Below are 72,089 nucleotides of genomic sequence, written 5' to 3'. Positions count from 1 at the left end.
CATGGGACAGTGTGGAGATGTTCAGTGACAGTGCAATAGGTGGCCCTACTGATCGCGTGCGGAAGGAAGTGGCTGAGATCACTGCAGAATAGGGAGCAGGAGGAGGCTCAAATCTGTCATTCTTTTTAAGGTTTGCACTCCACTGCACCTTGTGCTTGGAATTTAGATGTGTCATTATCTAGGTGGTACTCAGGTTCAGAAGATTTATGCTTCGCTTCAGGATCTGAAGGCACAGCCTGTAAGTGGAGATATTTATGTTGTTTTCCATTTACTTTGTATAGTTAGGATGCTGTTTATTGTTTGTTGGCTCTTGTGTAAGGCTACTTTCTCACTAGCGTTAACTGCATTACGTCGCAAATCCGTTTTTTGCCGAAAAAACGGATGCGTCAAAAAAAGTGAAAAACGTATGCAACGCATACAGCATTTCGACGGATCCGTCGCAAATCCGCTAAACGTTTCCGTCGAAAATACTGGATGCGTTGCATACGTTGCATCCGTTTTTACCATCCGTTGCATCCGTTTTTACGACGGATCCGTTTTTAAAATGGGAGGCTCCCAAATTTGATTGGCTACTGGAAAATATGGAAAACTATATAGTTACTGTTTTTACAGCCCATCTTTGAGGGTTTTAGTTTTGTGGCAGCGATGGAAGGTGTTCTTGTGAGGATTGCTAGTTTGGTTACCGACGTTATCTTTGAGACGAATCGCCTGGATATCATAGTGCGGGAGAAGGAGGCGGCAGCGGAAAGACGTAGGATGCTTCTGCAGCAACGGAGACGGAGACGACTGTGGATTCATCCGATTAATGAACTACGGATGATGATAAAGGGATCCAAACCCTAACCCTACCCCTAACCTCACACCTAACCGTTTAATGAACATTTTCTGACAGTCATAGTGCCACGTATTTCAGTGCCACGTACTATAAATACTATAACTACGTGGTTATACGTGGCACTGAAATATCGTGGCACTTAAATACGTGGCACTTAAATACGTGGCACTTAAATACGTGGCACTTAAATACGTGGCACTTATATACGTGGCACTTAAATACGTGGCACTTAAATACGTGGCACTTAAATACGTGGCACTTATATACGTGGCACGTATATACGTACCACGTATATAAGTGCCACGTATATACGTGGCCATATATGTGGGGTTGAAAGCCCAGGCCAGGTTTATATAGATTTGGGGGTGTCTGGCCAATTGGCAACAAAATCCAGCTTCTGAGCATGCTCAGTGTAAAAAAACGTATTGCAGCGCTGCATTGCGTCGTACGACGTGTCCCGACGCATCCGTCGCTCATAGGCTTCCATTGTAGCCAACGACGCATGCCGCAGGATGTGTCGCGACACGTTTTTTAGGCGGAGACAAAAAACGCTACAAGCAACGTTTTTTGCCGACGACGTATCGCCAAATTTCGACGCATCCGTCGTAAAACGTACACGACGTATGTCAATCCGTCGCAATACGTTGCCAATACAAGTCTATGGGGAAAAAAACGCATCCAGCAAAAACTTTTGCTGGATGCGTTTTTTCGAAAAAAAGACGTTTTGAGACGTAATGCAGTTAACGCTAGTGTGAAAGTAGCCTAAGAAAGGAATGAGCCGCAGTAATTTTTCCATCTCCAAGACAATGGGAAATGTAAGAGCAAATCTTCCCTTGTGCACGCTATTCCATCTGTAGTCCCTGAAGTCTGTCTGTTTACCCGTCTAGTCTGATGCCAGTCTCTCCACCACTTTCATTTTTGGGTGAATGGACCAAATCTTAAAATGATGAAACCACTGTGCCACATCCACGGGAGTCAGCGATGCTGCTCCATAAGGTAAAGATTAATCTGCTGTGTGCACAGGATATCTATCCAAGCAGGATAACACATGAAAGGTGAACACAGCGGCACAGAACAAAAGAAGTATACTATATTCATGGTTATATCTTCTGGTATTTACTGCATTCTCTTTCTAACATTGTCTTTTATAGTTTCCTCGTCATTTTATACACTGCTGTTTATTCAAAAACAGCAACAGGAGGGACAAAAAAGGATAAAAATATTTTTAAAGCCCCCCCATACACAATAGATATTACTCCCATGCCTTGTCAGGTGGGTTCTCTAAGCTGTAGGTCAAGGTAAGCAATATGGACTGAAGGTGATGGTATAGCGGGCAGGACTGCTGAACAGCATGTTGATCAATGAGGACCAGGACAGTAAGGTATGCAGAACAGCAGGCAGACAAGCACAGAAGAAAACACAGACCCAGGAACATGGATGTAGACAGGTACTGTACTGTAGATATGTAGTCAGTGCAAATCTTGCAGAAAGAAAATGGTTAATGGCAGAGTTGTGTGCAACCAGCATATAGATAGACAATGGCAAAGACGTAGGCAATCAGCAAGTGAATGGTTAACCACGAGCAAAAGTAATGAACAGGCAAACTGGATTTTTGCTTGCAGAAAAGATTACACACTATTGCAGAGTGTTGTAGTGTGAATAGCACCAGTATAACAGAGAAGATGTTAGCCATGCTGTAGCAAACTAATGGTTACCACATTGGTTAATGGTTACAGACATCAGTTATAAATCACCAGCTGGCAGGACTCCCAGCAGGCCTGCTAATCATAGCTCTCTTCTCTCGCTATCTGGAGCTTTATACTTATTCTTATTGCAGCGCCCCAGAGTCCTGGTCGTTGCAGTACTGATGCTCCGCCGCTAAGGGGGGCTATGGTACGTCTGATGGCACTGAAGGAGTTCACCTGACCAGGTATCACAGACACCAATACACTTCACAGTCTGGCCTCCAGGGAGAGCTAAGGGTGCTATGATTAGGCCACTCCTCACAGTCTGGTAAAACTGGGGGTTAGATAGGAAGTTAGAGAGAAGCTGACTGGGAATTGAACAGGCTACATCCTGTGGCAGAGGTTGTTGCGGGGAGAGACTCAGGGGGGTACTTGCCAGGGGTGGGATCCTGGCAGGGACCTAGCGAACAAGAGAGAACGTTATGGGACCGCGCCTGCACTTTCTTGCGGCGGTACCCAAGAAAGGACAAGAAGCGAGGTGCATTGAGAAGAGTGAGAAACGAGATCAAAGCAATAAGGAGTTAAGCCAGTAGAAGTAGTGCTGAAAGATCGAGCAACTTCCTACTGAGGCGCGTAGCCGGTGGCCAGAACGCCGAGGAAGTAATTGACTCCAAGTATTACTTCAAACAGAGGCAGGACAGTTGATTACAGGTTGGCTGTCTCACACAAATCACCTATGAAGACATGGGGGGCAACTGTGAGAGAGGGGCGACTCTAGGGTCCCGGAAGAACTCCAGGCCTACTCGTCATACGGGTGCGTCCTAGCCATATCATCTGGGGGACGGAGAAGAACATCAGGATCAGTTGTGAGGGAACATCAGAAACAGACACAACAGTTGTGGGGACTTTCCCATGGTGCTCAGCAGGGAAGGACTGCAACATTCAGGCGCTAGTTGGTAGGCACCGATTTCCACCTGCAAAGGGAACTCTGGATGTGCCATTGGACCGGCCGGACCCAGCCAGCTCGGTTAGAAGTGCTCTGGATTGAGGATCCTGAAGCCTTCAGTAAAGAGGTAAAGAGACTGCATCCCTGTGTCCTCGTTATTGATTGCGCCTTGCACCATACACCGAACTGTTATTTCTTTATTGGACACCCCCTTAGCAGGGTCACGGGCCGGGGTCTAGCCACCGTGACATCGACAGAGCCAGAAGAGAGACCCGGCACTGAGGATTGTGTGTGGCCCTGGCTGTGGGGGCGCTCCATTATGCCCTCTTAGCTCTGTGTGTAAATACAGTGCTATCAGCATAGATTCGGAACAAACCACTGATGGATGAATGTGTAAGGCTACGTTCACACGATCCGTTTTTTGCTGCGGATCCGTAGCGGAATTGCAGCTACGGATCCGCAGCCGTTTTCCATGCAGGGTACAGTACAATGTTACCCTATGGAAAACAAAACCCGCTGTGCCGACGATCCTTTTTTTCGCTGGAAAATCCGCGCGGATTTGCCAACGGAAAAAAAAAGTACCATGTCAATTCTTTCAGCGGATTCCGCTGCGGGTTTCCAACAGCACCAATAGGAAACTGCAGTTGGAAACCCGCAGTGGAATCCGCAGAAGAAAAAGGACACAAATCCGCCGAGAGAAGCACCGCCGTTTTCCACTGCGGATTTCCCCGAAAAAGGACCGGAAAAATCCGCAGTGAAAAACGGATCGTGTGAACGTAGCCTTATAGCAGAACTTGTGCTGAGCAGTTCTACTAATACTACAATTCTATTCACCAGAGCTGTCCATCAAGGAAGAAATGAAACTAAGGAGACTGCAGAGTTGTGTGCTATTAAAGAAACATTTTTAAAATATCCCTTTAAAGGCCTTAATTGATGATATCAAAAGGAGTTGCTGGGTCATAGCATTAGCACTGCGTGAACTTGCTCAAAGGGAACTGGACCTAGAGGAAAAAACTAAGATCCAACACCTGAGTCAAGACAGGTAAGTAACAAAATAGCTATTTCTCCCAACGCCACCATACAGAGGAACTTTTGGCTTGGTCAAGCCCTACTGTGTTCTCTATACGAGAGCTGTTGTTAGACTCCTTTGGTGGTAAACTATCTTCCAGAGAAAAAGAGGATCAGCTGTTTCAAATCGGTTGTGTTGGATCCTTCTCTCCCACGACATCTGGAGGTCCCAATACATTAGAGCTTTGTCCCATCCCACAGATATCGATGGGCTTGATCGATGTTAGCCTATTGTGTATGTGGTCCTTAAAAAACATGAATAAATACACTCAGGTACCGTTGCCCCTCCACTCTTACGTTCTGCTTTGCGCGTCCACCGTCAGTCTTATGGCCTTCTATTTCAGTGGAGGTCGTCAGATGAGTTTTACAGCCAATCAATGGTAATTGACTACCCCTCTTATTCTTCCTTGGGAAGCTTGAAGAAGCTGAGAAACTGGTGGGGGGAGACCGGCTAAAGTAATGAGGTGTGGCATGAATTCGGTGGGTGAAGAAGCGCTCCTGTCTATGATAGAGATAAGGCACTGTTTGGCTGATAGCCATCTAATATGTATGGCCAGTTTATGAGTCCTGTGTTCTCCATTTACATGAGTCCTATCACACTCAGTTAACCCTATTTTTATCAAAAAAGCATAAAAGCCATCCCACCACAACAAGGTGTACCTATTGGACAGTCCTAAATTGACAGGTTAGGACCATCACTGTGGGTTCACTTTGTCGTGGTGGGATGGGTACACCTTGTTGTGGTGGAATGGGTTCACCTTGTCGTGGTGGGTTGGGTTCACCTTGTCGTGGTGGGATGGGCTCACCTTGTTATGGTGGGATGAATACTCCTTGTCATAGTGGGATGGGTACACCTTGTCGTGATGGGATGGGTACACCTTGTCATGATGGGATGGGTACGCCTTGTCATGATGGGATGGGTACACCTTGTCATGATGGGATGGGTACACCTTGTCGTGATGGGATGGGTACACCTTGTCATGATGGGAAGGGTACACCTTGTCGTGATGGGATGGGTACACCTTGTGGTGGGATAGGTACACCTTGTCGGGATAGGATGGGTACACCTTCTTGTGGTGGGATGGGTTCACCTTGTCATGGTGGGATGGGTTAACCTTGTCATGGTGGGATGGGTAGATATTGTCGTGGTGGGATGGGTCCACCTTGTCATGATGGGATGAGTACACCTTGTCGTGATGGGATGAGTACACCTTGTCGTGATGGGATGAGTACACCTTGTCGTGGTGGGATGGGTACACCTTGTCGTGGTGGGATGGGTACACCTTGTCGTGGTGGGATGGGTACACCTTGTCGTGGTGGGATGGGTACACCTTGTTGTAGTGGTATGGCTTTTATGCTTTTTTGATTAAAATAGCATTAACTGAGTACCCAATGTTTTTTACATGTACTGTTTCTATTTACGGACTTACATTATGTAAGGGAATATGCTCAGTTTTGTTGTGTTCTTGGGCTTTGTCTATGAAATGGCCGCAGTGTGAACGAGCTCTTATGTGCTCTGAACACCAGCTCAGTTTTTAGGTTTTAATATAAATTATGCAACAAAACTGCATCTGTGACTTTTACATGAGAAAACAAAAAAAGAAATGGCAAATGTGAACATGGCATTCAAGTGTCATTGTGATGCTCAGATACTCTGGTGGATTGAAGAGCAGAATGATAGAAGAGGATAGCGGAATAGCTGCCTGTATTGTCTGCCAGCTGTTATGTACAGCACATTAGCAAATCTTATAATCACATCAGATAGATTGCATCATTTTAAGAGGGTAATGTACTAGAAATGATTTTATATTTGCACAGTAAAGCGCATTGATCGCTCCTCTCCTAACCTTTCTATGGCAGCAGAATAAATGCAGTAATGAATGGGAAAATAAATGGGAAGTGATGCTGAGGACTGGCCCAGTGACAATGATAATATTGCATCACCTTTGTCAATGTTCCCAGTTGGGATTTTGTAAACTGGCATTTTGTGCACCTGGAGATAGAAAAATAAATGTATAGAAGTGAGTGCATAATTCCATGAGCGGCGCTGTGTAGCCTGCGTGTAATGTAACAGGACATCATCTATTACATTGGGACATACATTGGGCAAATCATAAAGAGATACCATGACTCACTGTAGAAAAGTACAAATTATCATCACGGAGGGGAGAATATATAATGATAATGTAAATTATATTACATTTTTCTCCAAGCAAATTCTTCTCCGCCTTTTGCTTTGTGACATAAGGTCTTTGGTGACATCTATATAATAAGTAAAAGGGTTACCCAGTTCCAAATATTACTCTTTTATAGTGTTTAATGTTCCAGTGCTGCCTCTCTGTCTTTTTCTCTGAATTTTGGCTGCACGGGTGAGTTCACATCAAGAGTGACCGCTGCAGCCAATCATTGTGCTCAAAGACTCATACCACCTGCATCCGCAGAGTTGCAGATTCCAGTGATTAGCTACAGTGTTCACATTGACGTGATTGAACATCATCATGGGAAGTCTATAGGAACCCAGACAGTTGTGCCCCTGGGATCGAGCCACTTAAATGTACTGACAGTGATTGTCATCAGATTTTAAGGAGTCACCATTGCAGCCTATAAAAAAAGGCGCAGCTGTGTAGGGTGAGTAGTGCCTTTTAAGGGTATGCAATCCTATGGAACAGTAAAAATTTGAATCAGAAAACCCTTTTAAGATTTATACTACTAATTTTTAAAGCATCTATCATAAAAAAAAGTGTAATTGCTGTTCTCGCTCCTCGGGGGCGGAGTTATAAGATTTACTACATAAAGGGGACATATTAGATTTAGGGGTGTATATAAATAACAGCAGGACCCCATATATGTTAGATGGTTTGACAGTATGTGGCCGGCTTAGCCCCCCATCCCCGGCTGTTTCACCACCAGAGGTAACATATATACACACGCTGTAAAGAATATCTGGTGCTGATACTGTTGCAAATCTGCAGCATAATGGCCACGTTTTACACATAGATTACACCGTGTACATGAACTGGGAATAATCTCCAGCTTTTCGGTAATAAAATGAGCACGCTGCAGCTTGTTAGTTTTTATGGACTTGCATTTTCACAAAATGTGAATAGGATCTAGGCCCTGTCTGTCATGATCCAGGCCGGGGTTTGTTTCTTGTTATTCTCTCCTGGTCTGGTCATGCAGGGGTTAACCTTCTCTGCCTCGTTCTGGGTTCGGGGTGGCTATTTCAGTCTGCTAACCAATGTCAGAGATAGTTCATGCTCCCAGGCTAGAGCAGCTGACCCCTTGATACTGTGTTTTGTCCTCTGCCCATTTACTCTGTTCCCGTGTCTTCCCTTTCCTGCCACCCCGCTTGTCTTAGTATTCGCTCCGTGTGCTTGGACCTCTTGGTATGTGACCCGGCTTGTCTTCTGACCTGTTTTACTGTCTCACATCTTGGTTATCTCTGCTCCCATCTGGCTCTGCCTTCTGGCTTGTATTTGACAACATGTATTGCTGTGACCTCTGATACTTCTGTTCCCGACTGTTGCTTACTTGGCTTGTCTGACTACTCTTTCACCACCTGGTGGTGCCCTGTGCTGCTGCCAAGTAGTGCTGCACTGTGTGTGCAACCTCTCTTCCCTCACCAGCACTCCCTGGTGGAGGTTGCGCTATACTGCACTGCAGAAGCATTACTCTGTCCAGATGCATTGTACACAGGGGTAGAAAGATCGTGGCATGACTGAGCCTGTGCAGGAGGGGGCCCGCCTGACGCCAACGCCTGCTCCAGCTGCATGTGCTACCTTACCATTCATAGGTCGGCAGCTGAAGGCTTGCCCATGAAGGGTGGCACATGGCATTGACGTTATTCGCTGCCCATGCTGCTACGCTGAAGTCAGTTGCCGGCATCAGAGCTGGACATAGAAGAGGATGCTGCACGTTGTGAGAGCACAGGAGGTAAGAAAAATTGCTATTTTCTTCAACTTTGCTGGAAAAGAAAGAAGGACATTAATACTGGAAGGGGCACAGGATGGGGACATTGTTATAGGATGGGGCCCGGAACGGAAGGGACATTTTTACAGTAAGGGGCCAGGAGGGGGATATTATTAGTGGAGGGGGCCAGGAGAGAGACATTATTACAGGAAAAAGTGTAATAACTGGAGAGACAAAACTGCGCAATAGAGTCTATGTGCGCTCACCTGGCAGGGTAGTGACAGTCACAACTCCCTTTAGGAAGCACATAAAGGCTGCTGCAGGGCCACCTAATAGATTAGATGCAAATGATAAAGAATGTGGTGGTTAATAATCTGCACTGCGAAACGTTCAAAGCACGATCAGAAGCCAATGAAGTATGAGTGCAGTTTATTTCGGCAAAGCGTTTCGAGGTGTTCAAACCTTTTCATCAGGACAAAACAACAATGATTATTACAGGGATGGGGCACAGGATGGAGGACATTACTACAGAAGGGGACAGAATAGGGGACATTAATATAGAAAGTGGCCAGGATGGCGGACATTATTACTGGAAGGAGCCCAGGATAGGGTAGATTGTTATAGGATGGGGTCCAGGATGGGGTTGGGCATTATTTCAGGAATGGACCAGGAAGGGGACATTATTACTGGAAGGGGCCCAGTATAGGGTACATTGTTATAGGATGGGGTCCAGAATGCGATTGGGCATTATTTCAGGAAGGGTCCAGGAAGGGGACATTATAACTGGAAGGGGCCCAGTATAGGGTACATTGTTATAGGATGGGGTCCAGAATGGGGTTGGACATTATTATAGGAATGGACCAGGAAGGGGACATTATTACTAGAATGGGCCCAGTATAGGGTACATTGTTATAGGATGGGGTCCAGAATGAGGTTGGGCATTATTTCAGGAAGGGGCCAGGAAGGGGACATTATTACTGGAAGGGGCCCAGTATAGGGTACATTGTTATAGGATGGGGTCCAGAATGGGGTTGGACATTATTATAGGAATGGACCAGGAAGGGGACATTATTACTGGAATGGGCCCAGTATAGGGTACATTGCTATAGGATGGGGTCCAGAATGAGGTTGGGCATTATTTCAGGAAGGAGCCAGGAAGGGGACATTATTACTGGAAGGGGCCAGGAGGGAGACATTATTATAGGAATGGGATACAGGATGGAAGACATGATGCGGGACATTGTTATAAGATGGAGCCTAGGATGGGTGTCACATTATTACTGGAAGTTGCCAGGAGGAGGACATTATTACAGGAATGTGGCACAGGATGGAGGACATTATTATAGAAAGAGGACAGGATGGGGGACACTAATACAGAAAGGGGCCAGGATAGGAGACATTGGAAGGAGCCAGCAGGAGGTCATTATTACTAGAAGGGGCTCAGGATGGAGAACATTATACCAGGAAGGGGCCCAGGATAAAGGACTTTATACCAGGAAGTGGTCTGGGATTGGGGCACGTTATACCAGGAAGGAATCCAGGATGGGGGTCATTATTACAGGAAGGGGTCCAGGACAAGGGACATTAATTTGAAAGGGGTCTGGACAGGGAACATTATTACAGGAAGGAGACAGGATGGGGGATATTATTACATGGGGGCAAATATGCATGTTTTTATAGGTTCTAGAATGCCACAAGGGCTCATACATCTGACCAACATGCAGGTGGGGGCCAAGGTCCAAATTCATTTTGTTCCCTTTTTAACTCCCGTTAGAACTTACAGAATAAATTAAATTAAATCTCCCAGCATCCAACGTGCAATAATTAGCAAAAATGTCTGCAGATAATACAGATGACATCTGTGAAGGATACCAGAACGCTATTTCCTAACTGGATCCATTATGACACTTCCATATGTTCATTGAAGACAACTTCACTTATCCTCATGTAATGAGCCGGAGACTTTATCGTGTCATTTTCGGTAATATCAGGTTTTAATAAAACATCAGTGAGACGCGGTAAGGATAAAGAATCAGTTTAAAGGGAATCTGCCACCAGGTTTTTGCCACCTAATCTGAGATCATCATAATGTAATGACGTTGAACCTGATTCCAGTGATTTATCACTTACTGGGCTGTTTGCTGTAGTTTTGATAAAATCACAGGAGATTATCACTACATGACTAGTAAATTTGTTGCCAGATAGTCCTTCATATTCATTTGCTCTGCACTACTCACCCCCCCCACTACTAATTGTCAACTTTCTGCCTATGCACAGCGTACACAGAAATCTGCCAATCAGTGATGTGGGCGGGGTTATACAGAGCTCAGCATTCTGAGAACTGCTAGATGTGCAGAAGGGATTTTATCAAAACCACAGCAAGCAGCCCAGTAAATAACACATCGCTGGAGTCAGGGTCTCTGCCCCTATATCATGCTGCTCTCAGATGTGGAAGCAAAAACCCGGTGAAAGATTCCATTTAAAGGGTGTATAAAGTGGGCATTCGCTGGGTCTGTCTACTGTCTGTCTGTAAGGAGTGCTGCCTTAGCAGATACATCTGGGTTCAGGTACCTGTTGGGGCCAAACAGTTTTTCTACCAGATGACATTTTTCTAAGTAGCAGCGTCTTCTCTTACAGATTTTTCTCTGGGGTCCAAGACCATCACGTTATGGCTTTGCTTCAACTGTGCACAATATTTCTTAAAAACTGACAGGGAATAAAGTTTGTCTCTCGCAGAGATCGCCAGCAATGCTACCTAAAAAATACTATGCAAATTAGCTGTCCTGCAGAATGGAGGAGCCTGTCTCTATAGCGCCTCCTGCTGGATGTAGCTACTCTATGCAGCAGTAGCCAACCTTCAATTATCCTTGCTAAGCTAGTAAACTCCCCCCCCAAAAAAAAAAAAATACACCCATTCATTTACAGATGGGATGTTTTGCATCGTCAGTGCAGAGCAAGGTACTGGTTGCTTTGCCTTTGAGTCTCCTTACTTCCGCTGGTAGTCTCCGCAAACAGAAACAGTATCTCGCTCCGAGCCAACCAGCCCCCTGCTTTATACTACTGAAGGGCAGGAACCCTGAAACAGCTGTGTACAGATGGCTTATTTTACATTGTCGGTGCAGAGCGGGGTACTGGTTGCTTGGCCTTTGAGTCTCCTTACTTCAGCTGGTAGTCTCTGCAAACAGAAACAGTATCTCGCTCCGAGTCAACCAGGCCCCTGCTTTATACTACTGAAGGGCAGGAACCCTGAAACAGCTGTCTACAGATGGGTTGTTTTACATCGTCAGTGCAGAGCAGGGTACTGGTTGCTTGGCCTTTGAGTCTCCTTGTGTTCCCTGGTAGTCTCCGCAAGCAGAAACAGTATCTTGCTCCGAGCCAACCAGGCCCCTGCTTTATACTACTGAAGGGCAGGAACCCTGAAACAGCTGTCTACAAATGGGTTGTTTTACATCGTCAGTGCAGAGCAGGGTACTGGTTGCTTGGCCTTTGAGTCTCCTTGTGTTCCCTGGTAGTCTCCGCAAGCAGAAACAGTATCTTGCTCCAAGCCAACCGGTCCCCTGCTTTATACTACTGAAGGGCAGGAACCCTGAAACAGCTGTCTACAGATGGGTTGTTTTACATTGTCGGTGCAGAGCAGGGTACTGGTTGCTTGGCCTTTGAGTCTCCTTACTTCCGCTGGTAGTTTCCAAAAGCAGAAACAGTATTTTGCTCCAAGCCAATCAGTCTCCTGCTTTATACTGTTGAAGGGCAGGAACCCCAAAACAGCTGTCTACAGATGGCTCATTTTACATTGTCGGTGCAGAGCAGGGTACTGGTTGCTTGGCCTTTGAGTCTCCTTACTTCAGCTGGTAGTCTCCACAAACAGAAACAGTATCTCGCTCCGAGCCAACCAGTCCCCTGCTTTATACTACTGAAGGGCAGGAACCCTGAAACAGCTGTCTACAGATGGCTCATTTTACATTGTCGGTGCAGAGCAGGGTACTGGTTGCTTGGCCTTTGAGTCTCCTTACTTCTGCTTGTAGTCTCCGCAAACAGAAACAGTATCTTGCTCCGAGCCAACCAGTCCCCTGCTTTATACTACTGAAGGGCAGGAACCCCAAAACAGCTGTGTACCGATGGGTTGTTTTACATTGTCGGTGCAGAGCAGGATACTGGTTGCTTGGCCTTTGAGTCTCCTTATGTCCACTGGTAGTCTCCGCAAGCAGAAACAGTATCTAGCTCTGAGCCAACCAGTCGCCTGCTTTATACTGCTGAAGTGCAGGAGCCCTGAAACAGCTGCCTACAGATGAGTTGTTTTATATTGTCAGTGCAGAGCAGGGTAGTCTCCAAAAGCAGAAACAGTATCTTGCTCCGTGCTTGGCCTTTGAGTCTCCTTACTTCTGCTTGTAGTCTCCGCAAACAGAAACAGTATCTTGCTCCGAGCCAACCAGTCCCCTGCTTTATACTACTGAAGGGCAGGAACCCCAAAACAGCTGTGTACCGATGGGTTGTTTTACATTGTCAGTGCAGAGCAGGGTACTGGTTGATGGCCTTTGAGTCTCCTTACGTCCACTGGTAGTTTCCAAAAGCAGAAACAGTATCTTGCTCTGAGCGAACCAGTCTCCTGCTTTATGCTGCTGAAGGGCAGGAACCCTGAAAGGGCTGTCTACACTGTCTACAGATGGATGTCTTTGGCAAAAGGTTTAAAAAATATCCTTAATCATGATGCAACTATTGATATACTATAGCTACCTCTGACGGGCGGCACTAGACAAACAGATGTCTTCCTTTAATTTAGCGTTAACCTCTTCCCGACATCCGCTGTACATGTACTGTGCATATATCGGGTGTGGGTGTATGGCGCAGAGTCCTCAGGACCTGAGCCTGCACCATACCAGGCAGATGCCAGCAGTCCGACACAGCCAGCATCTGCCTAGAACAGAGCTGAGCTGTGAGCGCTGCTAACTTCTTAAATGTTGCCGTCAAGCTTTTACAAAACTATAAAAGATTAATTTTAGTTATCATCATCCCTTTAATCCTCTATTAAAAATATTAAACAATAAGCATATTTGGTATCACTGCATGTGGCGATAAGGTGTTTATTTAGAGAGGGGTTTTTTTGCCAAAATTCCAAGTTATTCAAATGATCCCAAGAATGGGGATCAGGATCCTGGGAGCAGTTATCTTGGATTATGTGGGGGTCTGCATGCCTGGCCCACCGCTCCACTACCTGTGAATGGGACTGTTGGAAATAGACAAGAATACTTGGCTGTTTCCAATGAACAGAATATAAGATGTTCTTGAAGTTCTGGAGCCTTGTTCTTTGGATCTCTAAGGGATCCTAGTTGACGGACCCACAGAGATCAAATTATCCCCTCTCCAGAGAATAGGGAATATCTTGCGATTTTTGGCAAACCCTCTTTAAAAAACACTCCAGACAAACTTGATACACTGTTATATCTGATACTCCAGAAAGACAATCTGTCAGCAGTTTTTTGCTATGTAATCTGAGAGCAGCATGATGTAGGGGCAGAGACCCTGATTCCAGTGTGCTGCTGTTTCAAAAGTGTTTTATCAGCAGGAGAATATCACTATAGGACTAGGTGTCACATGCCTCCTAGTCAACTGCTCTGTTTAACCCTCACCCCCAGAACTGATTAGCAGCTTTCTGCCTATGCACAGTATACACAGAAAGCTGACAATCAGTGGTGTGGGCGGGGTTATACAGAGCTTAACGTTCCAAGCTCTGCCATATCTAAAGCAGAGAAAACAATGATTTTACCACAACGGCTGCACCCAGCAAACTGACACTGCTGGAATCAGGGTATCTGTCCCTACATCAGATGAAGTAGCAAAAACCCAGTGACAGATTCCCTTTAAGCCCCCATAACAGTTTTTCACTTGCCCCAGCTCTGAATTTTCAGATATATTACTGCTTCCATAGTAGTTGTATCTATTGCGTCTCAGCCCCGTTCAAGTACATGGAGCCGATCTATGATCCAGTACCAGGCACGATGACCCTGCATGATGCTGTTCAGTGGATTTTTTTAGTCATTCCTGGAAAAAAAAACTTAAATAAAGTTTATTCCTCTATCCTATTTTCTTTGGGAAGACATGAAAAATTGCTGACACATCCCCTTTCACAATGCGCTTAGTGCACATATTACCCTACCTTGGGATACTGTCGATTCTCGGTCAGAACTTTGCATTAAAGCGCTATTCTTCTTTTTTAACGTTGCCCTTAACCATTATTTTTTTTCACTTCTAGGTACAACAAAGGAAATCTCTCGGGCTCCCCGTATGGGTACTTGAGTATTCTCAGCATGTCCAGTGTACACATAAAAGAAACATAAATGTCGCATATTATCGTATAACACTGCAATGAGCAACACATTGAACAACTCTTGTTACAGACAGGTACATTCGCATTGCTATTCACAGTTATTCCATACCGGAGTGTCAGTCCTTACTGTACCTATGTCATTTCACTAATGATCCAACCATTTCAGCGGTCGCACCAGTGACTGCTAAAATCCAATCCTTATCCTTCCATTATTACCCTGTATCTGCCCTAAAATCCGGAGCTAATTAAGGGATCACAATTCTGGACACTAATCCAGAGAACGGAGAAATCAAAGTCCAATGTGAATGAGCACGTGCGACCCCTGCTGCATTGTCCATTGTTTCCATAGAGTGAACGGAGCAAGTGTTGCACATGCTCACTAACGCTTCCTTCCAACAGGAGACTTTGGGACAGAGTTCCCCAGATAGATTAGGGTCCAGATATCAGACCCCAATAAATAATACTTTTATAAGTAGAGAAGGGCAAAAAAGATTTGGAATACGTCTACTTCAGTACCCTATGGTGCTTATTGCGATTACAAAGCCCCCGTAATACTGAGATGTTGAGGAAGCTTAGTAAGTAATTACAAAAGGTGGCTAGGATGCTGACATTGGAGTCCTGGCCAAGGAGGTGCCCAGAGCCCCGATCCGGCTACCATGGAGAACCAAAGTGAATGCCGGACCCCGGGAGTGAGGATCTTTTACTCATGTACACAGAAGTTTTAAAGAGCTCTATAAAGTTTTCTATGATTCATAATCAAATATAAATATGTCTACAACTATGAATTGGAGAGGACAGGAAAATATAGTTTATAGAGTCCCCGTCATTTTATTTTATAAATCAATAGTACACATGAAAATAAGAAACTTTGTAATATATCTTATCAGAGAAATCTGCTTCTTTCTCCTCCTGGACTGAACTTTCACTCTCAATTCATGCGTAAAGTGTGTAGTCAGTGAAGACAAATTTTCCCATTACTGAGATAGGGGATGACAGTTGGTGCTTATAAAATTCTATGGAGAGAGGAGGAGCTAGAGGCCGACACAGACATTCTGCTACAGTTCTCCATAGAACATCATAAGCACCAACAGTCATCTCCTATCTCAGTAATGGGAAGATCGTGAATTGAGAATATTAAGAATGAATGATCAGTCCAGGAGGAGAAAGAACCAAATTTCTGTAATAAAATATATTACAAAGTTTCGTATTTTCATGTGTATTATTATGAAACAAAGAATTAAACCGATGGTTACTGTTTAAATTGAATAAACCATAAATATTGACAGTAAGCAATGATACATTTGTGACTACAATCTATGGGAGCACAATTGGACTGGCCTAATGGTGTACCTGAGGATCCTCCGGTGGGCCACTCCGGTGGCTGTTAAGCCAATTACTGTGCTTGCCAGTCCTCATCATATGGGTCCAACCTTACTGATGTTATGCCCTCTAATAGGGGCTTAAGGCACGCCAAACCACTTCGAATGAATGACAATGCTATCAACTGCATAGTTAAAAAATTAGTAAACAATAAAATACATAAGAAAACATCAAACGAGGAACACAGTAATAGGAACGCCATTATCTTACATACCATAATGAGATTTTAGAACACATTAAACACCTGTCTCCTACCACAAAACATGTTTGTTTCTCCCAATAATTGTACCCCCTCATACCCTAGTAGCTCTCGCTCACCACTTCCTATTACTAGAAGCCCATTAATACAGTGGGCTAATTAATAATGCATCTTCCCCTCGGGCAGAGAAGTCTCTTTTTTCCTGTTTTCTCAATGGCAGCTAACGAGTGAAGGAAGGATAGAAAGCAGCGGTACTCCACCCTTATCCCATTAAGTATTTCACGAAGCTGCTGTGAAATTAACGTCTGATTCTGTCATTATGTAAAGTTTTCAAAACTTAATATTGGAAATTTGAATTCACCGGTTTTGTCCAAATTTTTCCAAAAAGTATGATTTGTATTAAATCGCTCGGAAGAGACATGTGTGGCAAACTGAGGTCTCTTAGGACTGTATTGAACACTTTTGAGCAATCTCATGCAAACACCGCATTAATATGCCTTTTAAAAGGTATAAATGGTCCAAAAATTATCCGTTTTTTGGGGCAATAATCTGACTTGCTGGTGTTTACACATACAGAAGAAACCCCTCTGACAATACACTGGGGGCTAGACAAGACAGTATGTACATGGAAATCCGAGCAAGTTCTGGCCAATTGTCCAATGTGCTGACCCAGAAGTCCAAGTATGACTTTAACTGATTGCTTAAGAGGCAAGTCTCTGCCTAACAGCTTTGCAGAGCAGGTAACATAGATTATCATGATCACGCACCAACTTTCTTTCCCTTTCAGAAATCAGAAAAAATTCCCACATTTCGCTTTTATTGGAGGATCTAAAAGAATGGCTTTCCAATCATCATCCCATTACGTTATGCTAATGTTACATTTGTTATCCTGCAAGCAATTAAGCATACAGCTTGCCATGATCACCAGCATTGATCAAGGGCCTTGTGGGTTCACTTTCTGCACTCGGATTAAATGATTTGTCATTATGGGCAGCATAGTTGTCATCGCCATCATAATTTTCACACTAATTTTCAGTCTTGTACCCTGCCTGTGCCTGGTATAACTCACTGTCCCTCTCCACAGCCATCTGCTGCTATTCCACCACTTCCACACCCTGCTGCATGTAACATTGACTTTGAGGGTCCTCAACAGCGCCAGAGTAACAATGAACATATTAACGCTGCTGTTCTTTCTTCATCCCTTTATATCCTTGTGTTGTGTCTAACATAAATGTGATTGGATTAAATTGTTGATACCATATTTCTCCCTACTCACAATATTACAAACTCACACCTACCTACCATACATTCATATAGACACTATATATTCACATATACTATTCATCTAAGCATGTATACAATCATACATACAAATACTGTACAGTCATACACATATATTTTAGATTATTACTAGTACATTAGTACATACGCCCAGTGTACATTCATACACATAGATATCAGCATGTAAAAATGAATATACTTATATGTACAAAGCAATAAACAAATTGTTGCATTCAAGCATAAATATTGCAAATATAATAACACATTGCATGCACTATAATCTAAATATTTTGGATACACATATGGACTGTACGGACACTACTATACACACAATGATATATATATACATACATTGACATACACACATCCAATACTATACACACACCATACACTGACATACACACATAAACACATAATACTATATACACACATTGATAAATACACGCATACACTACTATACAGACTATGACAAAGTCACTGGCAAAGTGCTGGAGGGGAGCTATGTTTCACTGAGGCTATTAGCTTCAGTGATTTGAATCCCAGAAGTTTGCTCCAGCACACTATGTGTTGAGAGGGGTTAATCGGCCATTTTAAAGGCTGGGCTTTTGTGGACAGCCATAGAACGGATGGGAGGTTGTCCACCTTATCTGCACCCCATACAATGTGACTATCTGTTTTTTATTTTTAGATTCTGTCTCTCACAGTTGAAGTGTACCTACGATAAAATTACAGACTTCTCCATTCCTTATAGGTGGGAAAACTTGCATAATCGTCAGTGTATCAGTATCAAATACTTTTTTCCTCATTGTATACACTGTTTGGAATACACAGCCGGGATGGGGGTGGGGGTTCACGCTAACCCCACCACTGTTACCACTTTGTCATGGGAACGCAACTCTGCGGCCTCCAACTGCCAGGACAAATGGCAATTGGCTGATGAGTGATGCACGAGCCCACGGCTGCTTCCACTACTAGGTTGGATATTGGGGAAATAGCAGTGAGCATATGGAATATACACCTCCGATTCCAACGCATGGATGAATATATGTATATACCCCCCGTACGGTCACTGCCAGGTCCGCAATAACAAAAGAAGTACTAGCTGCCACCACCAATCGTTTATAGAGGCTGATTGGACACTCATTACAGGTAGGGTATGGCGTCAGGGGTGCGGTTTACAGAGCAAGAGGAACAGAGCTATAAAATGTTATGTTTAATCCAGAAAGATAGGCAATGCTTATAAAAATATACAAGTTGATACAAAAAGGGGGACCAACAATACCATATATACAATTATATAAAATAAAAATAGTGAAAAAGAATTACTAAACCTGGTCATGGAAATAGCTCAGAGCTTAGCGAAGGGACGCACTTTGATTGAGAAAATGAACAGAAACTCCACGGGGAACTATTTCTTCCAAGGACTGACAGAGACCCAAACTTTCATTTTTATTAGTTCCATGCTATGCCTGCACACCTTCCCTTGATGACCTCACATGGGGTTGTCTGTGGGATGTTTTCAGCCCTTCAGGATTTGACTTACAGAATATCTTCACCCCTGAAGGTCCCAGGTGTTAGATATTGACGTTATATTTTTTATTGATTTTACCTTTTCATACAGACCAAATATGACCTGGTTCACATCATCTATTGGATGGTTATTAAGTTATAGGTGTTCTAGTGGCCCCACAGCGATGTGAGTGAATGCGTTTCATTTGTCCCGTCGCTACAATGCTGAAAACCTATATCAGATAACTATCGGATCGATACAAACCCCAATATTCGCTTCTGACCACTGGCATCGAATCATCTAGCTACAGATTCATTTCATGAAAGGAAGCTCATCCTGGGGAACACAATTCTACTCCTTGGAACAAAGAAGCCCCTGCTTCTTGAATATATAAATCTTACCATCTATGTTTGTTTCCCACAATAGACCTCCATGGTAATTACCTGTCCAGGGCAGGAGGTCTTCTGCTTCAAAGGTTGTTTTAATTAGTTTCTCTGCCCCAAGTGTTCAATGTGAGGCCTACTTAATAGGAAGGTGAAGTGTCAGCTCTTTTCCAGTTATTTTCCCTTTTCTCATATGTTCAATGTAAGGGGGACATGTCTTATGAATTTTATTTTTCCTCTATGATATACACACAGAAACATGCACTACTATACACACACACACACACACACACACACACACACACACACACACACACACACACACACACACACAATACTATACACACACACTAGAATACACACAATCCCACATCCTAGATATCACTGAATGAAATATTCCAGTTGTAAATCTTTATTCATTACACAGTGGATTGTGTTGAGAACAATAAAACCTAAAAATGATCAACGTAAATCACAACTAATATCCCACAGAGGTCTGGAGTTGGGCTGATGCTCAAAATCAAAGTGGAAAATTAAGTTACAGGCTGATCCAACTTCAGTGGAAATGCCCCAAGACAAGGAAATGCTGCTTGGCAGTGTGTGTGGCCTCCATGTGCCTGTATGACCTCCCTACAACACCTGGGCATACTCCCGATGAGGCGGCGGATGGTCTCCTGAGGGATCTCCTCCCAGACCTGGACTAAAGCATCTGCCAACTCCTGAACAGTCTGTGGTGCAACATGACGTTGGTGGACGGAGAGAGACATGATGTCCCATGATGAACCCAGGGCCAACCGCACCAGCATATGGTCTCACAAGGGGTCTGAGGATCTCATCTCGGTACCTAATGGCAGTCAGGCTACCTCTGGTGAGCACATGGAGGGCTGTGCAGCCCTCCAAAGATATGCCTCCCCACACCCATTACTGATCCACTGCCAAACCGGTCATGCTGAAGGATGTTGCAGACAACAGAACATTCTCACACAGCATCTCCAGATTCTCTGACATCTCTCACGTGCTCTCATCTGTGAAGAACACAGGCTGTCAATGTCGAATCTGTCAATCTTGGTGTTATTATTATCATTATACATTTTTGTAGCGCCATTTATTCCATGGCGCTTTACACGTGAACGGGGTAAATATAGACAAGTTCAATAAACATGAGTAAAACAAGGCACACACAAGTACAGGAGGACAGAGGACCCTGCCCGCGAGGGCTCACAGTCTACAGGGGATGGGTGAGGATACATTAGGAGAGGGTAGAGCTGGGGATCACTGCAGGTTGTAGGCTTGTCAGAAGAGGTGGGTCTTCAGGTTCCTTTTGAAGGTTTCCATGGTAGGCGAGAACCTGATGTGTTGTGGTAGAGAGTTCCAGAGTATAGGGGAAGCACGGGAGAAGTCTTGGATTGTGGGAGGAATAGATGAGAGAGGAGTAGAGAAGGAGATCATGAGAGGATCAAAGGTTGCGTGTAGGTAAGTACCGGGAGACCATGTCACTGATTATGGAGGAGACAGGTTGTGGATGGCTTTGTATGTCATTGTGAGGGTTTTGAACTAGAGCCTCTGGGCGATAGGCAGCTAGTGGAGGGCTTGGCATAGGGGAGAGGCTTGGGAATAGCGGGGAGACAGGTAGATTAGTCGGGCAGCAGAGTTTAGGATGGATTGGAGTGGTGCCAGAGTGCTAGGGGGGAGGCCAGAGAGTAGGAGGTTGCAGTAGTCGAGGCGTGAGATGATAAGGGCATGCACTAGTGTTTTTGTGGTTTCATGGTCAAGGAATGCACGGATCCGGGAAATGTTTTTGAGTTGGAATCGGCAAGAGGAGGCAAGGGCTTGGATATGTGGCTTGAAAGAGAGGGTAGAGTCAAGGATCACCCCGAGGCACCGAGTGTGCGGGACCGGGGAAAGTGAGCAGCCATTGACATTGATGGATAGGTCTGGTGGAGGGGTAGAGTGAGATGGGGGAAAGATGATGAATTCTGTTTTGTTCATGTTCAGTTTTAGAAAACGAGCAGAAAAGAAGGCTGAGATAGCAGACAGACAGTGTGGGATTTTGGTCAGTAAGGAAGTGAGGTCAGGTAGATCTGCGTGTCATCAGCGTAGAGATGATATTGTAAACCGTGGAATTCTATGAGCTGTCCCAGGCCGAAGGTGTAGATGGAGAAGAGTAGGGGTCCTAGAACTGAGCCTTGGGGAATGCCAACAGACAGGGGGCGAGATGAGGAGGTGGTGTGGGAGAGGGAGACACTGAATGTCTGGTGTTCTCTGGCAAATGCCAATCTTCCTGCACGGTTTTGGGCTGTAAGCACTACACCCACTTGTGGATGTTGGACCCTCAGACCATCCCCATGGACTCTGTTTCTGACAGAGTGAGCAGACACATGCACATTTGTGGCCTGCTGGAGGTCATTTTTCAGGGCTCTGGCACTGCTCCTCCTGTTCCTCCTTGCACAAAGGAGGAGGTAGCGATCCTGCTGCTAGGTTGTTGCGCTCCTACGGCTCCCTCCACGTCTCCTGGTGTACTGGCCTGTTTCCTGCCATCTGCTCCATGCTCTGGACACTGTGCTGACAGACACAGCTACCCTTCTTGTCACAGCTCGCCTTGATGTGCCATCATGGATGAGCTGCACTACCTGAGCAACTTCTATGGGTTGTATGCAACACCTCATATTACCGTACCTCTAGGGACCTCTAGGGATGAGTGTAATGACAAAATGCAAAAGTGACAAAAACAACCAAAAAGGATTAGAACAGAGAAATGGTCTTTGGTCACCCCCTGCAGAACCACTGTTTTCTAGAGGTTGTCTTCCTAATCACCTATTATTTCTACTTGCTGTCTGTTCCATTTGTACAACAGCAGGAGAAATTGATTCACAATCGGTTTTGCTTCGGGGTAAATATAGACAAGTTCAATAAACATGAGTAAAACAAGGCACACACAAGTACAGGAGGACAGAGGACCCTGCCCGCGAGGGCTCACAGTCTACAGGGGATGGGTGAGGATACATTAGGAGAGGGTAGAGCTGGGGATCACTGCAGGTTGTAGGCTTGTCAGAAGAGGTGGGTCTTCAGGTTCCTTTTGAAGGTTTCCATGGTAGGCGAGAACCTGATGTGTTGTGGTAGAGAGTTCCAGAGTATAGGGGAAGCACGGGAGAAGTCTTGGATTGTGGGAGGAATAGATGAGAGAGGAGTAGAGAAGGAGATCATGAGAGGATCAAAGGTTGCGTGTAGGTAAGTACCGGGAGACCATGTCACTGATTATGGAGGAGACAGGTTGTGGATGGCTTTGTATGTCATTGTGAGGGTTTTGAACTAGAGCCTCTGGGCGATAGGCAGCTAGTGGAGGGCTTGGCATAGGGGAGAGGCTGGGGAATAGCGGGGAGACAGGTAGATTAGTCGGGCAGCAGAGTTTAGGATGGATTGGAGTGGTGCCAGAGTGCTAGAGGGGAGGCCAGAGAGTAGGAGGTTGCAGTAGTCGAGGCGTGAGATGATAAGGGCATGCACTAGTGTTTTTGTGGTTTCATGGTCAAGGAATGCACGGATCCGGGAAATGTTTTTGAGTTGGAATCGGCAAGAGGAGGCAAGGGCTTGGATATGTGGCTTGAAAGAGAGGGTAGAGTCAAGGATCACCCCGAGGCACCGAGTGTGCGGGACCGGGGAAAGTGAGCAGCCATTGACATTGATGGATAGGTCTGGTGGAGGGGTAGAGTGAGATGGGGGAAAGATGATGAATTCTGTTTTGTTCATGTTCAGTTTTAGAAAACGAGCAGAAAAGAAGGCTGAGATAGCAGACAGACAGTGTGGGATTTTGGTCAGTAAGGAAGTGAGGTCAGGTAGATCTGCGTGTCATCAGCGTAGAGATGATATTGTAAACCGTGGAATTCTATGAGCTGTCCCAGGCCGAAGGTGTAGATGGAGAAGAGTAGGGGTCCTAGAACTGAGCCTTGGGGAATTCCAACAGACAGGGGGCGAGATGAGGAGGTGGTGTGGGAGAGGGAGACACTGAATGTCTGGTGTTCTCTGGCAAATGCCAATCTTCCTGCACGGTTTTGGGCTGTAAGCACTACACCCACTTGTGGACGTTGGACCCTCAGACCATCCCCATGGACTCTGTTTCTGACAGAGTGAGCAGACACATGCACATTTGTGGCCTGCTGGAGGTCATTTTTCAGGGCTCTGGCACTGCTCCTCCTGTTCCTCCTTGCACAAAGGAGGAGGTAGCGATCCTGCTGCTAGGTTGTTGCGCTCCTACGGCTCCCTCCACGTCTCCTGGTGTACTGGCCTGTTTCCTGCCATCTGCTCCATGCTCTGGACACTGTGCTGACAGACACAGCTACCCTTCTTGTCACAGCTCGCCTTGATGTGCCATCATGGATGAGCTGCACTACCTGAGCAACTTCTATGGGTTGTATGCAACACCTCATATTACCGTACCTCTAGGGACCTCTAGGGATGAGTGTAATGACAAAATGCAAAAGTGACAAAAACAACCAAAAAGGATTAGAACAGAGAAATGGTCTTTGGTCACCCCCTGCAGAACCACTGTTTTCTAGAGGTTGTCTTCCTAATCACCTATTATTTCTACTTGCTGTCTGTTCCATTTGTACAACAGCAGGAGAAATTGATTCACAATCGGTTTTGCTTCGGGGTAAATATAGACAAGTTCAATAAACATGAGTAAAACAAGGCACACACAAGTACAGGAGGACAGAGGACCCTGCCCGCGAGGGCTCACAGTCTACAGGGGATGGGTGAGGATACATTAGGAGAGGGTAGAGCTGGGGATCACTGCAGGTTGTAGGCTTGTCAGAAGAGGTGGGTCTTCAGGTTCCTTTTGAAGGTTTCCATGGTAGGCGAGAACCTGATGTGTTGTGGTAGAGAGTTCCAGAGTATAGGGGAAGCACGGGAGAAGTCTTGGATTGTGGGAGGAATAGATGAGAGAGGAGTAGAGAAGGAGATCATGAGAGGATCAAAGGTTGCGTGTAGGTAAGTACCGGGAGACCATGTCACTGATTATGGAGGAGACAGGTTGTGGATGGCTTTGTATGTCATTGTGAGGGTTTTGAACTAGAGCCTCTGGGCGATAGGCAGCTAGTGGAGGGCTTGGCATAGGGGAGAGGCTGGGGAATAGCGGGGAGACAGGTAGATTAGTCGGGCAGCAGAGTTTAGGATGGATTGGAGTGGTGCCAGAGTGCTAGAGGGGAGGCCAGAGAGTAGGAGGTTGCAGTAGTCGAGGCGTGAGATGATAAGGGCATGCACTAGTGTTTTTGTGGTTTCATGGTCAAGGAATGCACGGATCCGGGAAATGTTTTTGAGTTGGAATCGGCAAGAGGAGGCAAGGGCTTGGATATGTGGCTTGAAAGAGAGGGTAGAGTCAAGGATCACCCCGAGGCACCGAGTGTGCGGGACCGGGGAAAGTGAGCAGCCATTGACATTGATGGATAGGTCTGGTGGAGGGGTAGAGTGAGATGGGGGAAAGATGATGAATTCTGTTTTGTTCATGTTCAGTTTTAGAAAACGAGCAGAAAAGAAGGCTGAGATAGCAGACAGACAGTGTGGGATTTTGGTCAGTAAGGAAGTGAGGTCAGGTAGATCTGCGTGTCATCAGCGTAGAGATGATATTGTAAACCGTGGAATTCTATGAGCTGTCCCAGGCCGAAGGTGTAGATGGAGAAGAGTAGGGGTCCTAGAACTGAGCCTTGGGGAATTCCAACAGACAGGGGGCGAGATGAGGAGGTGGTGTGGGAGAGGGAGACACTGAATGTCTGGTGTTCTCTGGCAAATGCCAATCTTCCTGCACGGTTTTGGGCTGTAAGCACTACACCCACTTGTGGACGTTGGACCCTCAGACCATCCCCATGGACTCTGTTTCTGACAGAGTGAGCAGACACATGCACATTTGTGGCCTGCTGGAGGTCATTTTTCAGGGCTCTGGCACTGCTCCTCCTGTTCCTCCTTGCACAAAGGAGGAGGTAGCGATCCTGCTGCTAGGTTGTTGCGCTCCTACGGCTCCCTCCACGTCTCCTGGTGTACTGGCCTGTTTCCTGCCATCTGCTCCATGCTCTGGACACTGTGCTGACAGACACAGCTACCCTTCTTGTCACAGCTCGCCTTGATGTGCCATCATGGATGAGCTGCACTACCTGAGCAACTTCTATGGGTTGTATGCAACACCTCATATTACCGTACCTCTAGGGACCTCTAGGGATGAGTGTAATGACAAAATGCAAAAGTGACAAAAACAACCAAAAAGGATTAGAACAGAGAAATGGTCTTTGGTCACCCCCTGCAGAACCACTGTTTTCTAGAGGTTGTCTTCCTAATCACCTATTATTTCTACTTGCTGTCTGTTCCATTTGTACAACAGCAGGAGAAATTGATTCACAATCGGTTTTGCTTCGGGGTAAATATAGACAAGTTCAATAAACATGAGTAAAACAAGGCACACACAAGTACAGGAGGACAGAGGACCCTGCCCGCGAGGGCTCACAGTCTACAGGGGATGGGTGAGGATACATTAGGAGAGGGTAGAGCTGGGGATCACTGCAGGTTGTAGGCTTGTCAGAAGAGGTGGGTCTTCAGGTTCCTTTTGAAGGTTTCCATGGTAGGCGAGAACCTGATGTGTTGTGGTAGAGAGTTCCAGAGTATAGGGGAAGCACGGGAGAAGTCTTGGATTGTGGGAGGAATAGATGAGAGAGGAGTAGAGAAGGAGATCATGAGAGGATCAAAGGTTGCGTGTAGGTAAGTACCGGGAGACCATGTCACTGATTATGGAGGAGACAGGTTGTGGATGGCTTTGTATGTCATTGTGAGGGTTTTGAACTAGAGCCTCTGGGCGATAGGCAGCTAGTGGAGGGCTTGGCATAGGGGAGAGGCTGGGGAATAGCGGGGAGACAGGTAGATTAGTCGGGCAGCAGAGTTTAGGATGGATTGGAGTGGTGCCAGAGTGCTAGAGGGGAGGCCAGAGAGTAGGAGGTTGCAGTAGTCGAGGCGTGAGATGATAAGGGCATGCACTAGTGTTTTTGTGGTTTCATGGTCAAGGAATGCACGGATCCGGGAAATGTTTTTGAGTTGGAATCGGCAAGAGGAGGCAAGGGCTTGGATATGTGGCTTGAAAGAGAGGGTAGAGTCAAGGATCACCCCGAGGCACCGAGTGTGCGGGACCGGGGAAAGTGAGCAGCCATTGACATTGATGGATAGGTCTGGTGGAGGGGTAGAGTGAGATGGGGGAAAGATGATGAATTCTGTTTTGTTCATGTTCAGTTTTAGAAAACGAGCAGAAAAGAAGGCTGAGATAGCAGACAGACAGTGTGGGATTTTGGTCAGTAAGGAAGTGAGGTCAGGTAGATCTGCGTGTCATCAGCGTAGAGATGATATTGTAAACCGTGGAATTCTATGAGCTGTCCCAGGCCGAAGGTGTAGATGGAGAAGAGTAGGGGTCCTAGAACTGAGCCTTGGGGAATTCCAACAGACAGGGGGCGAGATGAGGAGGTGGTGTGGGAGAGGGAGACACTGAATGTCTGGTGTTCTCTGGCAAATGCCAATCTTCCTGCACGGTTTTGGGCTGTAAGCACTACACCCACTTGTGGACGTTGGACCCTCAGACCATCCCCATGGACTCTGTTTCTGACAGAGTGAGCAGACACATGCACATTTGTGGCCTGCTGGAGGTCATTTTTCAGGGCTCTGGCACTGCTCCTCCTGTTCCTCCTTGCACAAAGGAGGAGGTAGCGATCCTGCTGCTAGGTTGTTGCGCTCCTACGGCTCCCTCCACGTCTCCTGGTGTACTGGCCTGTTTCCTGCCATCTGCTCCATGCTCTGGACACTGTGCTGACAGACACAGCTACCCTTCTTGTCACAGCTCGCCTTGATGTGCCATCATGGATGAGCTGCACTACCTGAGCAACTTCTATGGGTTGTATGCAACACCTCATATTACCGTACCTCTAGGGACCTCTAGGGATGAGTGTAATGACAAAATGCAAAAGTGACAAAAACAACCAAAAAGGATTAGAACAGAGAAATGGTCTTTGGTCACCCCCTGCAGAACCACTGTTTTCTAGAGGTTGTCTTCCTAATCACCTATTATTTCTACTTGCTGTCTGTTCCATTTGTACAACAGCAGGAGAAATTGATTCACAATCGGTTTTGCTTCATAACTGGACAGGGTGATGTCACAGAAGTGTGACTGACTTGGAGTCACATTGTGTAGTTTAAATGGTCCCTTTATTTGAGCTGTGTGTATAAAAAAAGAAATGAGGCAGCACAAGCCAGGACAATATGCAGTTGGTAGATGCCAGCCTTCACATTACAACCTATTAACATAATATAAATGCAAAAAAGAGACACACACTACTATTACTACTACTACGCAGACACACACATACACTACTATTACTACATAGAAACACACACACATACATACAGACACACATACACTACTATTACTACACAGACACACACATACATACAGACACACACTCTACTATTACTACTAGTACACAGACACGCAGACACACACATTCTACTATTATTACTACTACACAAAGACACGCGACACACACACTCTACTATTATTACTACTACTACACACACAGACACGCGACACACTCTGCTATTATTACTACTACTACACACAGACACACACACTCTACTATTACTACTACTACACACTCATACACACAGACACATACACGCTCACATAAACACTCACACAGATACACGCTCACACACAGACACATATACATACATACACACACACTACTATTACTACACACAGAGATACCCACACACGCATACACACACACACTACTATTACTACACACAAACAATCATACACACAGGCACACACAGACACACACACACATACACGCACTACTCTTACTACATACACATACATGCTCACAGACACGCACACATATACATACATACACACACGCACTACTATTACTATACACACACACTCACACACACACACACACACTACTATTACTACACACACAGAGATAGACACACACAACTATTACTACACACACAGGCACACACACTCATACACACTACTATTACTACACACACACAGGCACACACACTCATACACACTACTATTACTACACACACAGAGATACACACAGGCACACTACTATTACTATATACACACACACTCATACATACACACACTACTATTACTACACACACACAGAGATACACACACAGGCACACACACTCACACTCATACACACACTCATACACACTACTATTACTACACACACAGAGATACACACACACAACTATTACTACACACACAGGCACACACACTCACACTCATACACACACACATACACACAACTATTACTACACACACAGAGATACACACACACAACTATTACTACACACACAGGCACACACACTCACACTCATACACACACTCATACACACTACTATTACTACACACACAGAGATACACACACACACAACTATTACTACACACACAGGCACCCACACTCACACTCATACACACAGATACACTACTATTACTACACACACAGCGATACACGCACACACACACATACACACTACTATTACTACACACACACAGAGATACACACACACACTCATACACACAGGCACACTACTATTACAATACACACACACCCCTTACATCATCCGTTTCATCATCATCATCCTCATGCTTCCCAGCTGGAGTGTGCTGATTGCCCCCACACTGTCTCCCCCATTAGGGCACACGTTCCTCTCACTCCCACCATCACGGTCGCCCTCCAGCTCTCGTACGATGAGATGACGTCGGGTGGGAGAGCTGCCGCCGCCGTCCAGGACCCGCCTGCCGGTGCTGTCCCTTTAAGATGAGCCAGTAGCAGAGCCGGCACCAGACGGATCTGTGAGGGAGACGATCGCACAGAGCAGCCGGAGAAGCTCCGGGAAAGTCTCTCCTCCCAGCTGATTGCCTCGGAACAGCCTGGGCTCAACTTCACAGAGCCCAGATCGCAGCCCAGATCGTCACCAACTCGATCGGACCAACTTTATCGCGCGATCCCAGTCGCCGGCAGGGGATCTCGGCTTCCTTCTAGTGATCTGCTCGGGACGCTATAACGATCCAGCCCCGGCCGTCGTCCCTGCTGTGCGGAGCCGTCGCCGTCGGCATGGTCGTCCTCCTGAGTGGGATTATTTGGTTATTGGCTTCTGCTGCCGGCAGCTCCATCAAGAGCCAGGAGAAGCCCGGGGAGCGCTTCGTGTGCACGGCTCTGCCCCCCGATGCCGCCCCGGGGTGCCCCATGCCGGGCTTCTCCGCATCCCCGGAAGAGGAGCTCCGAGCCACCGTCCTCCAGCTCCGGGAGACCGTGCTGCACCAGAAGGAGACCATCGGCAGCCAGAAGGAGACCGTCCGGGAGCTGACCGCCAAGCTGAGCCGCTGCGAGACTCTGGCCGAGGACGGCAAGCACGGCTCGTGGAAGAAACTCCCGGGGAAGACTGGGGGGAAAGACACCATGGGGGATCTGCCCCGGGACCCCACGCAGGTCATAGACCAGCTCAGCCGCACCATGCAGGCTCTGAAGGACCGGCTGGAGAATCTGGAGGTAAGGAGGAAGCACCGACATCTGCTGCAAGGTCCTGGGGCTGCAAGTGGAGTATTGTGTGTGCCAAGGTCTGGGCAGGGGGCTCCGACTGCCCCTGATCACTGGGGTAATACTCAGCGCCCATTCATGGGTATTGGGGGGAGTACTCACATTCAGGGGGCTCCAGATCCAGCACCAAGGACAGCGCTCATCAGACTCAACTCATAAGGAACGGTGAGGAGCTGTTCACAGTGTGGAGTACTGACTGTCCAAGGTGCAGAGGACTGACTGTCCACAGTGTGGAGTACTGACTGTCCAAGGTGCAGAGTACTGACTGTCCACAGTGTGGAGTACTGACTGTCCAAGGTGCAGAGTACTGACTGTCCACAGTGTGGAGTGCTGACTGTCCAAGGTGCAGAGTACTGACTGTCCACAGTGTGGAGTACTGACTGTCCAAGGTGCAGAGTACTGACTGTCCACAGTGTGGAGTACTGACTGTCCAAAGTGCAGAGGACTGACTGTCCACAGTGTGGAGTACTGACTGTCCAAGGTGCAGAGTACTGACTGTCCACAGTGTGGAGTACTGACTGTCCAAGGTGCAGAGGACTGACTGTCCACAGTGTGGAGTACTGACTGTCCAAGGTGCAGAGGACTGACTGTCCACAGTGTGGAGTACTGACTGTTCACAGTGCAGAGTACTGACTGTCCAAGGTGCAGAGTACTGACTGTCCACAGTGTGGAGTACTGACTGTCCAATGTGCAGAGTACTGACTGTCCAAGGTACAGAGTACTGACTGTCCACAGTGTGGAGTACTGACTGTCCAAGGTGCAGAGGACTGACTGTCCACAGTGTGGAGTACTGAATGTCCAAGGTGCAGAGGACTGACTGTCCACAGTGTGGAGTACTGACTGTCCAAGGTGCAGAGTACTGACTGTCCAAGGTGCAGAGTACTGACTGTCCAAGGTACAGAGTACTGACTGTCCACAGTGTGGAGTACTGACTGTCGAAGGTGCAGAGTACTGACTGTCCAAGGTGTGGAGTACTGACTGTCCAAAGTGTGGAGTACCGACTGTCCAAAGTATGAAGTCCTGACTGTCCAAGGTGCAGAGTACTGACTGTCCAAAGTGTGGAGTACTGACCAAGGTGTGGAGTACCGACTGTCCAAGGTGTGGAGTACTGACTGTCCAAAGTGTGGAGTACCGACTATCCAAGGTGTGGAGTACTGACTATCCAAAGTATGGAGTTCTGACTGTCCAAGGTGCAGAGTACTGACTGTCCAAAGTGTGCAGTATTGACTGTCCAAGGTGTGGAGTACTGACTGTCCAAAGTGTGGAGTACCGACTGTCCAAGGTGCAGAGCACTGACTGTCCAAGGTGTGGAGTACTAATTGTCCAAAGTGTGGAGTACCGACTGTCCAACGTGCACAGTACTGACTGTCCAAAGTGTGGAGTACCGACTGTCCAAGGTGCAGAGCACTGACTGTCCAAGGTGTGGAGTACTAATTGTCCAAAGTGTGGAGTACCGACTGTCCAAGGTGCAAAGTACTGACTGTCCAAAGTGTGGAATACTGACTGTCCAAGGTGCAGAGTACTGACTGTCCAAGGTGCAGAGTAATGACTGCCCAAAGTGTGGAGTACCGACTGTCCAAGGTGCAGAGCGTGTGACTGTCAAAAGTGTGGAGTACCGACTGTCCAAGGTGCAGAGTACTGACTGTCCAAAGTGTGGAATATTGACTGTCCAAGGTGCAGAGTACTGACTGTCCAAGGTGTGGAGTACTAATTGTCCAAAGTGTGGAGTACCGACTGTCCAAGGTGCAGAGTACTGACTGTCCAAGGTGTGGAGTACTAATTGTCCAAAGTGTGGAGTACCGACTGTCCAAGGTGCAGAGTACTGACTGTCCAAGGTGCAGAGTACTGACTGTCCAAAGTGTGGAATATTGACTGTCCAAGGTGCAGAGTACTGACTGTCCAAAGTGTGGAGTACCAACTGTCCAAGGTGCAGAGTACTGACTGTCCAAAGTGTGGAGTACCGAATGTCCAAGGTGCAGAGTACTGACAGTTCCAAGGTGCAGAGTACTGACTGTCCAAAGTGTGGAATACTGACTGTCCAGGGTGCAGAGTACTGACTGTCCAAACTGTGGAGTACCGACTGTCCAAGGTGCAGAGTACTGACTGTCCAAAGTGTGGAATACTGACTGTCCAAGGTGCAGAGTACTGACTGTCCAAGGTGCAGAGTAATGACTGCCCAAAGTGTGGAGTACCGACTGTCCAAGGTGCAGAGCGTGTGACTGTCAAAAGTGTGGAGTACCGACTGTCCAAGGTGCAGAGTACTGACTGTCCAAGGTGTGGAGTACTAATTGTCCAAAGTGTGGAGTACCGACTGTCCAAGGTGCAGAGTACTGACTGTCCAAGGTGCAGAGTACTGACTGTCCAAAGTGTGGAATATTGACTGTCCAAGGTGCAGAGTACTGACTGTCCAAAGTGTGGAGTACCAACTGTCCAAGGTGCAGAGTACTGACTGTCCAAAGTGTGGAGTACCGAATGTCCAAGGTGCAGAGTACTGACAGTTCCAAGGTGCAGAGTACTGACTGTCCAAAGTGTGGAATACTGACTGTCCAGGGTGCAGAGTACTGACTGTCCAAACTGTGGAGTACCGACTGTCCAAGGTGCAGAGTACTGACTGTCCAAAGTGTGGAATACTGACTGTCCAAGGTGCAGAGTACTGACTGTCCAAGGTGCAGAGTAATGACTGCCCAAAGTGTGGAGTACCGACTGTCCAAGGTGCAGAGCGTGTGACTGTCAAAAGTGTGGAGTACCGACTGTCCAAGGTGCAGAGTACTGACTGTCCAAGGTGCAGAGTACTGACTGTCCAAAGTGTGGAATGTTGACTGTCCAAGGTGCAGAGTACTGACTGTCCAAGGTGTGGAGTACTAATTGTCCAAAGTGTGGAGTACTGACTGTCCAAGGTGCAGAGTACTGACTGTCCAAGGTGCAGAGTACTGACTGTCCAAAGTGTGGAATATTGACTGTCCAAGGTGCAGAGTACTGACTGTCCAAAGTGTGGAGTACCAACTGTCCAAGGTGCAGAGTACTGACTGTCCAAAGTGTGGAGTACCGAATGTCCAAGGTGCAGAGTACTGACAGTTCCAAGGTGCAGCGTACTGACTGTCCAAAGTGTGGAATACTGACTGTCCAGGGTGCAAAGTACTGACTGTCCAAAGTGTGGAATACTGACTGTCCAAGGTGCAGAGTACCGACTGTCCAATGTTCAGATTACTGAGCTGTTCAAGGTTCAGAGTGCTGAACATGTCAGTCATAATCTTGACTTCTAATGATGGCAATATTTGTTCACTGTGCCAGTATTCCAGAGCTAATGTTGTAGTTGACGTATTTAGCTTATAAACTATATTAACTGTATAAGTGAAGATAATCTAGAAGGACCAACGATAATCAAACTGAACACAACGGAAAAAATCATGAATTCCTGCATCACATGACCAACTCCGCTCCACTCCGATTCATTGACAAATACTGCTGTACTTCATCTGTGTATGTGACTGCGGCATTTATATGTCTCATCTCTACCCATTATCTCCATCCATCTATTATCTATCTATCTATCTATCTATCTATCTATCTATCTATCTATCTATCTATCTATCTATCTATCTATCCATCTATTTATCTATCTATCTATCTATCTATCTATCTATCTATCTATCTATCTATCTATCTATCTATCTATCTATCTATCTATCTATCTTCCTATCTATCTATCTATCTATCTATCTATCTATCTATCTATCTATCTATCTATCTTCCTATCTATCTATCTATCTATCTATCTATCTATCTATCTATCTATCTATATCTATCCATCTATCTATTTATCTATCTATCTATCTATCTATCTATCTATCTATCTATCTATCTATCTATCTATCTATCTATCTTCCTATCTATCTATCTATCTATCTATCTATCTATCTATCTATCTATCTATCTATCTATCTATCTATCTATCTATTTATCTATCTATTTATCTTCCTATCTATCTATCTATCTATCTATCTATCTATCTATCTATCTATCTATCTATCTATCTTCCTATCTATCTATCTATCTATCTATCTATCTATCTATCTATCTATCTATCTATTATCTATGAATTTATGTATCTATCTATTATCTATCTATTATCTATCTATTATCGATCATCTATCTGTACCTCCCAATCCATCCATCCATCCATCCATATCTCTGCATATAGCAGATCAATTATATCAATGCCCCGTCACATTCATGTTTCGCACCCTGTGCATTTACTAATGCTCCAAATTACTATATTCCTAATAGAAATACTTTTGTCCCATAAAGTCCCTGTCCCATTCCTGCTGATTATACTAGTCCCGGGGTGTGATAGGAGCCTGTGGAGGCCGTTGATCACTGGAGCAGGCTGACTCTGTACTTGTCACCTTGCTCTCTGGTGCTGAGGTTTCGGCTCTGTATCATTGTGCACTAAGGTGAATCTTAGCAGTAAATATTTACTCTCCTTATTCCACAGGAACCAATTGTGTTATTATCAAAATATGAACAATTTTGTATAACTGCACTGATTTCCTGGCTTTCCAATGTACATTTCATTATATTGATGGTATTGTAGCTGTATTTCTGGAATAAGCAGGACATAAACCCAACACCCCATGTTACAGCCGCTCATTATCAATCATGGCAGTAGTTTAAAAGCCCAGGAGCCCTAAGGTGGAGTATTGGAGGAAACATCAGAGCGTGTTATGTGTGTTCTGAATAACGATGTGCACCGAGTCTAGTTGTGCAACTTCACAGCAATTGGTAATATGTTCGATTTTACAATGGTGCGGTCTCCAGGGCTGTGGACTTCCTTTGGCCACCTATATGTTATATCCCAAGGGTATGTTAATATAGTAGTGCAGAGTATGGAAAAATTAGGATCTTCGTGTAGAATTGCATATAAAGGTATAAGCCAGGCAGCAATCATCAATGTATTTGTCTTTTTTTAATTTAGATCAGTTATGATTCATTTAGAGGTGTAAACTCCTTCCCCAGCAGTAAACCCCTATAAGACATCCATTAAAGTGGTCTTATGTGGGGTGGTCTTCTGAAATAAGATGGAGAGTATGAATAATACATTTTGGGAGCAAAAATCCTTTTTGGGTCAGTAGTGGGTACATTCGGAGAGGTGTCATTATTGACAAGCTTTCTGTTATTTAAGGAAAATGGCTGTGCACCCACCAAACCCTGATTCATTGTATGTGCCTCTGAAGAACATCAGATCACGATCAGTTCTGCATCATTCAAAGACATAAATGAAGTTGCTGAAATAGGGCAGCTCGGGATAATGTCATGCTGCGTTGTGTACTCATTATTTTCATGAAGCTCATTATCCTATTGGGCATACTGCAATCCCCAGTGAGTGACATCGCTATTTCAAAATGCCTCCTAGAATTAGAAAAGAAAACATTTTAATCTTCAGCACAAATCACACATGGTGGGATTTAAACCCAGGACCCCGGCACTGCAAGGCTGCAGTGTTAACCACTGAGCCACCGTGCTAACCACTGAGCCCTATGAAGTATTCTTTTGCATGACGGCAAGCAGAGTTCTTGCAAACCGTAAGAAAATGATTTAGAAAGGAAATTAGGAATGATATAACTGTACATCATGGAAAGAATGACATAATGCAACATTTTTGGTGGTAGCATAATGGTGACGTTTGATACAAACCAGATGCCTAATTGACTTGTCTTTTTTTTGGGGGGTGAAGCATCAGTTGAGATCCAACGTGTCTTATTCGGCTCTGCCGAGCGATCTTCGAGAGATGCTGCAGAGGAGGCTGGGGGACCTGGAGCATCAGCTTCTCAACAAAGTGGCCGAACTGGAAGATGAAAAGTCATTGCTTCATAACGAGAGCGCAGCGCACAGGCACAGGACCGAGTCCGCCCTCACTGCGCTCCTGGAAAGGGTCAGCGAGCTGGAGAAAGGTAATTCGATATTAATGGAGAGTCTCCGGGAGGATGGTATTGTGGAGTCAGAAGGCTGTATTGATTTCGGTAAAGTTAAATGATGTATTTGACTTTTCTGATGTGGACGATCACCTGGGTAAATGTTGTAGAATTACATTATGTCTTATCACAGAATTTATGTAATAGCGTAAAGTAAAAAAAATAGATGGGTACATAAGGATTGGTAAATAAATAGATCTAAAATAGAAACACAGATATATAGATAGATAAATATATAAATACGGTAGGTAGGTAGATAGAAAGATAGATATAGAGAGATAGAATAGATACGTAGATAATAGATAGAAGAAAAAAATGGAGCAGGACCATATAGATAAATTCAGGGCGCAGGGCCCTCCAAACAAATATCCATTTGTATAAATAAGAAAAAAAGAGAAAAGCAGGTAGCACTCCAATAAATGATGAAAAAAAGATATTGGATAGATAGATAATAGATAGATAGATAATAAATAAATAGATAATAGATAGATAGATAGATAGATAGATAGATAGATAGATAGATAATAGATAGATAATAAATAAATAGATAATAGATAGATAATAGATAGATAGATAGATAATAGATAGATAGATAATAGATATAATAGATAGATAATAGATAGATAGATAGATAGATAGATAGATAGATAGATAGATAGATAGATAGATAGATAGATAGATAATAGATAGGTTTCACACTGGAATTAGCCTGTTAGAGTTATGGCTTATTCACTATCATCGTTAAGAAAGGCCAGGTGATGCAGATTTCCCAGCTTTATATAAACCCAGCCTCCTCTAACCTTGTGCCAAAAAACAGTAGGCATGGGTTCTTCTAAGAAGCTGCCTAAACACTCTGAAAATGGTGGAGGCCCACAAAGGAGGAGTAGGCTATAAGAAGGTAGTAAAGCGTTTTCAAGTTGTCCTTTCCTCAGTTTGAAATGTCATTAAGAAATGGCAGTTACCAGGAACAGTGGAGGTCAAGATAAGATCTGGAAGACCAAGCAAAGTGTCAGTGAGAGCTGTTTGTAGGTGTGCTAGAGAGGCAAATCAGAACCCCTGTTTGACTGCAAAAGACCTTCATAAAGATCTAGCAGACTCTAGAGTTGTGGTACATTGTTCTACTGTTCAGAGACAACTGCACAAATAGGGTCTTCATGGAAGAGTCATCAGAATAAAACCTTCTTAACCTGAGGTTAAAATAGAACTCTTTGGCCACAATGATCAAAGGTGTGTAGAGAAAAAAGGGCGCAGAACTTCAGGAAAACAAAAATTAAGCATGCAGGTGGATCAATCATGCTTGTGTTGCAAACAATGGCACAGGGAACATTTCATTGGTAGAGGGAAGAATGGATTTAATGAAATTTCATCAAATTCTTGATGCAAACATAATGCCATCTGTAAAAAAGCTGAAGTTGGAAAGAGGATGGCTTCTATAAATGGATAACGATCCTAAATTCACGTCAAAATCCACAATAGACGACCTTAAAATGCACAAGCTGAAGGTTTTATAATGGCCCTCACAGTCCCCTGACCTGAAAATCATTGAAAATCTGTGACTAGACCTCAAAATAGCAGTGCATGCAAAACAACCCAGGAATCTCACAGAATTGGAAGAATATTGGATGCAAATCCCTCAAACAAGAATTAAAATCCGTCAGCGAGATTTTGTATTGTAAAGTAAAGACATGGAGGTAATGGCTCTATAATACTGATTACATTGATATCTTTGGTGAAGATTCTCTTTCAGCTTAGAAAAGTGAGGAAACTAGATCGGTTTCTTGTGCAGATACATAGAGGAGACCATTTGCCCCCTGAGATCTACAGTAGTTTCACTGGTGATTATGCTTATTGATGTGGATGCCTCATTCTGCACCAGAGACCTCTCCATCCGCTTTATTTATGATCACCTTCTTTCCCTGTTGGCTGGATGTGTAGAGATCTACCTGCAGACAACTCTACTATCCCCCGTATGTGGAGTATTCTTGGGACTGAGCTTCCCAGGAGATGGATTTCTAGGATTCAGCTGTCAATCACTGTCACGGCTGCTCACATTTCCATCCCAGTGTGAATTCTCATTATAGTCATTATATGGCCTGTTACCTACAGATCTAAGCTGCTGGCTTTCCATATTGGTATTACATGGGTTGACACCTGACAGTTGGCGTGGTTGGCTCACACTACATACATGCAATACATATGGAGATTGTTTTTAGCATCAGATACCGGAGAAAGAACTTTTATGTCGCAGGAAATGTTGCACAGGTTATAAGACCTGCACTATAAGTATGGGCTGTCGGTGCTCTGATGTCTGTTTAGATGGCACCGCTGTAGCATTGTGAGAACTAAAGCCCCAGGTCATAAATTCAGATATCTATTTCTTGACATGCTACTCCTTACGGAACAGAAACCCAAATATTGCCACAGGCGTTTTATGTAGTGCGTGCACCGTAATCAGGATGTGGGGGGGGGGCTGTGTGCATGGTTCAAGTGTTACCTATATAGAAATGGTAAATCACAGTTAGGCTCACGCACACAACTGTATATTGGTCTGAGTCATGGCCGTGAAAAAACAGACCGTACTCGCAGGGCTGTCATGGAGTCAGAGTCGGTGTCCATTTTTGGTGCAGTCGTTATTAAATGGACCGACTTCAACAATATATAATAAATTGGGTGCAGTAGTACAATGCAGGAAGTGCTGTAAATGTTTTCATAAGAACTTGGGAAAGTTATAAAATGTTCTATAAATTTCTGTTCCGTTCCTGATCTAGGGATCTTGGCTTTAAGTTAAGATGAACCTGTGCTGCACTTTATGTACATGCTCAGTAGTGAGGCAGTGCTGGAGAGTCGGAGTCATGGAGATGAGCCTGTGCTGCACTTTATGTACATGTTCAGTAGTGAGGCAGTGCTGGAGAGTCGGAGTCATAGAGATGAGTCTGTGCTGCACTTTATGTACATGCTCAGTAGTGAGGCAGTGCTGGGGGAGTCAGAGTCGTGGAGATGAATCTGCTGGACTTTATGTACATGCTCAGTAGTGAGGCAGTGCGGGGGAGTCGGAGTCATGGAGATGAGCCTGTGCTGCACCTTATGTACATGCTCAGTAGTGAGGCAGTGCTGGGGGAGTCAGAGTCGTGGAGATGAATCTGTGCTGGACTTTATGTACATGCTCAGTAGTGAGGCAATGCTGGGGAGTAGGAGTCGTGGAGATGAATCTGCTGGACTTTATGTACATGCTCAGTAGTGAGGCAGTGCTGGGGAGCCAGAGTCGTGGAGATGAATCTGTGCTGCACTTTATGTACATGCTCAGTAGTGAGGCACTACTTGGGGTCGGAGTCATGGAGATGAGCCTGTGCTGCACTTTATGTACATGCTCAGTAGTGAAGCAGTGCTGGGGAGTTGGAGTCATGGAGATGAGCCTGTGCTGCATTTTATGTACATGCTCAGCAGTGAGGCAGTGCTGGAGAGTCGGAGTCATGGCGATGAGCCTGTACTGCACTTTATGTACATGCTCAGTAGTGAGGCAGTGCTGGGGAGTAGGAGTCATGGCGATGAGCCTGTACTGCACTTTATGTACATGCTCAGTAGTGAGGCAGTGCTGGAGAGGCGGAGTCATGGCGATGAGCCTGTACTGCACTTTATGTACATGCTCAGCAGTGAGGCAGTGCTGGAGAGTCGGAGTCATGGCGATGAGCCTGTACTGCACTTTATGTACATGCTCAGTAGTGAGGCAGTGCTGGGGAGTAGGAGTCATGGCGATGAGCCTGTACTGCACTTTATGTACATGCTCAGTAGTGAGGCAGTGCTGGAGAGTCGGAGTCATGGCGATGAGCCTGTACTGCACTTTATGTACATGCTCAGCAGTGAGGCAGTGCTGGAGAGTCGGAGTCATGGCGATGAGCCTGTACTGCACTTTATGTACATGCTCAGTAGTGAGGCAGTGCTGGGGAGTAGGAGTCATGGCGATGAGCCTGTACTGCACTTTATGTACATGCTCAATACTGAGACAGTGCTGAGGGATCGGAGTAATGGAGATGAATCTGTGCTGCACTATATGTACATGCTCAGTAGTGAGGCAGTGCTGAGTGGTTGGAGTCATGGAGATGAGCCTGTGCTGCACTTTATGTACATGCTCAGTAGTGAGGCAGTGCTGGGGAGTCGGAATTGTGGAGATGAGCCTGTGCTGCACTTTATGTACATGCTCAGTAGTGAGGCAGTGCTGAGTGGTTGGAGTCATGGAGATGAATCTGTGCTGCACTTTATCTCCATGTTCAGTAGGTGGGACCTTGGCATCCCAGTCCGGCACTGGTCGTTATTACAAGGTCCATCACAGGACTATTCTGGGGAAATTACCTCAGATTTATGACTTTTTCAGACTTAGAAATAAGTGTATGGCACATAAAGGACCTTATAAAAAGTAAAATAAAGGAATCCCACAAAGTTCATCAATGGTCTGACGGCAATCTTCCAGATCTCCTAGCATGGCTTGACAAATTTTGCCACATTTTCATCAATTTGGGGGGGTCTGAAATGAGTTTGTTGCTTTCACCTGGTTTAAAACTGAAGAACCATTCACTATTTGGTGCTTTACTCATGGCGGTTTACTTGTAAGCTGTTTACAGTATAATGTCCATAGCTGAAAGTTTTTTTTTCTCCCAAAAGAAAGCAAAGCTTCACAGGTGTAGTTTGTCTGAATTGGCCAACACAAAATAGGCGAAACGCAACCTTCCCCAACAACGTCAGCTGGCGTACTGACCCAGAAGGGGTCCGCAAATATTCACCTAGTGGCAGATGCCCATACTACAAGGGTTTTGCTCTCTTAGATATAAAACCAAGAATGTATGTATCATTTATAATGCAAAATATCCAATAATTGTAAATACTAAGGTAAATATACCCACAGCTATATACCCTAGTGTGGATGAACCAGACCCAGAGCATTGCTGAGTCTTCATATCCAATGTCTCTATAAAGGACGTTCTTTGTACAGGGGAGTATGGAGCGTTTCTTCGTTACTTAATGTAAAGTGCCTTTGATCTGCTATAAATGTGTATTATGTTTCTGGAAGGTAGACAAATTAGGTTTTCCATTTTCAGATCACTGATTTAGGAGTCACAGGAATATTTAAGAACATTTAATCTCTGTACGAGACATAAAAGAGATGAGAAGTATGAGATATTGTCAAGGAAGCAGAAGGCGGATGTTTCCATCTACATGATTATAATAGGAACATGCAAGGTTAATAGGCATGGCCAATAAGTGATGTAATGATATGAAAGTGCACAGATACAGTATAAATAAATGTATATATACATACATGTTGTACGAAAGCAGGAGGTATTGTCCTGGATGGCAGGTGTGTGTCACCGAGGTGCCAGGCCTCAGTGATGTAAGTCTCGAAAGAGAGTGCTCTGATAACAATAACTTACTGAGAGGATTTTTAGTGAACTGGATTTTGGGTCCAGGGTTTAGGACCGAGCTAAAGAGCTTGGGTGGGAACGGTCGCTCCCATGCATTCCAGTCCAGGGCTTGCAGGTCCTATAAAAAGTAGCTGGGTTGACTCAAGGTGGGTGTGACGTGTGGGAGCTGGAAAGTAACCAGTAATGGTGATCACACTGAGCCTAAAGCAAAACCTGTATTGCTCTCTGAAGAGACTCTGTTGATGCTTTGCCTTCCCTGTACTTTTATATGACTTTATTCTATATTTATATAATAGAGATATAATAAAGCCATATAAGTATATTTATATAGATTTTACATTATGGCACACAAGCATCTCCATCTATATAATTATCTAAGGTCCATTTCCGTCTGTTTGTCTGTAACGGAAATCCCGCGTCGCTGATTGGTCGCGCCTGGCTGGCCGCGACCAATCAGCGACAGGCTTTACTATTGATGCTGCCTATGCAGCATCAATAGTAAAAAGATATAATGTTAAAAATAATAAAAAAATAAAAAATCGTGCTATTCTCACCTTCCGGCGGCCCCCGAAGCCTTCCCCATCCTCGCGATGCTCTCGGCAGCTCCGTTTCCAGTAATGCTTTGCGAAATGACCCCAGATGATGTAGAATCACTCGAGACCGCTATGCATCAAGGGTTATTGCCGCCAAGCATCACTGGGAACGGACCTGGCGAGAGGATCGCTAACTCCTGGGCTGGATCCGGGGGCCGCCGGAAGGTGAGTGTATAACTATTTTTTATTTTAATTATTTTTTTTAACAGGGGTATGGTTCCCACACTACTATATATTACGTGGGCTGTGCTATATACTACGTGGGCTGTGTTATATACTCTGTGGCTATGCTATATACTAGGTGGCTGCTATACACTATGTGGGCTGTGCCTGTGCTATATACTACGTGGCTGTGCTATATACTACGTGACTGTGCTATATACTACGTGCACTGTGCTATATACTACGTGGATTGTGCTATATGCTACGTGGACTGTGCTATATACTACGTGGACTGTATTATATACTATGTGGATTGTGCTATATACTACGTGGACTGTGCTATATACTATGTGGACTGTGCTATATACTACGTGGGCTGTGTTATATACTACGTGGCTGCTATATACTATGTGGCTGTGCTATACACAATGTGGGCTGTGCCTGTGCTATATACTACGTGGCTGTGCTATATACTATGTGGCTGTGCTATATACTCCGTGGACTGTACTATATACTACGTGGCTGTGCTTTATACTATGTGCACTGTGCTATATACTATGTGGACTGTACTATATACTACGTGCGCTGTGTTATATACTATGTGGACTGTGCTATATACTACCTGGATTGTACTATATACTACGTGGACTGTGCTATATACTACGTGGCTGTGTTTTATACTATGTGGACTGTACTATATACTATGTCGACTGTACTATATACTACGTGGATTGTGCTATATACTACGTCGACTGTACTATATACTATGTGGGCTGTGCTATATGCTACGTGGGCTGTGTTATATGCTACATGGCTGTGCTACATGCTACGTGGCTGTGCTATATACTACGTGGGTTGTTATATGCTACGTTAGCTGTGTTATATACTACGTGGCTGTGCTATATGGTGTGTGGCTGTGCTATATACTACTTTGCTGTGCTATATACTACGTGGGCTGTTATATGCTACGTGGCTGTGTTATATGCTATGTGGTTGTGTTATATACTTCGTGGCTGTGCTATATACTGCGTGGCCTGTTATATGCTACGTGGCTGTGCTCTATGCTATGTGGTTGTGTTATATGCTACGTGGCTGTGCTATATACTACGTGGCTGTGCTATATGCTATGTGGCTGTGCTATATAGTACGTGGCTGTGCTATATACTACGTGGCTGTGTTATATACAACGTGGCTATGCTATATACTACGTGGCTGTGCTATATGCTACGTGGCTGTGCTATATACTACGTGGCTGTGTTATATACTACGTGGCTGTGCTATATACTACGTGGGCTGTGTTATATACTCTGTGGCTATGCTATATACTAGGTGGCTGCTATACACTACGTGGGCTGTGCCTGTGCTATATACTACGTAGCTGTGCTATATACTATGTGGCTGTATTATATACTACGTGGCTGTGCTATATGCTACGTGGGCTGTGTTATATGCTACGTGGCTGTGCTATATGATACATGGGCTGTGCTATATGCTACGTGGGCTGTTATATGCTACGTTTACATTTACTGAACAAGTTCTGTCATACATATTCTAGAATACCCGATGCGTTCACCAAAAATCTCTGCTGTATTGAGGTACCAAATAGCCATGCACAGAAACAGGGAGATTTGAAGGTTGTTCTCAATTTCTCCCCAAGCTCCCGACTTCTTGGCTTCCTGAATTCTCAGGGTAGTGCTCTCATGATTGATTGACTGTTTGGATGAGTAGCATTGTCAAGCCACTGGCTCCAACAGTGATCTCTCCAATGCTGGAAACCGAGGCAGAGTTGCTGCTGCAGAATTCGAGGAGAGCAAGGTCACTGAAGTTGCCAGCGATCTGTCCAGCTGAAGAGCAGCACTTACAAGCTCCATAGCAAAGAGCTTGTAATCACTTTACTTGTTGGGTGTGAGACCAGTCACTTCTTCCGTCTCCCTGTGGTGGCCGGTCTCCTACCAAAAGAGCCCAGTGCTTCCAAGCTCTTTCCTTTAGAGCTTGTAAGCGCTGCTCTGAAGCTTCTCAGAATCGCTAACTAACAAATTCAAAATCCCTCTGCTCTTGAGAACAAAGAGGATTTTTAATAACAATTTGATTGCAAACTTTCTAGTTTTTTCAAGCTCTTTGTTATTTGAACCATTTTTCGTGATGAAAATAACCCTTTAGGTTTAGGGAATCCAGACGCTTTTAAATTTTCTAGGATCAGCCAACTTTATATTGAGGAAGAAAAGGATTGAACATGTTGAATTGTGTAAGATATAGCACATGGCACCATAACAGATGCGGATATGGCAGTCACAGCACGACTAGCAGTCAAGTCCATTTTGCATCTATGTATTATGCAAGTGTCAATTGAAACGACTCTTTATCCCTTGAACGGATTCAGTTTTGTTTTAACCTTGTGTTTTCTGACAGGCAGCAGCGCGTTCAAATCACCCGACGACTTCAAGGTTTCCCTCCCGCTTCGCACCAATTATTTGTATGGGAAGATTAAAAAGACTCTGCCAGAGCTGTTTGCATTTACGATCTGCATGTGGTTAAAGTCCAGCGCGTCGCCTGGGATCGGGACCCCCTTCTCCTATGCTGTGCAAGGCCAAGCCAATGAGATTGTGCTGATTGAGTGGGGCAATCACCCTATAGAACTACTGATCAACGATAAGGTATGTACAGCATGCATCTCTGAAGAACCCCAAGTCTTTAAAATGCAACTATCAGCACAAAATGACTGTTCAAATCAAGCACCGCTGCTCGGCGCACCCTTGGTGTGGCCAAAAATTTAAGTGCACCTACTAGTTTTCCATCCATTCTCTGGCTCCTGTAAAACCAGAGCTGTCAATCAAAAAAAGAGGGTTGGAGACAAGTAGGTGGGAAAGAGCCTTGGATAAACCCTTTTTCACAATACGAACTGTATTACATTATTAAATAGATCTCTTAGACCTGATGAGGCTGGTGTACTTACTTTGAAAAATCAAAGAATGGCTGTGTAATTCTTTTTGAAAGTGTAAGCTCAATCACTGCCCACCTAACCTGATTGACAACTCTTCTCCTCCCTGCTGTGATTTCACACTGTTCAGTACAAGTTGCAGCTGTCATTCAGGATGGGTGCGGGAAACTGAATAAACTTAGACTCGTGAGCTCATTCAGATTTTTAATGGGACTTAAATATGGATTTATAAAAAGTCCAAGTAAAAAGACAGAGCGAACTCAAGAGTTTAAGTTTATTCAGTCTCCTCACTTGCTCAGTCTGACTGATAGTTGCAGGTTGTTGTGAGCAATGTGAGATCTCAGCAAGGAGGAGGGGCACTGAGGAGCTGTCGATCTGGGTGGGTGTTAGAACATAGCAGTGTGGGTGGGCTGGCCTGAGGAGTAAAATGGTGCACTTTTGATGTGTCAGTAAATTCTGTCTTAAACCAATAGTGGTCCCACACTTTGTTCTTACCAGTCCCCCAATTTTTGATGCCCACAGCCCACACTTTGGTTTTCCACTTCGCTATGTACAGATTCTTCTGATGGGACCATATCGGTCCTTGAGACGCAGCGAGGAGGAACGTCTTTGAGTCGGTCTTCACTGTATGCAACGATTATAGCTGTGCTTACACAATAGCACAATCCCACAGCTGAGCCCCTGGGACATACTACCTTAGAGGAGCGCACCTGTTTTTTTCTTTTATTTCTCCATAGCTATCAGGCTGGATGGGTAGAAACCAAGTTTAAACTTTCCATAAGCGTTATACAGTCATTGTGATATGGATTTACAAAGTAAGTACACCAGTGCTGTCAGGTCTAAATAGCTGTGTATAACAATGTATGCAGTTTGTATTGTGAAATCTGGTAACAGGTCCACTTTAAGGACTATTTGGTAGGATCTAAGGGCAGGAACGCCTGTAATCTAGGAGTAAGGTGATAAGGAATAACTTCTGTCTCCCAAAGAGGACCTCACAATTCTCTTTCTATAGATTAAAGAAAGTTTATTGTAGCTACAAGAGCTTTGATCATTGATAGAACAGAACTGCCTCCACTTCCGTGGCCAGAAGAAGATGTACATTAAGGATGTTTTTGGGCCTACAGAATCTCATGATGACCCATTTTACAATCTTTATTATGAAGGAAAGACATTAGCTGTGAGGCAAATCTGTGGAATCAGATGTCCTACACCAGTGATCCATACTCCAGTTCCTTTAAACCAGTTAGTTGGATTTAGCCGGTGGAACCAGTTACCTAGGGCCTAGGGTAAGGACTTCCTCCTAGGAGTTTTCTTCTGTGAATTTCTTCCCTTAATTGCATGACTTCAGCTATGTGTTCCTCAACTCTTACAGAGAACTTTGCATCAACATAGCTACAACAGGCCGGCCCAATTATTTGACACAAACCCCCTTGACCGGCTGTCAGATAATCTAGTACTGTGATGTGTTGATTTAGAACCTTGGCATGGAATCATGTCTAGATGCTTAATATGGTTATAGCTTCAGATACCTCTTGTGGGACCTTATCAAAAAGTTCAGCCAGTTGTTCAATGTTGTGTATGGATAATCCAGTGATAGTGAGAGTTAGACCAAATTTAGTGTACTAAGGATCCCTTCATTTTTGCATCATATACCTTGGTGTCTGATCAATATCTATCTCATCATGAGAGATGGTCCATGTAGCCAAGGTCAACCTTGCTAAGGTACATGAACCAACTAAACCATAAGGCAGAAATTGTAAGCAAAAGCACCACAAACATAATACATTTTCTCAGGAAGTATGATAGGTTCACCCCCTAATTGTGACAATAACCTGTAGGAAATTTTTGAGGCAGTATTCTGGGAGATGAACAGCAGGGGAACCTTAATATACCTCTTACCAATTAACATCTCATTAGACTTATTCTGTCCTCATATCCAGAATTTTGTATTAACTCCTGCAACAGGTTAGATGTTTTATCTGTTGGTTCATATACTAGATGTCCAAATATTGTAGATTCATTATCATCAGTTTCATAAGGAATTCGGCTAGGTAGAAATATTATCTGCACGGTGTCCAGATCTATTGGTATTGTCTCCAGGTCAGGTTTTTATCCATTATGTTAACTCTATTTCATCTGATACTGGTAGACACTGGGCCACAGATAGCAATATTGTGAGGGGACATCAGAGATGAGTCCCTGATTGCTACCCACCTGGGCAGTGCGGTTCATCCAGCCATAAGAAGGGATATCCTTGTGTTATTTTACCTGGAAACACTAAGGTTTGTGACAAAAGTAAAGATTTCATGCAGTGAAAGAATTAGCTTGTCTATGGGGACAAAAGTGGCTAGGAAAGGCATGGATTATATTGGTGTGCATATCTGTGACGACACAGCATTTTATCTTAATTAACCAGGCATCTATTTTCAGTAAGCTAGGAAGAATAGACTGTTATGTATATGTTGACTTTTGAATTTATGTGTTACTTTCTGGTGGGACAAGAAAACTGATTTATACGTGTACAATTTGTTGTAACATATTTTGCTCTTATCCTGGATGACTAGTGATACTGGGTCATGGAACAATGATGTTTGCTGATATTCTGATTACACATTGTCTAGGCAAACCAGTTTCTTGACTTTCAAAATAGAGCAGGAAAAACTATGCAAATAGATTATATAATCAAACAATGCGAGTTGGTCTTATCACCATTCTTTCCCTTTACCTGTGAATGCTGAATTGAAGGACACTTAACAACTATAAAAAGAGGTTATATGCCTCTGTAACACGAGACAGACAGATATTCAGCCAAGACATCCAGACAGCCAAGAGATCCAAAGAACTAGAGTCTATCTACAGGACAGCAGCCATGACATCATGTCTCCATCATGAAGGACACAGATTTGTCATTCTACAGGATGCCAGCTTAGGGGACCACAGCCCTGGCTGTTGTGAATTCCGTTCTTGGGCTCCCTCCGGTGGTTGTAAATGGCACTTTTGTGAATTCTGCCCTTGGGCTCCCTCCGGTGGTTTTAAGTGGAACTGCTGCTCCTTGGATTTAGCTTAGCAGCTGCTTCCACTGATCGTCTCTCCTGCTCTGCTATTTAGCCTGGCTCTGATCTTCAGCCAGTGCCAGCTGTCAATTTTTTTGGTTGGATTCAGATCTCTCCTTGGATTTCCTTGATAGTCGGTCCTGTTCAACAAAGATAAGTCCTTGCATGTTCATTTGTTGTCCTCTTGCTGTGGACTTAATCATTCAGCTCATTTTATGTTTGCTCTAGTCCAGCTTGTCAGTATTCAATATTCAGTTAAGCTGGAAGCTCTGGGGAAGCAGATTTGTCCTCCACACCGTTAGTCAGGTGTGGAGATTTTTTGTAAACTCTGTGATGGATTTTTCTAGCTTTTAATACTGACCGCACAGTATCCTTTCCTATTCTGTCTATCTAGTTAGAAGTGGCCTCCTTTGCTAAATCCTGTTTTCATTCTGTGTATGTCATTTCCCTCTCCACTCACAGTCCATATTTGTGGGGGGCTGTCTGTCCTTTGGGAACTTTCTCTGAGGCAAGATAGCTTTCCTGTTTCCATCTTTAGGGGTAGCTAGTTCTCCGGCTGTGACGAGATGTCTAGGGAGTGACAGGAACATTCCACGGTTACTTCTAGTGTTGTGTTAGGTTCAGGAACTGCGGTCAGTAAAGATACCATCTCCTCAGAGCTCGACCCTTGTTGCTCCTTAACCACCAGGTCATAACACCTGGCTAGAAGAATACAGATCTTCTCCATTGACCATCGCCAAACACATGGATACATTTGTGGGGGCTGGGAATGGGACCCGCCGGTCGCCTGGCTCCATGGAAATGTTCAGGGAAGCCAGGTTGTGACCCACCAGTAAACTGACCTTGTATCTCAATAGACTATCATCTTCTTAATCTTATCCTTACCTCATGTTTGTGCGTGCCACATGGGAGGTAGTCCGCCCTGGAATCGGAAGCCAGATTGTGACCCTCCGGTCAACTGGTCCTGTATCTCAGTGGACTGTCACCTTCCTAAGCTTGTTCCTACCTCCTCTCTGAGCATACGATAGGTGGTGGAAGTTGGCTCTGGAAGTTCTGAAGTCACAGCAGCTCTTATCCCAGAGAGTCAGCGGAAGGATGAGACTCTGTAATATCTTGTGTATTTTGCTGAGACTGTTCTATGTGCTATTTGCCAGTTTTTTGGTTCAATAAAGTATTGTCACACTGTTTTACCCTCACCCTGTGTTGTCTGAGTAGCGTTTTGCCCACGGTAAAAGGAGCAGCGTTCAGTCGGATGATCCCTGGTCCATGTGGTTACGGCTAGCGGGTCATGCTATACACCTGGCTTCACAGCCATTATTCTTACAATAGTCCTCAATACAATCATGCACTTAAGATGGGCTTTGCTTCTTGAGTTTGCCATTGAAAAGGGAAATAGGAATCTCCTTTAGGATCTGCAGGATCTGTGGAAATATAGCATACATGTTCGAGTTGTACAATCACAATTATCACCATAATGCACAATGCGCTTGTCACCGCACCCCAGAGTCTTTGGCTCTGGCGTGAACCAAACAACGGCTCATAGAGTGACATCTTCTTCTTTGCTTCTTCGTGTCCTCTTTGTGCGAAGGAAGAACAGCGCTGGAATGATCTTCAACTGTTTCAGCAGCAACTTAGGTGGCAGCTTGAGGGAAGCGTATTTCTGCCTAATCTCAGACCATTTAAAACATTTACGGGTGCAGCTCAGAGTGTGTGGTGCTGATGATGTCAGCTGGCTCCTACTTTGATGGCTTAGCCAGTGTTGTCATCTCAGATGTGGGTTGCACACATTTGCAGTGTGATGCCTAAATCCATGTCCGTCTTCTTTCTACTTTGACGCTAGTAGATCAACAGGACTTTATATGGACCCTCCCACCAGATCTTAAGGATTTATGCACCAACACTTTGTCTCCTGACTCCACCTCATGACAGGATAGGTTGGTTTGTGGCTGTTGTTGAAGAACACTCCGGTTAATGTCTCAGTTATGCTGTAAACGTAAGACGTAGTCCACACTCAAGGTGTTTTACGCAGCATGAACAATTTCTGGGGGTAAAAGCGGATGATTAGGAAGTTTACCATACAAAACCTCAAAAGGCGATAATTGCAAAGGACCATATGGTGTGATCCATATATCTATGAGTACCAAAGGCAGAACATCTGGTCATTTCATCCCTGTTTGTCTGCAACATTTGGCCAGTTTCTCTTTTATTGCTCGATTATAACTTTCTACTTTCCCACTAGCTTGTGGGTAGTAAGGAGTATGAAATTGTTATCGTGGAACAAACCTTTTGGACGTCCTATCCAGTGAATGCAGATGTCACATCTTCGCTTCCACCGCGACTCCCTGCTCCCTCTTGCACTCACCTGTCTAAGGTGAAATGTTTTTAATACATTTACATCTAACGTGCCTTCTATTGGTAGACCTGGTAATACAGATCTCCATCTATTTATCTAGTTGCCCATAGTTGTCATTCCTATAAATCGTCAGACTCCCTTCAGAATTTTGTACACATTTAGTTCCGTTCAGAGTGGTTTCAGGTGACTTAGCACAGGTGCCACTTATATTCCCCATATTTTATTGTCTAGGAGTTAATGTAACCGGGAACAAATGCAAGTCTCATCAGACCATCTTATGAGTTTACGAGAGGAAGGATGCTTAGCTGTACGTCCATGAATTTATACATTATAGAGGTAACGGGCCTAGACCGGACAGAGTATGCAAGACGAGGAGAGTGCCCAGGGCTGGAGTGATAGAGAAGATAAGTACCAGCCATACTGGCAATGTAGCTCCCCTAAGAGGAAAGAAGATGCGGAACCACAGGTTGAGAGTAGGACTCTTGATAACCAGACTGTAGTGCTGAGCTGGTTTGTGATGAAGTAGTGAGGAACGGTGAAGATAGCGGATAAGAGAGAAAAGTAGAACATATTAAAGCTATGTGTGGGAAAATGCTCTGTATATTGGGAAGGAAACGAGTTGTGTGCCCGCTATCTGCTGGATAAAATCTCCTTCAAGTTATCGTTGAGTAAAAAGTTTATTTTTGACTGGTGGTCTCCCTCATTAACCTATCAAACATCTGATCCTGGCCAACCAAAGTCATCGGTTATATGCGTCTGGCAAAGGGCGTAGTTCCCCCACAGCACGAATCCACGCCAGGACCCCTACCTTCATGTAGAGTGCTGGAGCGTGAGAGTTGAGTACCTCGCCCACGTTACAAACACACAAAAATGTCTTAACATTCTATGCAATGTACAAAATAACATACATGACAAATTAGAACAATTGGAGTCAAAATGATATCATATAAACAAAAGCAATTTATTGATCATAAATACAACAATAACAATTATGTATAAAATATATAGATATAAATATAGATACACTGGTCATTAAACCAGGTATCCAAAAAATTGGAAGACACAGGTAAAAAAGAGTCCCATGAGAAACGCTGATAGTAAAAGATCCGACCAGAGAACTCAAATTCTTTGCACAAATAGACCATAGAGTAACCACATATGTACACCTTTAAGTGCAGCAAGTAAATTGGCTAGTCAAAGATAGGTTCTCACCCGTCATGGACGCAGCGTGTCAAGGAACTGCCATCCCCCTACGCGCGTTTCGCGTAGGCTTCTTCGAAGGGCTGAAAATAACATACAGTAGTCTCTATAACCCCTGGGAGAGTGGATACTGAAGTTTTAGGTAAAGCACAATATTGGTCAGAGAGGAGAGTGTGGCACCTAATAGAGGCTCAGTTTGACCAGGTTTGTCATATAGTCCCATAGGCGCTGTCACTGTAGAAGATCCACACAGGCCTTTGCTGAGTCCATCGACTTGTGGTGCATTGAAATTCCTTTTGTGTACCATCACATTTCTGGCATTGCCCGGACATGTTCGGTCTTCACCTTCAGGCTTTTCGGAGGCATGGTCATGATTTTGGTGCAGAACTTCTGCTCTTTTCCTTGTTCACATAAGATCATATCAGCAAAAATCCCCAAGATGTCAGCACATGTTCCATCCAGCAGCTTTAATTTTTAGCTTCTATAGAGAGTCACGGAATATATAAAAATTTGGATAATTCTATAGATCAATAGATATTTGCTTTAATGGCAAAAGCTTTCAGTGTGGTGCAGAGCATGAAAAAACTTCTTGTTAAATGTGTTAGCATAGTAAAAATAATGAACTGTATAATTCACTTGCGAAGCGGTGTTTTCCACAATGCCTATTAAGCCGGTAAACGTATAGTCCCATGGTGTATAGTAGTAATGTTGCTAGGAGACTCGCAGTACCATTCAGACGGTCGGGATTTTCACAGATTGTCAGAAATGCATACATATCTCACCAGCTGCTGTAAATTCCTGCTTCTCAAATGTATTCCCAGCGCTGCCAGAAATTGTAAAGCACTCGGCTCCTTAGAGGAATCCACAGGCCAATGTTAAGGTGCGAAGCTCCAATTCTGAGATGACATAAGGAGAGGTACACGAAATTTCAACAATGACAATCAGTTAAAAGCATTATCAATATTTCTACCAACTGCTATAGGCAGAAGTGACCCTGTTACCTCTTGGTCCCCCGTGCAGCTGCTCAGGTTGCATCAATCTTGAAAGCTGAGAATACTGAAACAGCATTTCAGGAGTATAAAGATCTAAAGAATATAAAGATAAATAAGAAATGTAAAAAAAGAAATCAAGTTATCCAATGACATTAAAATAAATCTCAATTTTTTTTAATAAATACATCAATGCCAAAAAGAAAAAAAATAGATGGTGTTAGCCCCTTAAAAATGACATTAATAAGATAATTACAGAGGACAAAGAAAAGGCTGAGATATTAAACAGGCACTTTTCATCCGTGTTCACAAATGAGCTGTCCGTTACAGGGATCATTCAACAAGGCAAAAATAAAAATTCACAACTTGATATATCTAGTTTAACACAAAAAGAAGTGCGCCTGCGTCTGAGCAATTTAAACATTGATCCCCGGCCCAGATGGCATTCATCTGGAATTGGCTAAATGACAGGAAACGAAGAGTTGTCATAAATGGTACCTTCTCTAAATGGGATATAGTCAGGAGTGGGGTACCACAGGGATCTGTTGTAAGACTGATTCTTTTTAATCTCTTTATTAATGACTTTGTGGATTGAATTGAGAGTAAAGTGTCACTCTTTGCTGACAACACCAAACTATGTAGGATACTAATCTGATCTTGACGGTACAATATTGCAAAACGATCTGAATAAGATGACTGAATGGACAAACACTTGGCAAATGTGATTTAATGTAGATAAATGTAAAGTAATGCACCTAGTACGGAGTAATTCTATTATTAGCATATACATTAAATGGGAGTATACTCGGGACTACAGGACAGGAGAAGGACTTGGGTATTCCGGTTACAAGTAAGCTGAGCAGCAGCACTCAATGTCAAGCAGCAGCCGCAAAAGCAAACAAGATTTTCAGATGTATAAAAAGAGATAAAATCCCACCATCCCAACGTATTGTTACCTCTTTATAAATCACTGGTGACGGTGAGGCCACATCTAGAATACGGGATCCAATTCTGGTCTCCACATTATGAAAAGGATAGTCAGAAGTTAGAGTCAGTTCAAAGGCGGGCAACTAGATTATTGCCATAGATGGAAGGCCTCTCATATGATGAGAGGTTGGAAAAAAGATGCCTCAGAGGAGATCTCATTTACATGTATAAATATATGTGTGGCCAATACAAAGGACTGGCACATGACTTATTCCTTCCAAGGACCATACAGCTAAATTAGTGACAACATTTACAATTGGTGGAGAAAGGTTGAACTTGATGGGCTGTGGTCTTTTTTCAACCTACGTAACTATGTGACTATGTATTGATATGGCCACCCCCGGTGCAGGTGTTTAGAGTGTGCTCTCGAATTCAGCCCACCCTATAAATGGCTGGTGTAGGCTGTGGTATACAACTAGCACCTAGCTCTAAGAGCTAGCTCCTATCACTGCTGTTTAACACTGAAGATGCAACTATCAATCTCTGACATTTAAAGGGTTCCGTTTGACGCTAATGATTTGAGGAATCCAATATATCACAGTCTTTATAAGACCCCCATTGTTTGGCTTTAGATACTTATACGCAGGAATCAGAAATAGGTATTCTATAAAAAAAAAGTCAGAACATTTGCATGCATGGGTTTACTTACTTTTTTGCGCCAATGGAGAAAGGTCAAACATGGACTTTGTGAAGGCAAGATCAGTAAATGTGTTTTTGGCTAAGCTGGTTGGTAAATTCAGTTTTCACTGCAGTTGACCAAAAATTGGACCTCATTTAAGTCATACCCGTCAGGGTCCAGCAGGAGACCACTATATGGCTTCGTATAAACCATACATACAGCAGATAATTTTTATTTTTGGGAATTAGCAAGATAGTGGCTCTCAAAGTTAAAAGTCCTTACTTAGAAAAAATAATTGAAGAAAGTGGATGAGTGCTATCCATCGTTTTGACCGATAGCACTCGTTCCCGTGTTATTCTATGAGGCCACGCACATGACTGAGGTGGTTGGAGGAAAAACATCACAGCATGCACGATTTGCCTACAAAAATTGGATCCCACACGCTCTTTCAAGTCTATGGGTCCTTGAAAAATTCAGGCCGCACTCAGATGTCCTGTCCCATTTTCACGGATTGGTGATATAGAGAAGGGGAAGAAACTCTACACCTCTGAGAAAAGCTGATAACCCTCTGATCAGAGTGTGATTAACGTAACCCGACTGATTTTCTCGAACGAAAGAAAAATGGTGGTGTGACTCCAGCCTTGCCCTCAACCCTCAAATGGCCAGATATGTCGCTTTAGGCTGTCACTGAGGGGGATCACCAATATTGCCAGTGATTAGCTGGTAGGTCATTGCCGGTTTTTAGTATGTCGCGAATATGACGAATAGGACCAGTGAGAACATATCTGAGAGATCTTGTATCCTACCATAGGCATTGGGACCATGGACATTTCTAAACAGCAGTGTATCAGATTTGGAATTAAGTGTTGGATGATGATAAGTAGGTAATCGATGTTGACTATAATTAAGGGCCGAAATTTTGTTAATTTTTCGAAGTAGGCTTTACATGTAAAAAAGTCCTTGTACATTGGTTGAGTAACTGAAAAATGGCCCTAGTCGTTATCGCAGGCCAGTTGTATTGATCTTTTTGATTCGTCCTTCACTGAAAATCAATAACTTTACACTACAAAACCCTTTCCCTGTTCGTTTAGTTCATTATATGAGATACACTGGAAAGTCACTGATTCCTCATGTTGTTTGTTCCCACAGGTGGCCCAGCTTCCGTTCTCTATTGGTGATGGAAAGTGGCACCATATTTGCATCACATGGACAACCAGGGATGGAATGTGGGAAGCATATCTAGATGGCGTCAAACTGGGCTCAGGGGAAAATCTGGCCCCCTGGCACCCAATTAAACCGAATGGAATTCTTATTTTGGGCCAGGAGCAGGTGAGGGTGAAGTGTAATTACTCTTTACACAACAGCTTATAAAAGACACCGTGATGTCGCAACACCAGCACAATAGTCACACTACTTCCAAAGCTTCCTGAAGAGGAGTCATGGGACCAATAATGTCCTTTAACCCATTATCTACCAATGTCCTTTTTTTGGGACGCCTAATCTTTAGCTTCTAGCAACTAAGATTTTATAATTTTTATAATTAGGTCCAATTTTTTGTGTTGTGTTTGTAAAATGAATGTTTTCAAAGTAGGAAATCATGTCATTGTCATTTTTAATTGAATATTGGGACGCCCTTTTCTGAAAAATCCGTACTTGTAAAAATTTTGCAAATTATGTTTCTGATTCATTAGGACCCAAATCATTAAAAATCTGTCATAAAAAAAATGAAAATTGCTAATTTGGCAAGTAATGGGTTAATTGATCCAGATATATAACTGGACTGAACACTGTGCTGTTTTGAAGAGACGGAGCTGATAAAAAACACATATCTAGTAGAAGGATTTCCTTGTAAATGGAATACAACTTCTTCATTTCCAATTGATTTTTATTTTAAAATCTATGGACATTTTTTGTTCATTTTATGTATAATAATTAGATATAAAACATTTCTACAGCTGGTTTTCATGAAATACTCGAAGTATTTACTGATATGTTTTCTGCAGCTTGCATGTATTATAATACACTGCAGGCTGCTTTATTCTTTTTAGTCTCAATCCTAACAGTTGGCACCCTGTCAGCTCTATTTCCAGACTCTCTGTTTTGTCTTGTGAAAACTCATCTAGTCTCATCTAAGAAAATGTTAAATCAGATTTGAGACTAGATAAGTGTTCTTAAAGGGAATCTGTCTGCAGGTTTTTGCTACCTCATCTGAGAGCCGCATGATGTAGGCAAAGGGACCCTGATTTCAATGATGTATCACTTAGTTTACTGGGTGGAGAGGTTCTGACACAGCAGAGTTTTTAGATGTAGGATGCAGCAGAGCAGATAAAGTTAACCCCACCCACACCACTCTCTGTATGTACATTGTCTATAAACAATGAGCTGCTTATCACAGAAGGGGGCGGAGTCAGACTAGCATGTACACTGCTGTAGCTGCTGCAGTCCAGGCAATGATAAAACCTTCAGTGTAAGTAAACAACAGCACACAGCCTCATAAGTGACACATCATGTGCATTAACCTCTACCTTATCCTGTTCTTAGATTACATAGCAAAACCCTGCTTGCAGATTCCATTTAAGAAGAAAAAGTCAATCTACACTGTACGTAGAAAGCTGCCATCAGTGGTGTGGGCGGAGTTATACACAGCTCAGCATTCTGAGCACTGCTAAATCTGCAGCTGAGAAAACTGTGATTTTATGAAAATGACATGAGCATGCAGCCCAGAAAGTGACACATCGCTGGAATCAGGGTTTCTGCCCCTACATCATGCTACTCTCAGATTACATAGGAAAATAATGATGTCAGATTCTCCGTACTATGAGACCAAAAAGAAATATAAAGATCATATTTTTCACTTTTCATCCTTTTATTGGAGTGTAAATATCACAAAAATCCTCTCTCTATTTATGGTGCTGACCAAAAGGATGGAAGTCATGTAATTTTTGTCTAAAGTCAGATCTTCCAAATGTTTGGGATTGATACCAAACCATGAGATAGTCAATAAGTATTGCTACCACATTTATGGCATATTCATTGGTATCTCTTTTTTCTCTTTAAGGACACTGTTGGTGGAAGATTCGATGCCACTCAAGCTTTTGTTGGAGAATTGAGCCAGTTCAATATCTGGGACCGTGTCCTAAAGTCGGAGGATATAGTCAGTATAGCCAACTGTACCACCAACATGCCGGGAAACATTATACCGTGGGCCGATAACAACGTCGACGTATTTGGGGGCGCAACAAAATTACCCCTGGAGCCATGCGAAGAGCGACTGCTAGATTTATAGCCCAGACACGGTTCCTTTAAGTGCCCAACTCCACGAAGACAAACTCCAATGAGGTTACCTGTCCTACAATGCACTTATTTGCTCAGATGAGTTTTTTAACCCTTGACAATACAGTTAGCTGTACCCAATCTAGAATTCAGCTCAAAAGGCCACAATGGTGACAGCTACTAGTGCGTAAATCCAGAGTACGACAGCAGCACTTCTAGGCCGCCCCTGGAGAGTAGCCAAAACACTCCCCGACAAGTAATACATATATATATTAGAAGCCACCATATATATAACTATATATACGTACATTCTTTTATATATATATAAATATATATATATATATATATATACTGTATTTTAGAACCCACCATATATATTAGTATATATAGGTCCATTCTTTTACTGCATATACATATATATATAATATATATATATATATATATATATATATATACTGTATATTAGAGCCCACTATACTGTATATGTAAGTATATATACGTACATTCTTTTATATATATGTATATATATATATATATATATATATATATATATACACTGTATATTAGAACCCACCATATATATAAGTATAAATGTACATTATTTTATATAGTTATATATATATATATATATACTGTATATATATATATATATGTATATACATATATATGTAGTTGGTTCTAGTGACTCAGGTCCATTTCTTTCATTTTTACCACGAGGCACCATTACTGTATTATTCTCCTTTCTATTAAAACTTATTTTAAATAAATAATTTTATTTAAAATATGGGTATTATGTATCAGTAAAGTTCCCCTTAATGTCTTATTTTGGGTGGGATGCCCAAAACATAGGGGGAATTCATCAAACAATTTGCATCAGAAAACTGGAGTATAAAAGTTGCAACTTTTAGGAACACTTTTTTTTTATTCCCCCGCCCTCCCTGACAAGTAGGAGGAGCCTAATTGGAGAGGCGTGGTCTATCATGGCCTGACAGATTCGCTATACTTTATGTCAGAAACTGGTAAAAATTATAGTATGAGTTTACTCCAACTCTTGACTGGAGTTTATTTTTGGCTAGGTGGTCAAACAGCCCTTAACGAGTGCACCTCTGATTAGGCCTCTTTCAGACATCCGCTTTTCACGTATGAGTGTTTTTCATGGATAGCACTCGTACCTGTGATAGTCTACGGGTCGATTCACATGTCTGAAATTTTTCGCGGACCAAGTGGAGGACAGAAAATTTAGGAGACATGTTTGATTTTCTTCCGCGAATCGGATCAAAAATGGCCGTGCAAGTCAATAGGCCCGTGAAAAAAAATCAGACTGCACTCGGATGACATCCAAGTGCAGTCCGATATTCACGGACTCTCAGAATGAAGAAGATGGAGAAACTTTTTTTATTTCTTCACGTACAGGAAAAATGAATGACACTCCGATCAAAGTCTGATCAGGAAAAGCAATCTGTTTTTCTTGCACATGGAAAAATCGGATGTGTGAATGAGGCCTTGAGCAAAGGGCAGTCCTCGGCAATATTACGCATCTACTTATATCGCCAGTTTGCAAAGTTTAGATTAATCGCTGCCGTCTGCCTCTGGATATATTCACTACAACATCGTTTTCCCCCCTTGTCACAATTGCCTTTGTTGGCCATAATAACAGAACAAAACGTTTTGATAACAAATATATTATATTACAGATATATTTATTCAACTTTTAATTTGCTCCAAATGATGTAAATAAACTATTTGGAGATGGATGATAAAAAAAAAAACAAATTTATACAAATTTATACTGACTATTTTTTTGCCAGAGCTGCTATAAAATAATATGTATAAAATGTTACGAATGCAGAAATGTAATGAATTTATGTTATTAAAATATATTATACAAAATCTAAATCTAAATATCAAATAATCGAATTGTGAATGTTAAAGGAACCAACCAAATATTGGCTTTTTTTTTTTTTTTTCCGAGGCATGTTGCTTCATCGAAGCCAAAATCTGATTGGTTGTATATCCTGCTAATTAATTAACATTAAAGGGGTTATCTGAGATTAGAAAAATGAGATTGGTTTTATTCTTAGAGGCAGCATCGCTCTTGCACAAGGGTGGGAGAAGTGAGTGAGACTGGGCTGCAATTCCAGACACTGCCCATCGACAGAAGTGGCGCTGTTTCTTTCTAATCTCATAAAAGTCCTTATTTTTGTGCCCATGCACACTCAAAATATATTTCATTATTATTGCTAATGTTTTTTCCCATTACGGACTGTAAATGACACATCAATCAGACATGTCACAAGGCTTACAGTGATGGGGTCAAAGAGTCAAGAGTTAACTCTTGTATGCGTAGATAAGAAGGAGCTCTATAACAAATGGGTCAGTCATTATGGTTCCAGATTTTGCAACCCTGGGTGCTACTAGTGTTTGTTTACTTTTCATTTACCCTTGATCAAGTTCCCAATCCTTTTTTTTCTGAAAATGGAGCTTCTTTTGGAGATGAGGGTCTAAGTCTTTCACGTAGAAGTAAAAGGGATGAAGCCAACCAGACCACTATTATTTGGAAGGGACAACTTTTGGATGTGATTGTAGTGGATCTGTACATCAGGAGTTACAGAAACTTGAAACCCTGTCCATCAGCCAGAAATCTGTCACCTCTGGATGGAAGCCCTGAGAATTGCGTCCTGCCTAACATCCAAAGTTCTTCTTTTTGATTAGCTGGCAACATGATGTGATATCATCATTGAGGTGTGAAGTCATGCCAGGCCGGTGATCCAAAAGAGAGGGATGCCATTAGGGAAAAAGGCGCGTTCTCAAGGTTCCTGTCCAGTGACCACAGATTACCAACATCAGTGCTGAACCGGGTCTTGTGAATCAACTCACCCCATCTCTATCAGAAACCAAGAACATTTTCCAATCATATGGTCCTCTGACTTTGGGGAGAGTCACACGGCCGTATAAATCAGACGAGGATCACAACGCAATGCTTGGACGGGCCGTCGACTCTCCCGACAGGAGCTTGTCAGCCTCATGCATTTCTATGCAGCTGTCACTCTTGGGTCAAGTAGAGCCGACGACCAGTCCGAACATTTTGTTGCGATCTTCGCCCAAGTTATACGGTTGTGCGACTCTCCCCCTTACATTGATTTTTCTGTCCATCCATTGATTTCTCTATGAGATTTCACCCTGAAACAGACACTTTTTAATAGTTGGCTTTTCCATCAACGTGACCCATATGCCATGTCTGATATATATATATAAAAAAAACCTATTTAAGCCAGTGTTGGCTCTGGTTAAACCTGGACTTTACCAATAATTATGGTTTGTCACAAACCTTTGCACTTTGTAAATTAGTCTGTCTCCAAGATACAGCCATATATCAAGAGCTAGCTAGTTTCTAGAATGAGATTCGCAACTGGAGTTCTAACAGGGTTCTTGGTCTACTGGGGTCTCTGGTCTACTGGGGTTCTCTGGTCTACCGGGGTTCTCGGTCTACCAGGATTCTCAGTCTACCAGGATTCTCAGTCTACCAGGGTTCTCGGTCTACCAGGGTTCTCGGTCTACCAGGGTTTTCTGGTCTACCGTGGTTCTTGGTCTATCGGGGTTCTTGGTCGACTGGGGTTCTCTGGTCTACTGGGGTTCTCAGTTTACCAGGGTTCTCAGTCTACCGGGGTTCTCTGGTCTACCGGGGTTCTCGGTCTACCAGGATTCTCAGTCTACCGGGGTTCTCGGTCTACCAGGATTCTTGGTCTACCAGGGTTCTCAGGTCTACCGTGGTTCTCAGGTCTATCGGGGTTCTTGTTCTACTGGGGTTCTCTGGTCTACTGGGGTTCTCAGTCTACCAGGGTTGTCAGTCTAACGGGGTCCTCGGTCTACGGGAGATCTCGGTCTACCGGGATTCTCAGTCTACTGGGGTTCTCGGTCTACCAGGGTTCTCTGGTCTACCATAGTTCTTGGTCTACCAGGGTTCTTGGTCTACCGGGGGTTCACGGTCTACTGGGGTTCTCGGTCTACTGGGGTTCTCTGGTCTACCGGGGTTCTCGGTCTACCGAGGTTCTCTATACCTGCAGCAAAAGCTTTAGAATCATTTCCGTTAAGCGACAAAGCAAGAATAACTTTGGCAAATATAACTTTATTCCGATAAATCTAAATAAAATAAAAACGTAACACTGCTACAATGATGTAGAAGAGGTTTATCACGTTCATCGCTGCGGTATTGTTTCTCGGGATCATTATGCTGACAGTTGTATTAAGCTGTGAATAGGAATGGGCAATAGAATTGCTATTTGTATTTCTAATGTTTCCTCTTTGATTTAAGGAGCTGTTAATGCATTACTCAAGTAGCAAAAAAAATATTTATTTAGTAAACTCTGTATAACGTGACATAGTGGTTAATGATCATTCCATTTCATTATTCAGCATAGTGTTTGTGCAACCATTTTTTTTTTGCTAGAGAGAAGGAACAGACTCGCCGTGTAGTTTATGTCTCTATTAATACGCCACAATAATGGCATTGAATAAACAGATCATAGCTTATGTAGTACAGAACTAGGCCACCTTCAGTAACTTAAAAGGGATTTTCCCACAAAAAAGTACACTCAAAAAACTCCCCCCAAAATCCCAAAATTGAACACTTACTGATAACCTACAGCTGATCACTGGGGATTCTACTATTATCATAAGGCTAGAGTCAAACGAGCGTGTATTCTCTTCTTGGAGAGAATCGGATGTTTCCTGATCAGAGTTTGATCACAGAGTAATCTGATTCTTGAACAAAATGTGTTGATCTTTTTGATTCTCTAAGTCTGAGGAAATCGGACTGCACTCAGATGTCATCCGAGTGCAACCCAATGTTTTCCATGGACTCATTGACAAAATATCAGATCCAACTTGGGCATGCTACAATTTTAACCTAGAATTGGCTCGGTTCGAGGAAAAAAATTGGACATGTGCACCACCCAATAGAATATCATACCTCCCAACCGTCCCAGATCCAGCGGGACAGTCCCGATTTTGAGAGTCTGCCCCGCTGTCACGGCCGGGATCTTACTTTTCCCGCTCTGCAATGGGCTGAGTACGATCCGATGTATTGTCGAATTGCACTTGGACCCAATATGCGGCCATATCTATTATTATTTATTTCATCAAGGGCGCTCGTTTTCATCAAGACCCTTCTAATAAATATTAATTATCCACAACAGAGAACCCCTATATGTCAGACTCCTAAAATATGTCTTTATTATTAATTGGAGAAAATGTACCATAGACGAGGAGTTGAAAGAGAAAGCTTTTAAGATGCAGAAATGGTCTCCTGCTAGTTATGTTTGGCATTCTATTCACATCCTTCATCCTTTTTTTCATCTCCAATTTTTTTTTTTCGTGGTTTAAACTTTGACGTCTTCGCTGTAAGAGGCCAACGATGAACCAGTGCCAAAGTCCCATGATGCTTGCCGCATATAAATATGTACATGGTATCATTTCAGTGATAAAAATGTATTGAATTGTTTTTCTACAGGGATCTGTTGGTCAGTGTGATAGATTACCTATTATCATATGCTGTATGATATGTTCCAGAACCATTACAGGCTTCATGGAAAACATGGTGCAAGTAACACATGTATCTGGTGGAAGACAATGCTAGCTTTGTGCAGTGGGACCCTCGGTGCTTGGATCTGAGGGGTTCCTATTCATTCTTGGTGCCCCTTTACCATCTACACCGGGACCAAAAGAATGAAAAGGTTTCAACTTGGCCAACTTCTAGGTGCCCGCATTACGCACCCAACAGAGACCAGAACCCTCTTGATTTTCCTCCATCCGTAGGAAGACTGAAGTATGATCTTCACCATTTCGAAGCCATTGACTAAGCATCAATACCAAGAGTGAAGACAAACCCTCCAGAAAGAAGGGTGAAAGACCTTGTTTTGCCTACGGTTAATTATCCAGGTCCTTGAGGCCAATGAACATTTAATCAGAGTGATACTTTCCGATATGACGTTCCTGTCTATATAACAGATGGTCTTGATTTCTTTGGAAGCCTCTGTGACAGATGTCATAGGGCGATACATAGCTGGTTACGGTGATATTAGATTGTAGTTATTTGCACCATGTTATTAGATAAGCCATTTAATTTCTATTGTTGTGTTTTACTAACGTGCTTTCTTTGCAATGAATGGCTACTGCCTAAAAGGTCTATTTGTCTTAAAGAGGTGGAAGACAACATTTGGCACTATGATGGTACGGACACTCCTGATGGTAACCTCTACTCCCATGGAGATTTGTACCCTCTATGATACCCTCTACTCTACATAGAGATTGGAGCCCTCCATGGTACCCTCTACTCTACATAGAGATTAGTATCCTCTATGGTATCCTCTACTCTACATAGAGATTGGAGCCCTCTATGGTATCCTCTACTCTACATAGAGATTGGAGCCCTCCATGGTACCCTCTACTCTACATAGAGATTGGAACCCTCTATGGTACCCTCTACGCTACATAGAGATTATTACCCTCTATGATACCCTCTACTCTACATAGAGATTGGAGCCCTCTATGGTACCCTCTACTCTACATAGAGATTAGTATCCTCTATGGTATCCTCTACTCTACATAGAGATTGGAGCCCTCTATGGTATCCTCTACTCTACATAGAGATTGGAGCCCTCCATGGTACCCTCTACTCTACATAGAGATTAGAACCATCTATGGTACCCTCTACTCTGCATAGAGATTGGAACCCTCCATGGTACCCTCTACTCTACATAGAGATTGGAACCCTCTATGGTACCCTCTACTCTACATAGAGATTAGTACCCTCTATGATACCCTCTATTCTACATAGAGATTGGTACCCTCTATGGTACCCTCTACTCTACATAGAGATTAGTACCCTCTATGATACCCTCTATTCTACATAGAGATTGGAACCCTCTATGGTAGTCTCTACTATACATAGAGATTAGTACCCTCTATGGTACCCTGTAATCTACATAGAGATTGGAGCCCTCTACTCTACATAGAGATTGGAGCCCTCTACCCTACATAGAGATTGGAGCCCTTTATGGTACCCTCTACTCTACATAGAGATTGGAACCCTCTATACTACCCTCTAATCTACATTGAGATTGGAACCCTCTATGGTACCCTCTACTCTACATAGAGATTGGATCCCTCTATGGTAATCTCTACTATACATAGAGAGTGGAACCATCTATGGTAATCTCTACTCTACATAGAGATTGTAACCCTCTATGGTACCCTCTACTCTACATAGAGATTGGTACCATCTATTTTACTCTCTACATTGAAATTGGCATCCTCTATGGTACCCTCTACTCCTATAGACATTGGTACCCTCTATGGTACCCTCTACTCCTATAGACATTGGTACCCTCTATGGTACCCGCTACGCTACACAGAGATTAGTACCCTGTATGGTACCCTCTACCTCCATAGAGATTGGAACCCTCTATGGTACCCTTTACTCTACATAGAGATTAGTACCCTTTATGGTACTCTCTACTCTACATAGAGATTGGTACCTGCCATGGTACCCTCTACTCTACAAAAAGATTGGTACCCTCTACTCTACATATAGACTGGTACTATGGTACCCTCTATTCTACAGAGACTGGTAGCCTTTATGGTACCCTCTATTTTACATAGAGACTGGTAGCCTCTTTGGTACCCTCTACTTTACATTGAGATTGGTACCTTCTATGGAACCTTCTACTCTACAGAGAACTTGATACCCTCTATGGTACCCTCTACTCTACATATATATATATATATATATATATATATATATATATATATATATATATATATATATATATATATATATATATCGGTATTCACTATTTTACCCTCTACACTACATAGAGATTGGTAACCTTCGTGGTACCCTCTACTCCCATAATAGCAATCATTGGGGCTTGGGGAAACCTTTTTAAATGATGAGCGTCCCTGTGGTCAGATCCCCATTAATCTAACATTTATCAAATCTTGAATTTTGGTTCCAGAAAATTGGCTCCTAAGAGTTTCATTGACTTTATAAAAATCCACAACCAATCTCTTCTGGAAATTTGGAATGGTCATGGATTCCACCTGTGTGGACCCCACACTCTTAGCACATTCAGTCTGCTTTTATTCATGTCCTGCCGGATGTTATTGTTGTCAGACTGGGCGTGGTTAGTCTCGGCTGCAGCTCCGCCCAGATGACTCTTAGAGAGCTGTCTTAAACCATCCTGCAAAAACACATATTTACAGAAAAACCTCTGAATAGGTATTCATGAGCTCCATAGCATCTTGCCTACATGGTTTATTAACAAAAATTTTTGCGGACAGGTTACCGTTAAATTATTCTGATGCCCCAAGAATTGAACCCTCATCAATCAATCAATCAATCAATCAATCTTGTCCTTTCCTAAGGAATTTTAAGTTATGGAAAAACCTTAAAGAGATGGGTCCAAGGTGGGGGTGCAACCTCTATGTTGTCCATTGGGCAACTCCTTAAAGTTTACAAAGTGACAGCTTCGGTAAGTTAATGTTTAAGAAAAGCTCGAATATTTCAGATATTTGTATGGGAGTTATATTCCTTGCGACTATTTTGGGCCAAACGTTGTCTTTCCCTTTTATATGGGTATATATATACAGTATATATATATATATATATATAATATATATTGTATGGGAATTACAGAGTGTAGAAACATGGCAGGGAAGTGGGAAGATTTCTACTGTTGTATAATATTTATTTTTCTTATGTGTATGTAATGTATATTGATCCCCCACAGAGGTAATCTGCCTTTGTAGATATAGGTCAGATTTTATAAACGGTATGAAGCCGATCTTCAGATGTTTTAATTAAAGATGCAGAATCGAAAAATTGTGTTTTTAATTGTGTGCTGCTAATTATACTGAAGTGTTTGCTATGTTGTTTTTCATGATGCCTTAGCTTATAAAATCTCACTGCAAAGTGATCATTGCTCGCCTTCTTTTATGGATTTTCTTCTTGTGTCAGCGCTCCACATGTTCTCATTTTACTGATAGTTTAAATGCGATTTCTATATTCTCATGCCTGACCTGCATACACATGATATTAAATATTTATGCTCATGCATATGTAAACCTCCAGTCATCCGCTTTCTTGGAGATGTTTGCAAGTTCTGTCAGCGCAGGAAAGGAGAGAGCATTTTCTATGTCGAAGGAAAGATTTTCGGTAAGAGATAAAACTTTTAATATACAAGTGCCGAATTTGTTGACAGCGTGCAAATGTTGACCCAGTTGGCCACCATGGACATTGTCACATATCTTTTGGACTGACTATGTTGCAAAACTAGGCTTTTTTTCACTCTTTGCAAAGATTCTGTTCACTGTCCTATGGGATTTTGGTGCTTAGGTGGTACTGCTGTCAGGGGTCCAGGTCCAAAAAAAGGTGACACAACAGTCTGCTGCCGACCCATTCCTGGTGACTACCTCTTGAAGCTCCTCAAGAGAATGCCAAGAGTGTGCAAAGCAGTCATCAAAGCAAAAGGTGGCTACTTTGAAGAACCTAGAATATAAGACATATTTTCAGTTGTTTCACACTTTTTTGTTAAGTATATAATTCCACATGTGTTAATTCATAGATTTGATGCCTTCAGTACAGTACAGTTCATGTACAATTTTCATAGTCATGAAAATAGAGAAAAATCTTTAAATGAGAAGGTGTGACCAAACTTTTGGTCTGTACTGTACATCGCATCTAGGAGGTCTCACTACGACCTCAGTTTATCAAAGCAATTACTGCCGAATTCTGGAATAAATCTCTTTTAAAATTTGAGTGGTGCAAAATATTTGCATGCCAGTTTTGTGCGACTTCCACAAAATGGTCAGAGCTGGCTTGGAAAGGGAGTGTGATGGCTCATCAAATTCTTTGGCATACTTTACTTCAGATATTTTCCTCAGACTGGAGTAAGATGTGTGGTGTGGTGTGCGCCACTTTTCAGACGTGCCTGGTTCATTAAGAGCAATGTACCTCTTAATGAATCAGGTGCCTCTGACCCCAGCATGCCCCTTTCTCAAGACTGGCATGAACAACGCCAGTCTTGATAAATCGGAGCCTATGTGTCCAAAATCGGAGTCTATGTGTCCAAACACTCTACAGACAACACGTGTCCCTGTTCTGGTGTGCTGCTGTGTGTGGGGTGCATCACACTTACTTCTGGCCTACAGGCCTCCATTGGCTCAGGTTCTCTTCTTCTGGAACTTAAGCATCAATCAATTCAGGGGACACAAGATTTGCAAAAACAGTCCAACTTTTACTTAGTGAATGGCAGACTTTACAAGCGTGCATACAGGATGAGGCTCAACGGGTTGTTGTCTTTCCCACAGGTACCGGACACAACTTTCGCCTTGGTTCTCAGTATGGGTGGGGTGTCCCTCTTGCTATCTTCTCTAGCACTAGGAATTCGTCTTCACCACTAGCAGTGCACCCAGATCCCCATACCTTCAGCCCCATGTAGTCTGAGTCTATCTTTCCCTGTAGCCTCACAGGCTGAGTGCTCCCAAAGGCTTCACCGTCCATATCAAGGTTCCCTAGGCTGCTAGATGGAATAACACCGAAGGGTATGTTTAGCAATCCACTGCCCTGAGTATTAGGCCCACATTGTCCCTAGCAGCCCAATGCATGAGACTGCAGCTGCCACTTTACACTACTGTCCCTCAACTGTCTGACACTTCCTGAACCTGACACTAGCACTCAGTTCCCTCTCCCAAACTGGGCCGGCCATTACAGTTAACCCTGCCTTAGCTAGACTGCAGCCGCAGTGAGCGTTACCCCTTTATAACATGCATGCATATAAAATACATTTAACCCTCTAAAATGTCAAGGAGCAGACCATCAGCTCCACCAATCCTACATTGCCTCATAATTTATTTATGGTCGTTCTGGACAATGTCAGACCTTAAATGAGGAGTTAGTGCAAAGATTAAAACTTTATAAAACCTTCAGCCATAAACTAGTCCTCACTTCTTCTTCCACCTCGGAGAACACCTGGCTCTTCTTGGTTAAGGAACCCGGAGTAGCAAGTGAAACAGTCCAGCACATAAATATATTTTGTTCAACTTTATAACTTTCAGCAGCACCGTTCATTCTTGGTAAGGACCCCAGAAGCAAAGTGTCCATGTCCATTTTTATCAACAAGGGCCTATAGGCCAACACAGCAATAATTTTTCCTTTTTTTTTAACACAGTCCAGGAAACACACAGTTTCTGTTGTTGCGGGTATCAGACCCCCAGAGTGGCACCAACTCTTGCACTTCCAGCAGAAAAAAGTGCAAAAGGAGAAACAAAAGCAAAACAATAACCAGCAGCAAAATTGAACTCAGCCGCTTCAGGCCTTTTCGGCCTCAAAGGTAAAGAACGGTCCCTCAGATTTCTCTTAATTAACACACAACTTTAGACAACATGAAAAACTACATGATTCTCAGAAAGGCCATAACTTGCTTCCTGGAGAGGGGTCTTGGCCAGTTCTGGATTGCATCCTCTTTACTGATTTGGGGTTTGATCTCACCTCTACCTTCTACGTATCCTAGGTATTTGTCTTCTTCTTTCTTCATGGCACATTTTTGTTGGATTTACAGAAAATCCCGCTTCTCTGAGAGCATCAAACACCGCCTAGACCTTTCCCAGATGACTTCCATAATCCGGGCTAAAGATTACGATATCGTCCAGGTATACTGCGGTGTAACTCTTATGTGGTGCGACGATCCATTCCATGGCCCTCTGGAAGGTGACTGGAGCCCCTTGCAGTCCGAACAGCATTTGGACATATTGGGACCATCAGTCAGGCATAGAGAAAATTGTCTTCTACTTGCATTCTTAGGACATGGAAATCTGCCAATATCTCTTCGTTAGATCCAAAGTAGTTACAGTATGTACCTTGCCAGACGAAGTCTCTCGATCAGCTTATTGACATGCGGCATCGGATATGTGTCAAACTTGGAGACTTTGTACAGCTTCTGATAATCTTTACAGAATCTCTATTCGCCACCTGCTCTTGGATTCCTCAATAAGTCAGAGATCCAGCATACACATTACCTCCTTGGAGATCAGCTCTCACTGGATCTCGGGAATTCGATAGAGTTTCAAGTTCACGCGCACATGGGGTTCCATGGTGTTCTATGACATTTGTAAATCCAGGCAAATCTGAAAACAGGTCACTGTTCTGTTGCAGCAATTCCCAATACTTCTGTTTTTGGGCATTCAACAGCATCTCCGCTACTGTTATACCGTCAATATCTGCTTCTGGTTTGACCAGCAAACATGGAGTTTCAACGGACCTCCTGTCTCGACGTAGCTTGATATGATTGATGTGGTAGACATGCTACAGTTTACGTCTTCCTAGTTGGTGAACCTTATAGTTCACTCCACCAAGCTTCTCTACCACCTCATAGGGGCTTTGCTATTTGGCCAAAAAAGTACTATCCACCATGGCAATATGCATGAGGACTCAGTGCCCAGGGCTGAAATGCCTCACCCAGGCTCACCAGTTGCAGACCCTAGCTTGAGTCTCTTGTGCCTAGAGGAGATGCCCCTTTACAATGGGCATTACCTTCACAATCCGCTTCTGCTTATGTGTGGCATGCTCTGGTGGGGTGTGACTATGGTTTCCTTCCCTATATCAAGGAGACCCCGCAGATGTCGGCCATAGAGAAATTCAAATGTAGAGAATCTGGTGGAGTCTTGTAGAACCTCTCGGATAGAAAACAACAGATATGGGGGAGACAGTCCTAGTCTCAACTGTCCTCTTCTATGACCTTCCTAAAAATACTCTTTAAGGTTTTATTGAACCTTTCCACAATGCCGTCTATCTGGGAATATTAAACTAATGTCTTAAGTTGTGTAATTGCAGAGCCTTATAATCTCTGGAGGCAGATACTCATGGAGATCTATGTCCGGCCCAAAGATCTTAACAGCTCATTAACATATTAAGAATAAGACATCGGATTGCAGATTTCAAGGTGTCATTTTATTCAACTGACTATGACCTACATGCCCATATAGATGGTTTAGGAGGGCTGATATTAATGAAAGATTCCCTTTAAGTGCACTAATTAATGGGAGAACATTTTTGCATTCGGTAAATGTATTCCTTAGTACAATAAATGTAATTTCGAGTGCATAAGAGCAAACAGTGAAGTGAAAAAGCAAGACTTCCATCTACAAGTTGATATGATAATTGGATTCCCCATCTATTTAGTATTCAGTGGGAATGGCGCACAATAACCCAGACGAAGCACCAAAGTATCATACATAATGCTATTAAACAATGCCATGCTCATTATTAAGAAGTAGTGGTTAGAAAATGCAAATATGTATGTACTAGGGCGAAGACTTTACAAAGCTACTCAAGAGTGGTTGTATCTTAAAAGGACCCAGGTGGTCATCCTGGAAAGGTCCGCGGACGGCATAATGAACAACTCCGACCGTGCGTTTTAATACTAATTAATGTCAGCCACCTTGTGAAGTCAGACAATAATCAGTGTTCAATTATTATTATCATTTATGCCTGTTGCTTATAAAGAACCAACATACTGGGCATGGATTGTCCCCATTAAAGGGATATTTCAGTCTAAGCAAGTCCAGTCATGCGGCCGCAACAGACAGGAGAGATATGGTGGATGTGTCAATCAACAAAGTGGCGTAACGGGGCACTGATTGTGGGCCATGTCAAGGACCCACATTTGCCCAAGGATTAAAGATCATTTTCTGCATAATTAAAGCTAAGAAAACCAAACAAGAGGTGCCAAGTCCCCAGTGTGGCCAACAAACTACTTTTAATAGTTTCCTCTAAAGTGATTTTTTTTTTTGAGGCTGAAGAATTAAAACTTTTTTTAACACTAAATTTGCGGATATTAGGCAGCCACAAAACATGAGGCCATTGCCTGATATACATGGGCGATCCCTGCATGTTTTGCTGCTCCATTGCGGAACAATTAGAAATCAAAGTATATGGCATCTAATAAGTAACTTTGTTAAGTCCAAGTGGGCATTGGATCAGATAGAAAAGCCCCCAGTGAACAGTACCTAATAATATCCACTTAGACTTAACAAAAGTTAATGCTTTGATTGCTAATATCTCTTTAAAGGGAATCTGTCAGCAGGTTTTTTCTATGTAATCTGAAGACAACATGCCGTAGGGGGTAAAACACAGATTTGAGAGGTGCCTCCCTTATCAAGCTCTGTGATTTTGTTTCCCTGCAATGATTAATTTATCACAAGGAGCTTCTCATTGTAAGGACCCCGTAGGCCATGCCTGGTAGTCCGGCTCCGCCCCGTTAGGTGATAAGCATCTCACTGTCTATGAACGTTACACACAGAGAGCCTGGTGTGGGCGGGGCTAG

General features: G+C 43.6%; 1 protein-coding gene across 1 annotated transcript; it reads left to right on the top strand.

Annotated features, from left to right (window-relative positions):
* The first annotated feature begins 29,249 nt into the window (after window positions 1–29,249).
* On the top strand, window positions 29,250–58,047 carry NPTX2 (neuronal pentraxin 2). Its single transcript, XM_077273534.1, has 5 exons — window positions 29,250–30,107; window positions 35,890–36,106; window positions 44,706–44,950; window positions 55,585–55,764; window positions 57,494–58,047. The coding sequence occupies exons 1-5, from the start codon at window positions 29,673–29,675 to the stop codon at window positions 57,719–57,721; spliced, it is 1,305 nt and encodes a 434-aa protein (XP_077129649.1). The 5' UTR covers window positions 29,250–29,672; the 3' UTR covers window positions 57,722–58,047.
* Window positions 58,048–72,089: the final 14,042 nt, after the last annotated feature.

The sequence above is a fragment of the Ranitomeya variabilis genome, chromosome 7 (assembly GCF_051348905.1).
Source record: "Ranitomeya variabilis isolate aRanVar5 chromosome 7, aRanVar5.hap1, whole genome shotgun sequence".
Lineage (NCBI taxonomy): Eukaryota > Metazoa > Chordata > Amphibia > Anura > Dendrobatidae > Ranitomeya > Ranitomeya variabilis.
Note: the sequence above shows the minus strand (reverse complement) of the source record. Positions and strands in the feature narration are given on the sequence as shown.

Coding starts and splice junctions, on each gene's coding strand:
- NPTX2 (XM_077273534.1), top strand. CDS start 29,673: ATGGTCGTCCTCCTGAGTGGGATTATTTGGTTATTGGCTTCTGCTGCC. Junction 36,107..44,705: donor GGTCAGCGAGCTGGAGAAAG/GTAATTCGATAT, acceptor GTTTTCTGACAG/GCAGCAGCGCGTTCAAATCA. Junction 44,951..55,584: donor AACTACTGATCAACGATAAG/GTATGTACAGCA, acceptor TTGTTCCCACAG/GTGGCCCAGCTTCCGTTCTC.